Source organism: Callospermophilus lateralis, chromosome 11, assembly GCF_048772815.1.
Source record: "Callospermophilus lateralis isolate mCalLat2 chromosome 11, mCalLat2.hap1, whole genome shotgun sequence".
NCBI classification, from domain to species: Eukaryota; Metazoa; Chordata; class Mammalia; order Rodentia; family Sciuridae; genus Callospermophilus; species Callospermophilus lateralis.
Window position 1 is genome coordinate 85,472,571 of NC_135315.1, and position 72,089 is coordinate 85,544,659.

The 72,089-nt window shown below is 35.6% G+C and overlaps 2 pseudogenes; both read left to right on the top strand.

Moving 5' to 3' along the window:
• Positions 1-15,204: 15,204 nt before the first annotated feature.
• On the top strand, positions 15,205-22,109 carry LOC143410645 (leucine-rich repeat-containing G-protein coupled receptor 4-like; annotated as a pseudogene).
• A 4,690-nt stretch (positions 22,110-26,799) lies between these two features.
• On the top strand, positions 26,800-51,262 carry LOC143410646 (coiled-coil domain-containing protein 34-like; annotated as a pseudogene).
• Positions 51,263-72,089: the final 20,827 nt, after the last annotated feature.

The following is a 72,089-nucleotide window of genomic DNA, read 5'->3' on the forward strand; positions in this document are numbered from 1 at the left end:
ATACATTTGGCATTTGTTTTTTAGGGATTGGCTAGCTTCACTTAGCATAATCTGCTCGAATGCCATCCATTTCCCTGCAAATTTCATGATTTTGTCATTTTTAATGCAGGGTAATACTCCATTGTGTATAAATGCCACATTTTTTTATCCATTCATCTATTGAAGGGCATCTAAGTTGGTTCCACAGTCAAGCTATTGTGAATTGTGCTGCTATGAGCATCAATGTGGCAGTATCCCTATAGTTCGCTCTTTTAAGTTCTTCAGGGATTAGTCCGAGAAGGGCAATAGCCGGGTCAAATGGTGGTTCCATTCCCAGCTTTCCCAGGAATCTCCAGACAGCTTTCCAAATTGGCCGCACCAATTTGCAGTCCCACCAGCAATGTACAAGTGTACCCTTTTCCCCACATCCTCCCCAGCACTTGTTGTTTTTTGACTTCATAATGGCTGCCGATCTTACTGGAGTGAGATGGTATCTTAGGGTGGTTTTGATTTGCATTTCTCTGACTGCTAGAGATGGTGAGCATTTTTTCATGTACTTGTTGATTGATTGTATGTCCTCCTCTGAAAAGTGTCTGTTCAGGTCCTTGGCCCATTTGTTGATAGGGTTATTTGTTATCTTATTGTTTAATTTTTTGAGTTCTTTGTATACTCTGGATATTTGGGCTCTATCTGAAGTGTGAGGAGTAAAAATTTGTTCCCAGGATGTAGGCTCCCTATTTACCTCTCTTATTGTTTTTCTTGCTGAGAAAAAACTTTTTAGTTTAAGTAAGTCCCATTTGTTGATTCTTGTTATTAACTCTTGTGCTATGGGTGTCCTATTAAGGAATTTGGAGCCCAACCCCACAATATGTAGATCAGAGCCAACTTTTTCTTCTATCAGACGCAGAGTCTCTGATTTAATATCAAGCTCTTTGATCCATTTTGAGTTAACTTTTGTGCATGGCGAGAGAAAGGGATTCAGTTTCATTTTGTTGCATATGGATTACCAGTTTTCCCAGCACCATTTGTTGAAGATGCTATCCTTCCTCCATTGCATGCCTTTAGCCCCTTTATCAAATATAAAAAAGTTGTAATTTTGTGGATTGGTCTCTGTGTCCTCTATTCTGTACCATTAGTCCACCCACCTGTTTTGGTATCCGTACCATGCTGATTTTGTTACTATTGCTCTGTAGTACAGTTTGAAATCTGGTATCGCTATACCTCCTGATTCACACTTTCTGCTTTGCATTGCTTTTGCTATTCTCGGTCTTTTGTTTTTCCATATGAATTTAATGATTGCTTTATCTATTTCTACAAGAAATGCCTTTGGGATTTTGATTGGCATTGCATTAAACCTATAGAGAACTTTGGGTAATATTGCCATTTTGATGATGTTAGTTCTGCCTATCCATGAACAGAGTATATTTCTCCATCTTCTAAGATCTTCTTCTATTTCTCTTTTTGGGTTATGTAGTTTTTATTGTATAAATCTTTCACCTCTTTTGTTAGGTTGATTCCCAAATATTTTATTTTATTTTGAGGATAATGTGAATGGGGTGGTTGGCCTCATTTCCATTTCAGAACATTTGTCGTCGCTGATATACAGGAATGCCTTTGATTTATGCGTGTTGATTTTATATCTTGCCACTTTGCTGAATTCATTTATTAACTCTAGTAGTTTCTTTGTAGACCCTTTTGAGTCTGTTAGATATAGTATCATATCATCTAAAAATAGTGATAATTTAAGTTCATCTTTTCCTATTTTTATGCCTTTAATTTCTTTTGTCTGTCTTATTGCTCTGGCTAGTATTTCGAGAAATAAATTGAATAGAAGTGGTGAAAGAGGGTATCCCTGTCTTGTTCCAGATTTTAGAGGGAATGCCTTCAGTTTTTCTCCATTTAGAATGATGCTAGCATGAGGCTTAGCACATATAGCTTTTACAATGTTGAGGTAAGTTCTTGTTATCCCTAGTTTTTCTAATGATTTGAACATAAAGGGATGCTGTACTTTGTCGAATGATTTTTCTTCATCTATCGAGATGATCATGTGGTTCTTATCTTTAAGTCTATTGATGTGGTGAATAACATTTATTGATTTTCGTATATTGAACCAGCCTTCCATCCCAGGGATAAATCCTACTTGATCATGGTGCACAATTTTTTTGATATGATTTTGTATTCGATTCACCAGGATTTTATTGAGGATTTTTGCATCTAAGTTCATTAGAGATATTGGTCTGTAGTTTTCTTTCTTTGAAGTGTCTTTGTCTGGTTTCGGGATCAGGGTGATGTTGGCTTCATAGAATGAATTTGGAAGAGCTCCTTCTTTTTCTATTTCTTGAAATAACTTGAAAAGTATTGGTATTAATTCTTCTTTGAAGGTTTTGTAAAACTCCACTCTATACCCATCTGGTCCAGGGCTTTTTTTGGTTGGTAGTCTTTTGATGGCTTCTTCTATTTCCTCCTTTGTTATTGGTCTGTTAAATTGTGTGTATCTTCCTGAATCAATCGTGGCAAAACATATGACTTAAGAAATTTATCGATATCTTCACTATCTTCTATTTTATTGGAATATAGTGTTTCAAAATAATTTCTAATTATCTTCTGTATTTCTGTAGTGTCCGTTGTGATATTGCCTTTTTCATCCCATATGTTAGTAATTTGAGTTCTCTCCCTTCTTCTCTTTATTAGCACGGCTAAGGGTCTGTCAATCTTATTTATTTTTTCAAAGAACCAACTTTAATTTTATCAATTTTTTCAATGTTTTTTTTTGTTTCAATTTCATTGATTTCCACTCTGATTTTAATTATTTCTTGCCTTCTACTACATTTGCTGTTGTTTTGCTCTTCCTTTTCTAGGGTTTTGTGATGAAGAGTGAGATCATTTATTTATTGTTTTTTTCTTTTTTTGAGGAATGAACTCCAGGCAATGAATTTCCCTCTTAGAACTGCTTTTGTTGTGTCCCATAGATTTCGATATGTTGTGTCAGTATTGTCATTTATCTCTAGGAATTTTTTGATTTCCTCCTTTATGACTTCTGAAACCCATTGATCATTCAGTAATATATTGTTCATTTTTCAGGTTATGCAGGATTTTTCCTTCCTTCTTTTATCATTGAATTTCCAGTTTCATTTCATTATGATCAGATTAGATGCATGGTATTATTTCCACACCTTTATATTTACTTAGAGTTGCCCTATGGCATAATATATGGTCTATCTTTGAGAAGGATCCATGTGCTGCTGTGGTATGATTTTTCCCAACCTTTCACCTTAAGCCTGTGTATGTCTTTTCCTATCATATGAGTCTCCTGAAGGCAGCATATTGTTGGATCTGTTTTTTAATCCAGGTTACTAGCCTATGTCTCTTGATTGGTGAATTTAAGCCATTAACTTTTAGGGTTACTATTGATATATGGTTTGTACATCCAGTCATGCTTATATATTTATTTGTTTTAATTTGGCTAGTTTTTCCTCTTTGGTTATCCCCCTCCCTTTACTGAGTTACCTCCCACTGTTAGTTTTGGGTGCTGTTTTTCAATTCCTCTTCTTGTAGTGTTTTGCTCAAAATGCTTTGCAGTGCTGGATTTCTGGCTGCAAATTCTTTTAACTTTTGTTTATCGTGAAATATTTTAATATCATTGTCAAATCTGAAGCTTAATTTTGCTGGATACAGTACTCATTTTGTAATCCATTATTTTTCAGCTTTTGAAATACGTTGTTCCAGAATCTTCTCACTTTCAACGTCTGTGATGAAATTCAGCAGTTAACCTAATTGGTTTTCCTGTGAATGTAATCTGCCTCCTTTCTCCCATAGCTTTTAATATTCTCTCCTGTTCTGTATGTTGGATATATTCATAATTATGTGTCTTGGAGTTGGTCTTTTATGGTTTGTATATTTGGGGTCATGTAGGCATCCAAGGTTTGGCAATCCATTCCATCTTTCATATCTGGGAAGTTTTCTAAGATTATTTCATTCAACATATTGTTCATTCCTTTGGTTTGAACCTCTATTCCTTCTTCTATTCCAATGACACTCAAGTTTGGTTTTTTTATGACATCCCATATCTCTTGTATGGATTGCTCTTGATTTCTTAACATCATTTCTGCATTAACTATATTCTTTTCGAGTTGATAAACTTTGTCTTCATTATCTGATGTTCTGACTTCTATTTGATCTAGTCTATTTGTAATATTCTGGTTTGAGTTTTTAATTTGGTATATGGTTTCCTGCATTTCAAGGATTACTATTTGATTTTTTTTATACTCTCTATCTCCTGGTAGAGTTCGTCCTTTGCAATTTGAATTTGCTTATGCAATTCATTTCCAAAGTATTCTTTCATTGTTTCGACTTGCTGTCTAATGACTTCTCTAAGATTCCATTCCATCTGAGTCAGGTATGCCTTGAGTTCTTTCTCTGTCCATTTTTCTGATGCCTCTAGGTTCTCCAGTAAATTTAAGTTGTCCTGCATTGTTTGTAATCCTATTTTCCCTTTTTTTTTATGGTGTTCACGTTACTTCCCAACTTTGTTTAACTGCTGCATTTCTCTTTTCTCCTATAAATTTGTTTTGGTTTTGTATATCTCTATGGTCTCTCCTTTGTGGTGGGAGACAATGCCTAGAAATATTGGGCTTTATTGTGCTTTACAGCTGATTCATTCAATTCATAAAAGGCTTACGGGTTCTGTATGCATATAGTGATTTGTTGTTTGGTCTTAGGACTTTATGTTTATGTTAGGTGCTATGATGGTGTGAAGGTTAGTATATCTTGGCTACTTTGGAAGATTGCTCTACTGAAGGGGGATATTAACAGGCGATTGGATCAGGGTGTTTGGTAATAGCTATGTATTTAGGAGCCCTATAGACAGCCTCGAAACAATCACCTATTTGCATTTAGACAATTACACATAATTGGGATGAAAGTTGGGGGGAAGGGGAGGGAAGGTGCTCTTAAAAAGAAAGAATGAAAGAGAGATAGATAGAATAGAGGAGAATGGAAAGAACAATAAAACTTGAAAAGGGAAAGAAAGAAGGAAGGAAAAGGGGAGGAAAAAAACTAATAAAATAGAAATTTTTAAAAAATGAAGTCTTAGAGATCCGTTGTCTTCTCTTCCAGTAGGTGGAGCTCTGCCCTCTGAGCCGAGCTTCAGCCCTCTGTGCCAGCAGCAATCCCTTTAAGGTGGCTCCTGGGACTCTCTCAATCCTGTTAGTACAGAGCTGTTTCTCTTCACTGCCCCCTCCCCCACTTCCTCCTTCCAGCCAGCCCTGCCCGGCTCACCGAAAGGTGCTCTCCAAGGATCTGTTTACACTTGCAGCCCCACTGCGTGCCTTATTTCCTGAATGACGGAGCACTCTCTCTGTCATTCAACCAAGCCCCATTGCTGTGGAGCGGTGATCTGGGAACCGACAGTTTAATTTTGCTGGACCCCTTTGGTGGGCACGCCCCCAGGAACTGGCGGCTAAGACCTTGGGTGTCGCCGCTGGTGATAAGGGGAGTTGGGGATCAAGAATCCCCTCTGCTTCCCTCTATCCCTACAGACACATCCACACCACTGGCGGTAGGGGAGTTGGGGGTCCGGGAGTCTCCTCTGCTTCCCTCCACCCCTACAGTCATGCCCACATCACTGGTGGTAGGAGGAGTTGGGGATCAGGGGTCTCCTCTGCTTCCCTGGGCCCCTACAGTAATGCCCACGCCCTTGGCGGTAGTGGGAGTTGGGGGTCAGGAGTCTCCTCTGTTTCCCTAGGCCTCCACAGTCATGCCCACGGAGCTCTGGGTCGAGTTTTTCCGGCTGTGTGTATCTGGCGGGGGTGGGAGACACACACCTGTTAAAGCAGATTCCTGTTGGCCGAAAATTCTGGTGACGTCACCTCTCTGCTATGGCGGGCCCTAGGCTCCTTGCCGGAGTGTCCGAAGGGAGAGGTGGGTCTGGCCTGTCTCTGGTCTGACCCAGTCTCGGTTGGTATCGGTTCGGGTTCGCTATTTCATGAAGGCTTGGTTAGAGACCTCTTCATAGTGTCCCTGCACCGCGCCTGTTGAGCCGCCTGGAGGCTGGTCACTGCGTAGCAGCGGCAGGTGGCGGGTCTGAACCTCCGCACCGTGTGGCAGAGATTCACTCATCTGGGGCAAACTGTCATCTCTAATAATCCTGCAAAATGACCAGCAGGTCTCACTTCAGCGGAATTTTGCTAGAAGTTTCTCAGCAGGTAGAATCTGAACGTATTAATGCGACTCTCTGACCCTGTTATTGAGGAGGTACTGAAAGCGCTGCCTCCCCGCCCGCCATCATGTTGGGTTCCCCCAAAATGTGATTATTTCTAAATACCAAGTGCATATTTTTCTCCATCACAATTTTAATGGCTCTATGGAACTCTAACTTCTAGGAGTCTATTTACTTAACAAACAGAATTTGGGATTGTTATTTGTTTATATTTTTAACTTTTTATTTCAATTAATGTTTCAAGAAATATCATTTAGAAAAGAAATCATTTTCTACTCAAACACTATGGTATGTGCCTATAATTCCAGCAGCTTGGGAGGCAGAGACAGAAGGATGAAAAGTTCAAAGCAAGCCTCATAAACTTAGCAGGATCCTAAACAATTAGCGATATCCTGTCTCCAAATTTAAAAAAAAAATGAAAAAGGCCTTGTGTGGGCTGGGGATGTGGCTCAAGTGGTAGCGCACTCTCCTGGGATGTGTGCAGCCTGGGTTCGATCCTCAGCACCACATACAAACAAAGATGTTGTGTCCACCAAAAACTAAAAAAATAAATATTAAAACTCTCTCTCTCTCTCTCTCTCAATAAAAAATTAAAGAAAAAGGCCTTGTGCTGTAGCTAAGTGATTTAGCTTCTGTAGGTTCAATATCTGGAAGATCGTGGCCCTATTTTGTTTTATTTTTGAAACTGGATGTGCAAACGGGGTTTTGAACTTTTCTTTTCTCTTGGTTGTGGGTGTCAATATTGTTGTGTTACTGTCTCTATTCCATGTCAGCTCACCTCTGCAAATTTCCATGTGTGTTGTTGTTTCGAGATATTGTCTTGGTTTTGTTTTTCCTGGTCTTCCTGCCAGAAATATCATGTATCTAACAGTGCATCCATGTACCAGTTTGTTCTGAATCAATTAGCAGATGGTTCCTGTAGTGCCCAAAGTGAACACTCCCCATTCAGAGGCCATCCATGAGGGACTTCTCCTGGGGTGGTCTCGGTGCTGTGGTTTGTGATGGAGAATGCATTATGGCATGTGGCATGGGTGCCAGCTGCTAACATGTATTGTCTCTTCATTGTTCTCCCTTTCTATCCACCCACCCAGAAATACAGACAGACTGCCTCATCACTTTACCAAGCACCAGTCTGGTTGGACCCCTATAACCAATCCTTTTGAACACTGGGAGTTTTATACTGTTCCCAAACCTCAAGAATTAGGCCAGGCTGTCTGGTAGAGAAAGATGCAGAAAGCAGGGAGAAGCATCAGGCTTCTTACCTCCTCTGAGCCTCAGTGTTCTTACCTGCACAATGGCATGATAATGTCCCCCTGGTACCTGATATTCATGTAGTGAAGCATATTGGTATCTAAAGCACTTAGCACAATGCTTGCTACCTGGAAAACACTTAATAAATGGTTTTTGTTGTTTCCTTGGTCTAGACCTGCTAGGGATGCAGGAAGATTAAATGAGATGTAACCTTGTCTCTAAGAACTCAAGGTCAAATGAAAACCACAATGAACCATCTAGTATATGGGGGGTGGGTACAGAGTGGACACTTATACCTGATGAGGGTATCAGTGGAGTACTCTCTCAGAAGGTAATATTCAAACTAAGTCTAAAAAATGACTGCCTTTTCTACTTAGGCAATCCCACCAAAAGCACATCAGAGCCTTTCTTGACATTATTGATGTTTATGACTCCCATGGTCCCTGAGTTAATCATTCATTCATTCAATAAATCAACTAAGTATCCATAAAAACTTTCTTGTGACATGACACAACTTGAGCATTAAAATGATGCTTGTCAATCTCTTTCTAGTCACTGAGTCCCCACCCTGGTCCCAGCTGGCTACTGGCATGACTGTGACAGTGTCCATGGGAAGCCAGCAGGATGGAAGGGAAGATGATCATGGAGGGTACCTGTCTAGACTGTGACCTTTGCCAATCTACTACATGGCTCTGCCCCTCATCCATTCTGTTAACACTGGGAGGTGACCGTTGTTCCCATTGGAAAAGTGAAGAGGCTGAAGCCCAGAGACAGTGTGTATTTCCATGGTGCCTTCCACTTTGTTTGCTGGGAGACCTGGAGGAAGGCAATATCTTGAGGGTAGGATCATCCTGCCCTCTGAAGTCTTTAGCTACTACTGACTTGAAACTCCACCCCCACCAGCATTCCAAGTTCCTGGGAAAATTCCAATGCCTGTGCAAAGATGGCATCATCAAATTTCTAGGATCTTACATTCTTATGACACCTAGGGCTCAATTTGGTCCTGTCTTGGCTGATATCTTGTTGGTCCTCTGAGTCCTATGTCTTTTTATATTAATTCACTGTCACAAGAAATCAGTCCTTTGCTGTAATTTTCAACACACACACACACACACACACACACACACACACACACAGAGAGAAGACATACAGGCTCAGACAAACATATACACACACAGATACACTCTTATGGATGTACCCAAACACATAAAAATAAAGACACACAAATGCACACACACAGACTTGGACTGCTTCACAGACACACAGAAACATAGAAATATAGACATACATACTTATAGATTCGTACATACTTAGACATAAACACACACATAAAAATTGATAGATACACAGAGATCCATGGGCACACACACACCAGACTTGTATGTGCAGCAGAATTTACAAGAGTCTGGGGATATGAAAGGAGATTTTAATGCAAACAACTCATACATGAATGTTAGGAATCTTTTTTCAAATCTCCCTGAACATCTGTCCCTTTTCACCTTTTATATTCCCTGCCCCTCATCAATATTCTCCTCCACCTTTTTTCTTATCAGAACAATTTATATCTTTTCAACTCCCTAATTTCAAAATCTGCTCTGGACTTCTCTTTGCACTCTCTCTCTTCTGATGATCTAGTTCTGCTGAGAAACACACTCTGATTTGGTCTCCTGCCCTCACATCAGGTTTTGTAAGGGAAAAAGAGCGACAGAGATTTATTTGCCCACTGATGTGAAGTACGTCACATGCCCTCACACAAACCTAACCTAAAATGCTGGCGTGGAGCTCACCACTTGGTTATTATCATTATTAATCAAGGGTTTTGTCTTGGTGCTGTTGGAAGTTTCATTCTCCCCTCTACAAATCCACATAATTTTCCCACAGTCCCTTCACCCAGTTTCCTCTAATATTGACTCTTAAAAAGATTAAATAGGTTGGGCACAATGGTGCATGTCTGTAATCCCAGCAACTCAGGAAGCTGAGGCAGGAGAATTGAAAGCTTGAGGCCAGCCTCAGCAAGTAAGCGAGGCCCTAAGCAACTTAGCAAGACCCTGTCTCAAAATAAAAAAATAAATAACTAAAAAAGGCTTGGGATTTCTCTCAGTGGCCAAGCACCCCTTGTTTCTATCCCCAATAGAAATACATAAATAAAGAACTATAGTATAATGATCAAAACAAAGACATCAAACTGGGTACAAAACTATCAACTAACCTATAGACTTTATTTGAATTTCACCAATTTTCCTTTAAGATCCTGTTTCCATCTGGGATCTTGTGTTGCACTTAGTCATAATGATGCCTTATTCTCTTCAAATTTGTGGCAATGCCTTGGTCTCTCCTAGTCTTTTATGACTGTGACCCTTTAGAAAGATGCTGGTCATATGTTTTGTACAAGATCTCTCCTCTTGGGTTTGGTGTTTACTTATGGGTTTTATAGGGAAATGTCACAGAGGTGAAAGGTCCTTATGGAATTATTTGGTGGGAAGGAGAACACATCAGCATGACTGGTTAGGAGAAATATTAATTTCAATTATTTGATTAATGTGATGCTTTTTGGATTTCTTACTATGAACTTACCATTTTTCTCTTTGTCATTAATAAATATATTTTGGGAGATACCTTGAGAATATCTTATTTCTCCCTCAATTTTTACTCACTTAGGGGATGTGGCTCAGTGGTAGGAAACTGGCCTGTCATGGGTGAGGCCCTGGGTTAAATTCCCAGTAGTAGAGGAAAAAAAAAACAACTTTGCTTTTGCTCACTTAAATTTTGGCATCCATTCACAGATCTTTTCCATAACAGTTATTATTATGGTCTCCTAAATGTTATTTTATTTTTATTTCCCTCATCCTTTTTTATTTATGAGCTGTAATTCTCTTTAAGGAAACAACTTGCCCTTTCTCTATTCTTTTATTTCCTTTTTTTCTATTCATATAGGCTATGGTTATATATTTAATTCTATGATTTATAATCAAATATTATCATTATTTATTTGCTCAAACTCTTCTAACTTGGCTGTTGGGAACTCTTTCAGATTGTTTCCTGTATCCTTTCAATAAGTCCCTATCATATTGACCAAGTTATGCTGCATGCATTACAAATATGTCACAATAAATCCTCCTGATAAATGTAATTGTAATGTACCAATTTAAAAAAAATCAATCCCCTATTCCTTATTAAGCATGTCTCTATTTCCTGCCACCACAAGGAGTTCCAGGATTATTTTATATTTTCCCTGCTCCAGTTCTGGGATCAACCATTTCTTAAAGAGACCTGGTCTCTATTATTGGAGAATGGTATTTAGAAGCCATATCTGGGTGGAGATCTGTCCTGCTCATTGCTATGGAAAAAAGTTTTAAGTCCTCTTAGTGTTCAGAATTTGGAACTATGTTAAATCTATAAATGCATGCATACACATACATCTCTTTTTCTTTGTTTTCTTTTTCCTTTCTTCAAAAATCTTTAGCTCATATTTTTACTACTAATTTCAATTCATCACCACAGTGTTCATCCTAACACCATATTTTTTCTTTTTTTTTTTTTTTGTACTGGGGATTGAACTCAGGGGTACTCTACCACTGGGCTACAACCCCAGCCCTTTTTATTTTATTTTGCATCAGGGTCTCAGTAAGTTGCTGAAACTGGCCTCAGACTTTCCATCCTGCTGCCTCAGATTCCTAAGTAGTTGGAATCACAGGTCTGCACTACTGCACCCACCAAATGTCCTCTTTCCTTCCTTGTGACTGTGGAATTCATTTTTCCTTTTCTTTTTTTTTAATTAAAAGGCTGTTGCTTGCATATTGCTAAATTGTGAAAAATGTTCCTCAATTGTGCCTGACACAAGAACACAAGATAGGTTGCTAGATAATGTTGTAAGAAGCTACATAAAATGGAAGCCAACTGATTTAATGGTCCTTCTTCATGCAAAAAGAACTAATCACACTCTTTATGCTTTATTGGCAGTGGGGTGCAGAAGGGTCAGCCCAGGCTGTGGAATGTAAACTTATTGTTCCAGCCAAATGAGACAGATGATATGGAATTGAAAATTTATTTAAGCAGTTATTTGTCAACATTGTTCTGAAAAAAAAAGTTATTTCTTGCTCCAGTCCTCTGGGGAAAATTTCCACTCTGAGGTTCTCTCACTTTGGCCACTGGCCTCCCTGGAGGCAACCTGCCTCTTGGGCTACTCTTTATCTCTTCATTGATTTCTGGTCTCTTCTAATTCCAACAATCCCAACATAAGTGCTACTTCCTTTTCTTCCTACAAATGGGAGTCTATTTCCTTTTCCACAGACTCCCTGAGTGTTCATCTCAGTGTGGGGTCTCAGCAAACACCGCTGAATCAACTTGGGTCTTCAGAATCCTTTTAATCAGAAAAGCCAAATTTACATTTTTATTTATTTTGTGGCTTGAGCTTTGGTTTCCCTCATAGGTTGCCTGTTCTTATGACATTTGGGGTGTGGGAAAATTAACTGTTTTCCCATCCTTCTAAAACAGACCGGACTTGTTCAACAGGGAACCTCAACTGGAATGCCTCACCAAAACCCCAATTTTGCCTACTGTGCTTCAGATATGTGAAAAATGAGGAAGGAAGAGAAACAAGATTAGATCTCTCTGAGGGCCTATGGAGTATTATTATTATTCCCAACTGAAATCCCCATTCTTTGAGTTCCTTCTAGTAAGAAAGAAAATAAGCTTGGTGCAGGTATTATTCCTTTTAGAATTATCAATTATTCCAGAAGTCCACAGAACTGTTTGACTGCCACCCTGACCCTCTTGCAGGGAGAGGTGGGGGGTCATCTACACAGTGGCCTGGGCTGACCATAAATGAACTGGAAACACCCATAGTGGGGAGAATGTCAGTGAAAGTGGGAGCCTAAGGAGAACGTATGTTTTCTTAGCCATATCCAAAGAGCCTGAATGGAACTGTTTAGTAGCCACAGACTTCCTGAGAATGCACTGGGCAGCTTCCTGGAGGTAACAGGGAGATAATTCATGATTGGGACACTGAACCATCACAAGAATGTGAAGAACTCATTTTGAGGATTCTGAGAATACTATACATTCTAGGAAGGAATGTTTAGCACAGTCACTAAGACTTGGTGGGATGTATGAGTGATAATATTAATGATGATGTCTTTGGGGGCATGCTGAGTAGGGATAATAGCAGTGGTTTAATAAGAAGATACTCATAACAACCAACGTGGTTGGGGTTTAGTTCACATCTTCCTTATGAACAGGCAAGACACTTAAGTTTTCATCTTAATAAATTCTCACAACTGTGAGGCAGGTACTCCCATTAATCCATTTTACATCTGACAACTGAGATTCACAAAGGTGGAGAATTGTACAGTGATCACAAAACTACAAGAAAACAAAGTCCTTTCATAAATATGATACTGTGTGGTCTTGTCGGAAGGATCTGTCTTGTGGGTTGCAGGGATTTGGTTTAGCTGAAGTAATAAGCATGCATGGGGCTATGGATGGTGCTTTAGCACAGTGTCCCCAATGCTAGTTACATGACTCAGAGAAAAGAAACTGAGACCCAACTGGAATCTAATGATAGAGGTGCTCAGTGAGCCAGTAAAGGAATGTGCTCATGGGGGCAGTCATAGCACCAGGGATTGGGTCACCCAATCACATATTCAATGACCTGGCTGGGGTTCAGAAACAAGGTGGTGAGAATTGAAGTAAGGCATGCCAGACAGACACAACAGCAGGAGTCAAAGCACTGTAGTGTGCAGTAAGTAGCATGGTGTGGGCCTTCAGTGACAGGCAGTTTAATGCAGCCAGAATACATGGTTCAAGATAAAGGGAGAAAAGAGAGAAAACTGAAAGAGAAGCACGGGCCTTAAATGAATCAGTCAAGGCCTTGGGCCCTAGATAGATAAAAGCCTGGATCTGGAGTCCAATTCAGGGATGTACAAACTGTTTTGACCCTGGGCCACATCTTTAAAGGTTTTTTAAGCTTTGTTTTACATAACTGGAAGCATAGTGACAGATAATAGTGTACATGTTAAACTGACAGCTTGGGTACCTGGTCTGGAGTCACAGAGTTGATGAATGGATTTGTCAAGAAGCATTTCTACTTTCTACTACATGTGATGAATGGATTTGTCATGAAACATTTCTACTTTCTACTACATGTGATTAATGGATTTGCCAAGAAGCATTTCTACTTTCTATTAAATGGGATGAATGGATTTTCCAAGAAGCATATCTACTTTCTATTACATGTAAAGCTTTATTGTTCATCAATTGCTTATGTATTCTTACTTACTTTTGAATATTTCAGGTCATTTACCCTGTTAGTAGTGTGATTATTCTGGCTCTGGGCTTGTCTTCTCAGTCTAGGTAGCCCTCAAGTGTAGACACCATATTTTAATCTATCATCAAAAGATTTAGCCATGCAGGAATCTCAGCCTTACTAGACCATTAGAATCACTTGGGTTTACCAGAAAGCTGCACAGGTCTGTTCCGCATCCCAGATGTATTAAACTAGGACCTTCAGGACTTTGGCTTGAGCTTTCACTCTTGGGCAGAAAAATGGTTGAATCAATGAGTAAACAATCATACTGTATGTACAGTTGTCCCTCAGTATCTTTGAGAGTCTGGTTTCAGAACTTCTCCTGGACTCCCAAATCCATGGATGTTCAACACTTTATACAAAGTGGCATAATATTTGTATAACCTATACTTATTTTTGGTATGTTTTGAATTATCTCTAAATTACTTATAAAAATAGTACAATGTAAATTCTATGAAAATACTTGTTATAATGTATTGTTTAGGAAATAATGACAAGAAGAAATGTCTATACATGTTCAGTAAAAATGCAATTTTTAAAATATTTTTAGTTGCATATAGACACAATACCTTTATTTTATTTGTTTGTTTTATCTATTTTTTAAAATGTGAGACTGAGGATCAAACCCAGTGCCTCACATATGCTAGCAAGTGCTCTACCACTGAGCCACACCCTATCCCATAAATGCAGTTTTTTTAAAAAAAAATATTTTTACTTTTATTTTTGTAGTTGTTGATGAACAGCATGCCTTTATTTTATTTTATTTTTTTTTATTTTTTATGCAGTGTAAGGATCAAACCCTGTGCCTCACACATGCTAGGCAAGCACTCTGCCACTGAGCTATAGCCCCGGCCCTCAAAGAAATTTTTTTAAAGAAAGTTTTTGATCCTCAACTGGTTGAACTATGGATATAGGAGGCTAGCTAAATCAGTCAGGATAGACTACAGCAGGCTATGATAGATATTAACCCCCAAATTTCAATGGCTTAAAATCAAAAAGATCTGTGTTTTGCTCACATTATGTGACCATGTTAGTTTGGTAGAGGGCTCTGCTCAATGGAGAAAACATCTTAACGGGCATTATTGTTTGTCCTATCAGAGAGACATATCTCAGGCTCATCTCTCACTAGCATTAAATGCTCCACCCAGGAATGGCACAAACTCCTTCCATGCACACACTTTGGTCAGGACTAGTCACGTGACCTGGAAGTGCAATCCTGCAAGTTCCCAGAAGGTGAAGAGCCAGAAGTCATTGGTGAGCAGTGCAAATGACTACCAGACTGTACAAAATTGGCACCATCAACTTTATTTCTCAGCAATACTTACAAGGTGTGTTCAAGGCCAAGTATAAAATATGGAGTGGGATTTCAATTTTTTTTTTTTTTTTGGTTTGGCTCAGGGCCCTATTTTTTTGTTTTGCTTTTTTTTTTTAGTTTAATGAGGCTAGATCGTATATGGCATTAAACTTGGTGGTTAAAAGCCTGAATGTCCAAACCTTCAGCTCTGCCACTTACCAGATGTGTGAGCTGGACAAGTTAAAGACCATTTATACCCATCAAAGAGATAATCAAAGGATGTGAGAGGCCAATGAAGGAGGTTCTTTCTCAAACTGAGTGCTTAGAACCAGACAGCACTTACCTGAGTAGGACTAATGGGGAGAGGGCTACGTTAGGAGGTTTCACAGGAATTGGGGTGGCTCCAGATGGCAGGGAGGATGCATGTTTATCCCCCATAAATTTCTGCCTCCCTGCTTGACCCAGTGTGAATGTTTGGGCTGAAGAATCAGAGAAGCCAACTGGAGTTGGTTTAACCACATGAATTAGCTAAGGAAAGGGAATGTACAGGCTTCCTACAGATTTTCTCTCTCTCTCTCTCTCTCTATATATATATATATATATATATATATAGAGAGAGAGAGAGAGAGACAAAATATATATATATATATATATATATATATATATATATATATATATATATATATACTCATATATATAATATATGAGTATGGGGATTGAACAAGGATCTTGCATGTGCAATCTACCACTAAGCTACATCTCCAGCCCTTTTAAAAAGGATTTATATTGAGATATGGTATCACTAAGTTGTACAGGCTAACTTTAAACTTACCATCTTCCTAGCCTAGCCTTCCAAGTAGCTGGGAATACAAGAATGTGCCACCTCATCTGTCGGGGACAGTTCCTATGGCCTAGGGCTGTCCCCTGCCCAAGGAAAGATGGGGCTTTCTTTTGGGCCAAATCAGTCGCCTTTGGCATAAACAAGTTTGTGCCTGTACCAGGAAGTCCACCCCATTGGCCGCTTGAAACCACAAGAGCTCGGGCCCAGTAAATGCTTCCTGTCTTTCCTATTATGTGTCCACAAGGTTGAGATGTGATTTCCTCTGTGATTGGCTCCAAAGTCCTATATATACTACGCACTTTCTTGGTACCGGGTTCCTCTTGTTGCGCCTTCAATAAAACCTGTCACAGTTCCACGTGGTCCTTGTCATTCTTTTGTTCGACTCTGCCGGACGGAGTCGACACTCATCTGCCTGGGGCTCTCTCTTAAACCAGATAAATTTCTTGTACCACTGTCTCTAGCATGTTTCCCCAAAATATCCTGTGCTCTAATGGGCTTTGGCTTATGAGAGGCCAGTGTTTGGGGGTAGAAATACTACCTGCTTTAAGTAGAAAGGGTATTTCATGAGAGGATGTCAGGCACCCCATGGAATCATTGTTAGGGCTGGAGAAATCATTGACCAAAAAAGCTGTTTTAGATATGACAGTTTGGATTATAGGCCTGTGTCATTGCACCTGGCAACAGTTTTACTTTAAATTGCAGTATTATTATGAAACTTTATATATACTTGATTTGCATCCACCTTTCTTAAGAGACACCTCATTGAAAGGGAGAAAGTTTGTGGTGTATATTTATGATCATTTTTATGAGCTTTACCAGAGTGTATAACATAGATAAGCTTCCTAGAGGATAAATTGTCAAGACTAAATTATATGATACTTAGACTTTTCTGACGCTTAGGTTGGGTTTTCAAAGATTAAAATGCTTTTTACAAAACAAAATTATGTCTATGAAGTTGCTACTCAGAGTGTATTTTACATTTTTCCCCCAGGTCTTTATCAGTACCATATGCTTATCAGTACTGTGCATTTTGGGGCTGTGACTCTTATGCAAATTTAAACATAGAAGATAACAGCCTTCAAGATACCATAGTGTGACAAAGGAGAAAGGCAAGTACATGAACCTTTAGAAACAGAACACTCCCTAAGGCATTAATCAAAATGTATGTGTTGTAATCAGTTTGGGAAGGATCAATATGAGGTCTGTGAGAAAAAATGGCCTTTCCTGTGTTACTGTCATATTTAATGTGTTATCCAGCCACATTTGTATACACTGAACTTTAACATCATGCAGGGGAGAGAAAATTGTGGGAACATTTGGTTCTTTTGAACTGCCCACTTTTAATTCAACATACTTTGTTGTATATTCATGTACCACTGATGCAGCAAATGTCACCAGCACTGCTGAAAATGAAGAGCATAGTCAAATAATTATCCATTGTACACCCCCAACAGGTAATGATCAACTCATTTGGCTGTAATATTTTACTTTAAGTAAACATTGGGCAAATATATCTAATCTTCCTGGCGATGGATGTTATTTCTATTTTATAAGAGTGGGGCTAGATGATCCTGTAAGGCCTTCTGATTCATAGTGTGGTCAGTGTACCAGCATCTCTTGCAGAATCTCAGGCTCATACCACTGAATCAGAATCTGCATATTAACAAGCTCTTGCAGGGGAGGGTCATGTACATCAAGTTGGAGAGGGAATTTCTTGATGGTCCTTTAGGTCTAGAACCAGTTCTGAAGTAAGTCACTGGTCCATAATTTTTTTTGTTTTTATATTATTCTTTATTTATTGTAGTGCCAGGGATTGAATCCAGGGCCTCCAAAATGCAAAGCTTGTGCTTTATTACTGAGCTTTGTCCCCAGTCGTCTTCTTCTTCTTCTTCTTCTTCTTCTTCTTCTTATTATTATTATTATTATTTCATTTTATTTTTGGGTATTGATTGAATCCAAGGTTGGTTAACCACTGAGCCACATCACCAACCTGTCTTACTTTTTCATTTTGAGGCAGTGTCCCATTAAGTTGTTTTTGGGCCTCAGTAAGTTGCTGAAGCTAGTTTTGAACTTGTGATCCTCCTGCCTTAGCATCCTGTGTCACTGGGATTATAAGCATGCACCTATAATTTTTTAAATGCAATCTTGTCTATTATTTCTTATTTAATTCATTGAAGTTGTAGTTTTAGGAAAGTTATTAACTGATGCCAATATTTACTTGATTGTAATGTCATATTCTGCCTTGCCTACCAGAGAACTTGGATTTATACTTTTACCATAAAGGCAAGATTTTAAATATTTTTTGTTAAATCAGGTGCTACCAAATAGATTCCTATTAGTATGATGTCACAGGATGAACTGGTCATTAATTTTGGGGGTAGGGAGGGTGACGGGGTAACAGGGATTCAACTCAGGGGCACTCAGGCACTGAGCCACATCCCCAGCCCTATTTAATATTTTATTTAGAGACAGGGTCTCACTGAGTTGCTTAGCAACTCAGTGTTGCTGAGGCTGGCTTTGAAATCACAATCCTCTGGTCTCAGCTTCCTGAGCCACTCGGATTGCAGGTGTGTGCCACCATGCCCGGGTTGTCCACTAATTTTATAACTTAGAATCATCAGTGCTGTGAATTCACTAATAACTGATGCTGAATTGTGAGCTTCTGAAGGGTCTATGTATGTATGCTTTGAATATTTAACCCATTTCCTTGTGTGGAGAAGGAGAACAAACTTAATTTTAACAGATGAGTAAGTGCAACTAGCATGAATTATTTATGTAATTTATTTTATTGTGCAGATATTAAATTTTGACAGGAGTGCAGTTTACTCTTTTGCCCATGAATGATTCAAGTGTTGGAGATTTTACACAGAACTGATGATCAGTGAGAAGGAAACAACATACTTTTTGGAGGGGACAGTGGTACTGGGGATTGAACCCAGGGGTGCTTAACCATTGAGCCACAGTCTCAGCCCTTTTTTATATATTATTTATAGAGGCAGGGTCCCACTGAGTTGCTTAAGGCCTTGCTAAGTTGCTGAGGCTGGCTTTAAATCCATGATCCTCCTGCCTCAGCCTCCAGAGCCTCTGGGATTATAGGTGTGTGCCATTTCACCTGGCAGGAAACAGCATTCTTTGTAGTACTGGACACACCTATAATCGGGTTCATTCTGGAGACTGAGGCAGGAGGACTGCAAGTCCAGGGCCAGTGTCAGCCACTTAATGAGACCCTCGCCAATTTAGAGAGATCCTGTCTCCAAATAAAAAGTGAAAAAGGCTGGGTATATACTTTAGTGGTAGAACACCCCTGGGGTTAGTCCCTATACTACCCTCTCCACTAATAAAATGTGAGAAAGAACTTTCATTCTAGCACTTCCTGACGGTTCAGAGTGAAAAGAAATTTGACTAAAAATTTTGTGTTCATTGAAAATCAGATAAATGATGCAGAACTGTAGTTCTATTGTATATGTCAAATTTCATGACAGTTCAGAAAGTTAAAACATCTTTTAGGCAATCATAATACATAGTTATCTTGTTCTTTATAGTCAAACATTTTCACTTCCTAATTCTAAATGAAATATTTTTCATTTGTGACATTACTAGCATGTCAAAGTCAGTTATTAGAACCAGCAATTCAGCTACTAAGTGCATTCTTGCGATCCTATATGTGTATGTATATAAGTATGTGTGTGTGTGTGTGTGTGTGTGTGTGTATATATATATATATATATATATATATGTTTTACTATTATATAGGGGTTTTGTTTTGTGCCAAGCTTTGTATGAATATTTAACATTGATTATCTACCATAACCAACTTCAGCAGGTTGCTGTTAAATGCCATAAGAAACTGGGTTTAAAATGTTACAAATCTGTGTATATACATACATATACAGTTATAAAATACATAGAGAGCAGGGGTTATGGCTCAGTGGTAAATGGTAAAGCTTTTGCCATGTTGGAGGCACTGGGTTCGATTCTCAGCACCACATGTAAACAAACAAACAAACAAATAAATGTTCATCAACAACTAATACAAATATTTTTTAAAAAATGAAGTACATAGGGATAAGGAAGAAAGAAAAAAAAGCTAATATTTACTAAAGTTCCAGTATGTGCCCAGAAGCCTGCTTAAGTATTTATGTATGCAAATTTACTTAAGCAGTCAACTGTATTAAGTAGGCATTATTATCTACATATCAGAAAATGCAACTTATTAGGCTTAAGTGGCTTTTTCAAGGTAAGAGTAGCAAGTTATGAACCATCTGATTCCAGACCCTCAATATTTTAAGTAACTTTATTTGCTAGATACTGTGCTTTGTATATTTAGTATAAGGAAAAGTAGAGGCCTGGGGTTATAGCTCAGTGGCGGAGTGCTTGCTTGGCACTGGGTTCAATCCTCAACACCACATAAAAAAAAGATATTGTGTCCATCTACAACTAAAAAAAATATTCAAAAAAAGAATAAAGTAAAAGAAAATGTAGAAAATTTCTTGGAAATATCTCTATATGGCCTTACCAAATAATAAAAGAAACTAATCCTGGTTATGTTTTGTTTCAGTACTGGTGATTGAACCCTGGGGAGCTTTACTACTAAGTACCCTCCCTGGAGCCCTTTTTATGTTTTTAGTTTGAGACAGGATCTTGCTTATTTGATGAGGCTGGCCTTGAACTTGCCATCCCCTCCCGCTTAAACCTCTTCAGTCCCTGGGATTATAGGTGTGTGCCAGCTACCCCAAGATATTAAGCTGCTTAATTTTTAAAGTAGCCTAGTCTGTGACTGAAATATCTTAAAAGCATTTTTTTTTCAGTTTGGTTCAATTCAATTAGGTAGCTGATTTATTCTAGATTCAACCATCATTAGTCATTCTATCAAGAATATTAAATAAAATATGGTATTTTCTAAATTGTCTTTCATGTTTCTGTTTCTTTTTAATGTTAGGTGCTTTTAAGCCCCGTGAATATTTCCTGGAAGCTGGATGATACGCCCCACCATGTGGTTCATTTTCTTAGTTGCATTGTTTTTCAACCTGCTAGTCATTTTAAAAACCTTCACATCTTGTACATCACTCCCTTCCTCCAAGTTGTTCATAGGCTTGATTTCTGTGTCTAACTTATTCATGGGAATCTATACTGGCATCTTAACTTTTCTTGATGTTGTATCCTGGGGCAGATTTGGTGGGAGACTGGCAGTGGCTGCAAAGCATCTGTGTTCCTTACAGTTTTTTCCTCAGAAAGTGCCATATTTTTATTAATGTTAGCAGCTGTTAAAAGAAGGTTATCTGCAAAAAATATCATGAAAAATGGGAAAAGCAATCATCTCAAGCAGTTCCAGATTGCGGCCCTTTTTGCTTTTCTGGGTGCTGAAGTATCAGGCTGTTTCCCCCTTTTCCATAGAGGGGAATATTCTGCATCACCCTTGTGCTTGCCATTTCCCACAGGAGAGACGCCATCATTAGGATTTACTGTAACTTTGGTGCTGTTAAACTCACTAGCATTTTTATTAATGGCCATCATCTACACTAAACTTTACTGAAACTTGGAAAAAGAAGACCTCTCAGAAAACTCACAATCTAGCATGATTAAGCATGTTGCTTGGCTAATTTTCATCAACTGCATCTTTTTTTGCCCTGTTGCATTTTTCTCATTTGCACCATTGACCACTGCAATCTCTATCAGTCCTGAAATAATGAAGTCTGTTACTCTGATATTTTTCCCATTGCCTGCTTGCTTAAATCTGGTCCTGTATGTTTTCTTCAATCCAAAATTTAAAGAAGACTGGAAGTTACTGAAGTGACGCATTACCAAGAAAAGTGGATCAGTTTCAGTTTCCATCAGTAGCCAAGGTGGTTGTGTGGAACAGGATTTCTACTATGACTATGGCATGTACTCACACTTGCAGGGTAACCTGACTGTATGTGACTGCTGTGAATCTTTTCTTTTGACAAAACCAGTATCATGCAAACACTTAATAAAATCACACAGCTGTCCTGCATTGGCAGTGGCTTCTTGTCAAAGACCAGTGAAATATTGGTCTGATTTTGGCACACAGTCAGCCCACTCTGACTATGCAGATGAAGAAGACTCCTTTATCTCAGACAGTTCTGACCAAGTGCAGGTGTGTGGACAAGCCTGCTTCTATTAGAGTTGAGGATTCCCTTTGGTGTGCTACGCTTACAATCTACCAAGAGGCATAATCCACTTGAATCTAATGTATGAAATATGATATGTCAAGAGCTTTGTAATGTTTTGAACAACCAATAAAATATAAAAATAAAAATAAAAAAATACCAATCAAAAAGAAAAACTTATTTAAGTGAACTTAATAAAATCTTGGTGAAATGGCAAAAAAAAAAAAATTTAAAAAATAAAACAAATAAACAAAAAAAAGCAATCTACCAAGAGGTAAAGACTGAACTACTGTGTTTGTAACTGTTTCCCCCATCAAGCAAATTCACAGTGTTTATAGAGTGAACTCTATTCTGTTCTTTCATCTGGGATGCACTTCTGTAATCACTGCCTGGTGTCACATAGAAGGGAAGGTGGCAGTTTATTTTTCAAATTGGATATTTTTCAAAGAACAGGTGCCTAAATTATTAATTGGTGAAAAATGCAATGTCCAAGGAATGGTGGTCTATTTAAAACAGAACTTGAAAAGGATTTTGGGTGTGGTACAGCAATATAACTTTTAGGTTTTTCAGATCCATAAGGAGCAAATTTAGACCTATTTCTGAATTAAGCACAAGATAAAGGACAGCTGTTAATATTTTTAAAAAAGGTAGTTCAAAATGTCACTTTATATAACTGACAAAAACGTCTTGCTGATTTTACCTAATATTTGATCATTAATCTCAGGACAACTTACTACAGGGCCAAAAAAGGGATTGTCTCCCAAGTAGAACTGTGAAAGTACACATAGGTATCATTGTTTTCTATTTCCACTATTACATGAGAATCACAAATTTTGTTCAATTGCTTTATAAATCTATATAAACCTGAAGATGTTTTAAAAACCATATTAACAGCTGTTAGAATAAAAAAATCAGTACATTTGTTTGGGGTCATTTTACATTGCTTTATTATGCTCACCATGATTTTCAGTGTTTTGCAATTATATTACTAGTACAAAATAAATGGCTAATTGATGTGTTAGTTTAAGTAGTTTTGGCAACACTACTTACTAATGAGATTTTAATAATACCTAAGGGATTTGATGGCTCCATGTAATGTTCCCATTAATGAATGCTTCTTAATATCATTGGTTCTACTGATATTTTCCAGTTTTGTTCTTATGTCATCTATTTACAGTATGGATTATACAGAAAGTAAACTGGGGTCATTTTTTTAATTGGAGGAAGCTGAAAATAAATATGACACAAAGCACTTAAATTTATTTCTTAGTTAACTGGATTCTCCTAAACTTATGTTATTACTTGGAAGCTTCTATAAAATTTTCCCATACCATGACTTACAAAAAAACCTATTCAATAGTTCATATGCTGAGTTCTTGTTACACTAGACAGACATATCATTAAGTGGGGGGGGAAGGATAAGGTTTAGTCCTATGTCTTTGAAAATTAAAAATTTTACCTGATTCTCATATAGGGTCTTCTGCCATGTTTTTTTGTGGAGTCTTAAAGTTATAATTGCTCAATATGTTTTTTGAACAATGTACTAAATAGCAAACCTACTGCCATATTATTATCCTGGATATACTAAAAAATTAAGCTAGATTACAGTTTAATAATTAAACTGTACATACTGTGCATATAAAGAATTTTTATCTTATGTAAATTATTTTTACAACACAAGTTGGGAAACATGGTTTCTGTTAATTTCATTTAATTAAAGCTACCTCTTATAGTGGCTGCCAGTAGCAGAATGTTAAATTGTGGTTTATATACTTTTTTCATTGTGAATAATCTCGGTTGTACATTGTCAGTGTAAAAACAGAATCTTTGTGTATCAAAATCATGTAGTTTGTATAAAATGTGGGAGGGACGTATTTACAGTGTGTTGTAATTTTGTAAGGCCAAATATTTACAAGTTTTAAAATTTTCTATCATGGTTTGTATATTTAAACATCTGATAAATATTAAATCATAACTTGGTAGTAATCTTAATTAAACTTGTTTTCTCAAAATTCAAGTTATTGAAAACTTTTCATTCATTTAAAAAATAGAAAGCAGATATATAAAATCTGTGGTAAACTGTGCTATATATTGTATGAAATACAATACTCTACTCTGTGTTTTGAATTATTAAAGTTTCTAGAAAGCAATATATTTTGCCTGAATTTGTAACTAAGTATGTTAATGCATTTATTAACTATTATGGAGACAAATTTAAAAAGTTTTAAATAGAAAAGACAGTATTAGAAAAAATTTTGGAAGTAACCATTAGAAAATATTGTTTGATAGTTATCTGTCAATATTTAAGAACACTTAAACTTAAAACTTTTATCCTGTCTTAAATCTGAACTATATTGTGGAAAACATATTTTGAAATATAAGTGAATACCACCAATATAATCTTTATTTAAAAGCAAATGATTAAAAATATCTACATGATATTAATTGTAGTCAGTTGCCTAGAAATGTAGTATTACAATCTCCAAGCTCTCTTTGGACAAATGAGAAAACAATGGGTTTAATGAAATTTAAGTGAATCCCTGAACCACAGCAAATTAGATCACAATCAAAACTTAGTTCCTCTTAATTTTGGACACATTTTGTAGGTGTTAGTAAATGTGTATGCCTCTTCCTGTTTTAAAATGTATATGTGTTTGAAATTTTCACAATAAAAAGAATGGTTTAGGTACCCCTCTCCCTCTCCCCTTACCATACCCACCACCAAAACCACAACACACAATAAACCCTGTTTCATCTTCACCTTATTCACTAGCCCCTCAATCCTTCTGCCTCTTAGATTATTTGAAGCAATCCAAGACATATTGTTTCATCTGTAAATGTCTAGGAATAATTATTTTTAAAACTAATTGAAAATGGCATGATTTTTGTACAATGTCATACAGGAATTTGTAAGGAAAAGTCATTATTCACTTACAGGTTACAGAACCAGTAAAAAAAAAATCTCAAATATATCATGAAAGTGAAAATAAATGAGTAGTAAGAAAAGACATTAGTAAGTAAAACTTTCTGGGAAAATCTTTTAATGCTTTTTATACCCTTCTTTATGACTTCTTGGCCCCAATAATGTAAAGGCAGTATAAGAGACCACAAGACTTGACTACATTCAAATATGTGTACCCACAGTATGGAATTGCCTCATAGTCTTTGGGTCTCAAGTATTGTTAACATATAATGTAATTGTCATAATGATGACCCTGAAGCATGAAGAAAAGGGATTTTTTTATAAAGCAATTTTTAAAAAATAAAACATCTAAAGGAGGAAGGGAAGTATATAATATCTTAGATTCCCATACCAAAAAGTTACAGTGCAAAAGCTTTGGCATTCAGGTGATACAATTTACTCTTAAAACTGTCAGATCCGGAACTAGAAATTTTGAGGATTAATTAGATAGTATGACTGTGATGTAGATTATTTCCTTAATATTATAGAGGAGTAAATTAGGATCAGAAAGTTCAACAGCTTATTTTTGGAAATTTATTAAGAGAAAAACCATTGATTAAAATTCTTTTTCTTTCATAGATAAAACCTGTGAGTTTTCCACTGTGCTTGCATTAGGTTATGTTTGTTGGGAAATTTCTCCTAAAGTTTTCTTCCTTGTGAAGCCCTAAAACAGTTTAGGGTCTTTTGATATTACTGATTCTCAAAATGTTCTAATGAAAGGTTTCAGCCAGACATGCCAATATTGAATTATTAGGGTAGAGAATGAAAAAACTCTACTAAATAAGTTTTATTCTTTGATCAATTTATTACTCATTTGGATTCCTCTGATTTTCTTCATTTCACTGTTGTTACTAAAATTTAAAAATATTCCATTTAAGAAGTTTTAAGCATGCATATTTATTTTTTTTTTGTGGTAGGGGAATCAAACTCAGGGTCTCCCATGCTCTATGCCTCTAGCTGGCATATCATGTTTTATTATAGCTTCTACTTCCAGAATTGTCTTTGATTGTTAATATTTTTATCATATCTCATTGTCCTGTGTCAAATTTTGTAGATCTAAACTTCATCAAGGATGGTGTATTACTCTTTGATCAGTATCAACTTTATGTGCTATTTTTAGCCACTGTCCGTTTTCACATTATACTTCTACCAGTTATTCAAATTATGAACTAGACAGAGCTAAATTTACAACTGTATAAATAAAGCATCCAGCTTTATAATGTCTGTCATCTTTCTTGCTACCTTTATCCCCATCTCCAATTCCTGAGTTCCCACAAAATATTCTTTCCTCATAAAATACACATCACAGCATATTTTAATTACATTTTTGGCCACCAAAAGATGAGGAATTTAGAGTAACAGCAGCTTTTACCTCAGTGCTTAGCAAAGGTTAGAGGCTTAGCACATAATAGAGGCTTAAAAAAGTAAAAACAATTCGCAGGTGTAGACAGACTAGTTGCCTTAAGACGCCAGGCAAACAAGATGTATCAAAACACTAAAAGATTGTCCTAAACCTGTATTATTTTTTGGTAGCAGGGATGGAACCCAGGGCCCCATGCATGCTAGGCAAGCACTTTACCACTGAGCTACATCCCCATGCCACCTAAACCTGCTTTCTTGGATACACTTGTAAAGTTAACTTACCTCACCCTCAAAAAAGCATGACCTGTTCAAGGAAATCAAGACTGGTGCACATAATCCTGATTTTATGTGTGTGTTGGGGTGGGGGGTGGGGTGGAGGGGTGGATGTTAGTCCTTAATTCTGTCTCTTTCCCTTTAAGAGGAGTTGCTTTATTCAGTAATAACGTTATTTCAAATACCAAATGGTCTGCAACAACACCTCAAAAAAAACCCAGGTCCCCGCGAAGGTGTCAGCTGGAAGAAAGGCAGAATTGAATAAGTTCACAAGCAACAGGCACCTTCCAGACACAGGAAGAAGGGCAGACAGAGAGGAAGCCATGCTCTATAGGCCCAGACACAGCCGTCGCGTCCTCCTTGCGTCGCCATGGCAACGCGGCACCTGGCCGGCCCGGATTGGCCAGGCCCAGCGCGCGGGGCCTGCTGGGAGAGCATGTCCCCACCTTAGCTCAGCAGGTTTGAACTTGACGGGCCAGACGCGGGCTATGTGGCCGTGGAGTGTTGCTTCTTCCCCTCCTGGCATCCTGTTCTCTGCGGACTGCAGTTCTGAGTCTGAGGCCTCCGTGGCCTCCTTCTCCGCCTTCATGACTGGTCCCTGGGGGCGGTGACGACGTCTATCTGTTGGTCGCCACTGCCTCAGAGCTGCAGCAATTCCACCATGTCACTGTTGTCTCCCCTCAGCCACCACAGCTTCTCGTTTGACGATGAACATGGTGAAGGAGAGAATGAGGAAGATGTGGACGAAGATGCCCATGACGTAGAGACCGAGGTGTTGAGCCTAAGAGGAACGGAGTTACCGGGGCGTGCCAGGTAAACCTGAGGCTGCCCGACCTATACAACCGGTCCCAAGGTTTCTTGGACCCTTCCAAGTACCTTCAGCAAACCAAAACCATCTCCTGTCTTCCACCTTAGAGGCTGAGCAGGCGCCTGCATCCTTAAATGCAGCCCTTTCTGCAGAGAGTCCTGGGCCATTTCTTACAGATGACATGTTTTCTGATTCTTAGCTCTTTAATTGCTGCTATCTCAGTTTCCTTAAAAATGACCCGTATATAGTCTCAAACACACGAAACTGCTTCTATTTCAGGAGTTTTACGAATCCTCAGAAATCCAGATGGTGAACTGAAGAACTCTTGTCCATAATCTTAGTTCCAAAATGTGTTTTATGTAGTAGGTTGTAATAGTGTAAACAGCTGAAGCACAGATTTTAGTCCACGACAGCATGCAGAGGCAGGGTTGTGTCTGATCTGAGGACGAACTTTCAGTGGAATAGTTATTGTTGTATCAAAGAATATTTGAAGCAAAGGGATTATTAAAAACCATCATAATGTTTATTTCTACAGTGATTCAGTCAGCAAACATCTATGTTCTGCCACATATTAGTTTAGGTACTGGGGACCATAAATAAAATATACAAGATTTTATTAAATTAAAGCCCAGCTCGATCCACTCATTTTACATGTGATAAAACTGCATCACAGAACACAAATAAAAAGTCTGACTCAAAGGCATACACCAATTTATTAGCAGACCTGGGCCTAGTAGTGAGGTAAACTGATCAGGTTCCCTCTTATACAGCATGACTATTTTAGGGAATATAGAAATAGAAACAAAAGGCCTATCACTGTAATAATGTAGGTCTATTTTGGGGTAAACGTCATCTTCAGAAGCCAATTTACAAGTTTCTGATCATCAAACTATATAAGGAACAATACAGGAGATCTAAAAAATGCAGACCAGAGAACCCATACTTTATGTGTGAGTGACAAGATGGCCCCTCTCTGTATAAGGAATGAATGAATGGAATGTGGAACCATCTGAAATGACCCATACATGGTTACAAAAGTTACTCTTTTAAAGATGAGTGGTATGTTGGTGGAAATGTAAACCAGGAAGAGTAACCATGCATGCTGTCTAGGCTGCTTGAAAAAACAAGAAAGAGGCCATCTCATATTAACCTCATAGACTCAGTGGTAAGAGTTAGGGTTTTAAGAGACCATTTTCATCTATGTTTTGTAGGGATTATTTAGGACTTAGTGGGTATTAGATATTTTTAAAATGAATTTTAAAGATGTGTGAAATACCTTCTGAACATAATTAACAGGACTAAACAAGGTGGACATAGTTTATCAGCCTGAGGAATAAATGACCATGAAAAACTGCAGCTCAACTACTGAGACCCTGCATTAGCTTCCACAAGCCAAAATGCTAATCAAATGGAACCTGTCAAGGGAGGAGCCAGACCTATCTATGTCTCACCCAAAGCCTGAATAAGCTAATAGGGCTAAGGCTGCCTAAGCACATTTCATTCCCCATGAGTCAAAAGAATACTGAAGATGTGGGTCTAGAAAGATTGCAGAATTTGTTAGGTCTTGTGTGTGGCAAGTGTTAGATTTTTATTAGGTACTCAATAAATGTGTGTTGAATGAATTCCTGTTTCTCCTTCCTGGAGAATAGTTAGATTCCATGATTATTTTCAAATGGTTCAGAAAAACTAGCACTTCTTTTCTTTTAGAAGATGACTGTGTTCCTTTAGTTGTTGTTTTGGATAGCTTGTATGGGATGAGATGAAGGAAGGCAGCCTGAGTCATAGCCCAGCCATTGTTTTGGGCTATCAGCATCCTCTGTAGAGTACAGAGAAACCAAGAGCTCTGGGATTTTATGCCTCTCTCTGCCCCTTACTAGCTACATCTGATTGTGGCATACTAGTAGAGTAAGGCTTCTTTGAGATAGATTCAGGCATTGGCTGCACATATCTATGTGCTCAGATTTGTGTGTGTGCTGGGCCTCATACATGCCAGGCAAGCATTATGCCACTCAGTCACACCCCAATCCCTCAAGATAATTTTCAGTACAAGTAGACTTATGCTTAAAAGAGGATTAACCTTCAAGTGTATTGGCTGGGATTGAGAAGATGATCAAAGATGACCTCAAGACAAGATGATGGAAAGTATTTTTCTGGAGTCATTTATAATATGCTTTGGGCCTACTGCTTTTCTATTTAGTTCTTTTCTGTCTTTCATATAACTATACTTAGGAAAGTTATGCCTTAATAAGTTTCTTTTCATTAATAGCTAATTATGAAGCTTTTCTTTATTAGGAGTATATCTGTAGTTTATATGTTATACATTTTGAACACCTTTGCTAAAAATGTTAAGGCAGGAAGTATTTAAAGTGTTATCTAAAAAAACTGATTTGACTAATTTCTTCTTTCAACAGTGTTTCATAATCTAGACCCTCAGTCAAAACATATTTGGTTTTCTTCTTTCCTTTTTTTTTCCAGTCCTGGGGATTGAATCCAAGGTGCTTTAATCTACAGCCTACTAATCTACAGCCCTAAACCTTTTTATTTTTCCATGCTGGCCTCAAACATACAATCCTCCTATCTCAGCCTCCTACATTGCTGGGATTACAGGTCTATGCTATCACAACCAGCCATGTTCTTGTTTATTTATTTATTCATTCATTCATTCATGTACTTTTCTTTAAGGAACTCATGGCAGGTGGCAGAGGGAGACCAGTGACAGGAAGCCGAAGGCAGTTAATCCAGAAGTTTTTAGAAAGTTTCCCAGACAATATAGTATCAGAATAAATCTTGAAGGAAGAATAGGAGTTAGTTATAGTAATAATTATAATAAATGGCACAGAATGTACTTACTGAGGGCCCAGAACTATACTAAGTGCTTCACTTCTTCATGCAACTACTACTGTCATCTCCATTTTACAGATGAGATCTCTTTTTTAGAGAAATTTAAATATGTGCAGAAACTAGGAAGAAGCAGGTAGAGATTTTATCCCCAGGCTGTTTTACTCATGAAAGTAAGCTCTTAATCTGGCCATATGTGAAGGTAGAGGAAAGGCATTTCGGTTTTAGGCAAAAGCTGAAGAGTACAACACCATAGTGCATTTACCAACCCACAGAAGTTCAACATGACTGAAATGTAGAGTCTGGATCACCCTTTTATGAAAAGAAAGACAGTAGTCAATTTATGGATGTCAGGCTAAGGAGTTTGGATTTCATCCTGTGTGCAAATGGGCCCTGAAGAACTTTGAGATGAGAAGTTACATGATAAAAGGATGCATTGGTAGGGGCAAATCTGGCAGCAGGTTTAGAGAATGATTTAAAAGGGAAGGCTAGACACTGTTTATGTTTGGAGTGTTTGAAAGGTTTGAGAGGAGAATCACTTGAGAAAATTGAAGGATGTAGAACTGATATGACTAGTGATTGTATGGGCATGAGGGTAGGGGGAATCAGACATGGAGGGGGTAACTGGTGGAGTCAGATCTGGATTTCTGGATTAGGTAACTGGGTGGATGATGGTAACATCCATTTAGGATTATAAAAGGAGTAAAATTTTTCTTAGTGGGGAAGAAAGAGGGTGGTGGATGCTGGAAAATGCTTAGATTTTTTTTTTCAATGGACTGAGTTCAATATCATGGAGCTGTCTATAAAATTGTTGGAAATAAGTATGGAACTTAAGATAGAGATCTGGCCCAGAATAGCTGATCCAGATATCACCAGCATATAGTGATAGTTGAAGCTGAGAACAGATGAGGTCATAATGCAAGACTGAAAAGGAAATATGTGCCTAAGAAATAATATATTAACAATGTCTCTTTTCCACTTAGAATACAAGTTCTGAAAAGACATGAATGGATGATTAAATAACATAACCCCCCCCAAAAAAAAAAAATTAGGGAAACTGAATCTATGAGGTAGAAAAAGTGGTACAAAGCAGCTGTGAGGCAATTGTTTGTTAGAAGGAACAATGTTGAAGATACACATACCTGAGTCTATATAATAAACTTGCCCCTGGAGCTATGTTGGGTACTAAACAACCTTCCTATCTGTGAGTACTGATTGTTAAGTTTTCCATAAGTTTTGTGAGGCTTATGTATCCAGCCAAATCCTCTGTTCTTTATTTACTCATATAGTTAATTTTCTGTATACCCAGAAAAGTCAGACTGATAGAAGGTACAAAGTGCAGATGAAGACAATGATTAGAGATAACCAGATTGGAGAGTCTTGTATACTCTAAGAACTGGCAAAAGGTCATCAAACAAAATATTAAATGTTGAAGGAGAGAAGGGCCACAGCAGTTGTGGGTGTAGCTCAGTTGATACAGAGTATACTTAACATGAATGAGGCTCTGGCTTCAATTCCCAGCACTGAAAAAAACAAGGGTATATTTTTTCTATAGCTTTCTATTTCAAAATAATTTCAAATTTAAAGAAAAAGAATATAAAAAACTTTTGTTCATCCTTTACCCAGAATTCCTAATTATTAAATTATTTGCTTTTCATCATTCTCCCAGTATATATGTACACATTACTTTTTTTCTATGCTATATAGTGGAGGGAAAGGGAAAGGTCTGCCCCAGGATCTGATTAACATTATGTGTATATGTGTGTATGTGGTAGTGGAGCTGTAGATATAGTTCAGGGGCATGTCCAAGGCCCTGGGTTCAATGCCTGGTACCACACACACACCTACAAAAGATTATGTGTACTAGTAGTGATTAGTGATTACTTGTATAGATAGAATTTTTAAGAATAAAAAAATAAAATTTTAGAAATAAATAATTTCCTCAAGTGACCTTGAGGCACATAGGTTGGTCTCAAGCTATTCCATTGGGTTTTTAAATAAATTGGTTTTTGAAGAGAGTGGCATAACTAAATGAGTAAAGTAATTCAAAATTAGATTTCCTTTTCCTGATTTTTCATATTTTTGATTTATATAATTGATTCATATGTTTTTAAAATAACAGTATTGAAAATATGTTGTTAGATTTTGTTTTCATTGTATAGTTAAATGATTTTTGACTAGTAAGAGAAATATTTCGTGTACAAGTTCTACAGTATCCTTTCTTTCATAACAGTAAAGTTGAATCAGAAGATAACCAAGAAGAACAGAAACAGGTCCACTTAGGAGAAAGCAGCCTGACACCATGGGAGGTGTGGTTTGTTGGCAAAGAAAAAGAAGAACATGACCGGCTGCAACAGAAAGCTCTAGAGGTACAAGTAGACAGTATTCTTTCTATACGACAGTGAGCTCACAGAGTAGAGTTGCTGTTGTAAATTAAAATGTTAATCTTATTGTTCCTGAAAACAATGTGTGTGCATTTATTTGTATTTGTTTACTATATTAATCTTAATAAATCTAATTGTAGAAGCAGTATATTTATTAGAAGAACATTTAGAAAATATAGCTAAATATAATTAAGAAAATGAAAATCTCTTTTAATTTCACCACCTAATAATAATCTTTGTTAAAATTATGGAATATAGCCTTCTAAACTTTCTTCTATGTAAGTTTTTTAAAAAATAAAAACAGTCATCTTAAGAGTCCAAGAGGTTTGATTCCAGGACTTTCTTGGATTCCAAAATACTCAATGCTCAAGTCTTTCTATATAAAGGCATTTAATGTATATATCTCCCCATCTACTTTTAATCTTTTCTAATTACTTATATCACCTAATACAATGTGAACACTACCTAAGTAGTTATTATACTGAATTGCTCACAGCATAATGACAAGAAAACAATGTGTCCCTGCTCAGTATAGGCACAAATTTTTTGGCATATTTTCAATTTATGCTTGATTAAATCTATGGTTGCAGAACCCATGGATACAGAGGGCTATGTACAAATGTATATCTAGAGAGACATACAATAGAATTTTGCTCTTAGGTAAATTCAACTATATACTCAGGAAAAGTTCTAGGAAAGAAGAGAAAAATTGAAATAGAGACAGGAATCTATTCTACCTACCAAAGAGCATGTGCCCTGGCGAGTAAATAGATTTGTGTAACTTGCCATCACCTAAGCTCCCTATCCAGACTCACTCTCTGATTTCTTTTTATCACAGAAATGGTGAAAGATACTTCTTTTTTTAGTGAAATAGTTTCAATCTTTTTCAATCTGTTTTTTTGCCTGTTATATTATTAATATATTTCCATGTTATTTTAATTTTTTTGTATTTTTAGGAGCTGCATTGGGGATCTAACCCAAGGCTTTGTGCTTGCTAGGAAAACATGTTACCACTGAGCTATACCCCAGCCCTCATTAAATATTTTTCAACATCACTATAAAATGATTGTTTATTATTGGCTGGGGATATAGCTCATTTGGTACAGTGCTTGCCTCTCATGCACAATGCTCTGGGTTCAATCCCTAGCACCACAAAAAAAGAAAAGCAAAGAAAAGAAAAAGATTGCTTATTATTAAAGTATATTTAAAATGTATTAATGTGTTTTAAAATATAGTAAACTGGTACACTATGGTTGGTTATTTTAGTTTATTCTAGTTTGTTAGTAACCATGTTATTATAAAAAAATCATGGGAACTAAAGCTTTGCACTTTCTTTGCCCTTTATGATCTTCCTTGAAATTTTTCATATTGGTTTTGAAATTAGTTGTTATTTTTGTGATGAGTTTATACCAGGTAGGCAATCATCTGTTCAGGAGACTTGGAATGATTCAAATGATTGTGTAAATTAGTATATTCTGGCATTTCCCTTTTACATGATACTTTGTATTCTAGAATACAAATTTATTCCTGGAAATGTACACTGTGAGAGTAGTATTTATTTCCTCTTAGCAAGCAAAGGGCTTGAAAAAGACTTTGTGGTTTGGTTTCAGCCAGGCTTAATAAAAGCTCTAGTTCTAGTCTTTTTATTTGCTGGATGATCTTAGTCAATTTATTTAGATTCTATACTTCAGTTTCCCCATCTGGACAAGGTGGGAAAAATAGTACCTGTCATGGGATTTTTGTGAGGATTAAATGAAACAAAGTATAAAGATGGCTGATTTGGTTTTTTTATTGGTATTGGAATTTCTATCATTGCTAGTCATAGCCTTTAGAGAAGATTTTTTTAAAATTTGTTTTCAGAATTAATGTTTATTTTTGAGACCCCAGTCTCTTCCCTTTACCTCAACTTTAGATTTTAACATTACTAGTTCTTTTAACATTACTAGTTCCAATGTTTATTGTGGCTTTTATTTTTCCTGCTTCTTTTTTTTTCTTAGACTGCTAGAGATCAAACCCAGAGCCCTGCACATGCTAGGCAAGGGTTCTACCACTGTTCATCAGTCCTTGGGTAGTGTTTTTGAAAAAAATATTTGTTCACAGTGAGAAATCTAATTTTTTTCATGTTGAACATAACTATAAACCTATACATAGATGTATATACATATATATTTGAAAAAGTATCTTAATTTATTCAAAACATGGTATTCATTTTTATGAAAGTCAATTATAATCTGTTAAATTGATTTTAGACTTACAACTTGGAAAACACTGGTAGAGTAAGTTAGTGGTAAAGCATACTTCATTTGTGTTTTTTTCTAGCTAGTATAGAAGTCACTTGTAAGGAGAATCACTATCAGTGAAAGGGGGAGAATAATATTTACCTCTTATTGTTATTATGAGGTCTAAATGAATATCAGAATATGGCCTACTATATATTAAGAATTCAATATGAGTTAGTTATTACATATGAAAGTATATAATAACTACCCTGAAAATTTGTTTCAAGAACAGATTAAAATAATAAATATAAAGCCCTTACCACAACCATTAAGCATATAGCAGGGTATAATTATTTGTATGTATTAAAGCCTTTTCATGTTTTTAGTAATTTGACATTTCTATGGCTACTTCATTACTTAACTTTGAAGCAATTTACGATATTTTTGAATGAACCTTGCCTGTTAGTTATGCCAAGGAATTGTACCTATCAACCATAACATACGGATCATCTACTCAATGATTTGTTAGCTTATTTTGAGCTATTGTGGTCTTTATATTTTATTTCTTTTGAGTGAAAACTTTATTTTTTTTTCTTTTAAAGAATACTGCCAAAAACTATTATAGCTTTCTGCAGAAATAATATTTAACTTCTGTCATCCAGAAAGTGTAAATTGGAGGTACTTTCATTGGAAGTAGGATCAGTTTGCTTTGCAGGATATATGAGGGACATTTGGTGTTGGGGGACTGATGATATTGGTAGAAAACAATGCAGCATTAAAAGATGGCTTATCATCACAAATTTCAGCCAAAATCTATTTGGATTTTCATGCCTTTCTCTTTATTTCCTAAGTCATGCTTTCCCTTATTTTTCTATTCCCTAATTTGCTTCCAAACCATGTCATTAAAAGCACAGATTTTTGACCATAAGGAATTGTTTATTTCAGATCCTTATAAAAGCTAAGAAGCATGAAGGTGAGAGAAGTAACTTTGCCAAGGTTTAGGTTAGTGGCAGAGCTGGAACTGGTATTAAGTTCTTTACATTTCCAATTTATGTGCTTTTTATTAAGAAACATTTTAGAAATAAATAGATCAGACTTAGTATTTGCTTTTTGAACTTATTCCTGCTTTCTTATTTTCTTCCTTTAACATTTAAAGAAAATTTTTTTCAGTACCATGCAGAGGTACTTAACCACTGAGTCACATTTCCAGTCCTTTTTTGTAGTTTATTTAGAAACAGGGTTTCACTAAATTACTGGGGGCCTCACTAAGTTGCTGATTGCTTTGAACTAGTAATCCTCCTGCCTCAGCCTCTCAAACTGCTGGGATTACTGGCAAGTGCCACCATGCCCCATTTAAAGGAAAACTTAAAGGATAATTGAATCATTAAAAAGCTCATTTCATTCATAAATTTGTTTTCAGTAACAGACATTTAAATTTGTTTTAGACATCTCTGTGAGATTGAGTTAAAAAAATTGTTTTAACCCTTTACAGTTACCCTATTAAAAATGTTATACATTTATAATAATGTTGAAATGATAAACATGGTAAACACTGAAAATTAACATTGACATTATGCAAGCTAGCATATTGGTTTTGTAGGTTATTAAATATATTTACATTTTTATTATTTAAAATAATTCTTTAATTCTTCTAAGTTCTCTGTGGTCTTTGGCTAATTCTAATTTTTAACATTTGACTTAACATTTTAATGTAATCTGTTCAAAATTATAAAAATTATTTATATTGTGACTAGTCCAGGTACTTTTTTTCCAGTTATTTTTTAACCTCACCATTTTATCTTCAGCTATTTAATTTATCAGCCATTAAGGAAGGAATAGGGTAGGATATAGAGTTGGTGAAACTCAAAATTGTCAGTTTGTTTTTTGTTTTTGTTTTTGTTACCTTCAATAGTAAAAAACCATTTGAAAATAGGCAAAGTGTATTGAAATAATGATGCATGTTTAGGACCCTCTTTGGAGTTTTTTTTCCATTACCAAATGTTTATTCTAAGGGAAAATAGCTATAATCCTGTTGAAATTCAGTGGTGTGCCAGAAGAACACACAGGGTCTTTTGGAAAGAAGACTCCTGCTGTATCCTGGAGGAGGCCTGCCTCAGTGGTGAATAGATGGAGCCATTCAGCATGGGAAATTCTAAGAGTAGCTAGCCTTGGAAGAGAGGGTAGTGTATGAGAATGTGATGTATATTCTGGGTAGGCAAATACTTAAATAGACATTATAAGAATACAGTACTATTCAGGTCAGTGGTAGCATTTTCTAGGTACTTTTGGATCTTTTCTTTATTATCACCTATATCAACATTAACTAAAATTTGGTATTCATAAAATAGTAATGCAACATCCTAATTGTCCCCCTTTTGAGTTACTTGAAGACTGTTAAAAAGTATATAAATATAATCAATTATGCTTAATCATACACTTAAACTTTTCTTTAAAAGAAAATTTAGAACTGGTTTGGAAAATTTTGAATGTATAGTTGTCAGATTTATATCTAGCCTTTTACTATATGTAAATTTATACACATGTATATACACATACATACACACATGCGTATCTGCACACCCACACACACTCTGTGTGTTTCTCCTTTTACTTGTTTTCTGGCACAAGTCCAGACTTTCTTCCCCTTATAGGGTATATTGTCAGAACCTTCTAGTCAATCTCCCTCAGAATACTACTGATCATTTTAATTCCAGCCTTCATTCTTAATAAGAGCTCTAAATCATCCCTTTTGACTTTTATTCTTCATCATAGTGTTCAATTTACTGTCTTCAAAAAACCTCTTTCTATCTAAAGAGGAAATTAGTACCACACTTTAAATTAATCATCATCCCCACCCACATCTTTCACTTCTTTTAAAGTCATCTTCTCTCACTATTTTAAGAAACTGCTCATTTCTGACTATCCTGGTTCAAACCATTTCTCTTTGTCTTCCCTTTTTGTTCTTTTCTCCAAACTCCTTTTTTTATACCTAGTAACTCACAGTGTAGCACTTTATTCTTTGGTATATAGAGAAAATATTAGATGAGAGACTTCTAAGATTTCATCTTTCTCTGTGTGTGTGTGTGTGTGTGTGTGTGTGTGTGTGTGTGTACATGCACAGTTCTTGTTAGATCAATAGCAGGCACTCAATTAGAGTGTATTGAGTGAGTAATGAAGGAATAACAGCTATAAGGTAGTGAAGAATCCTATCAAGGTGGATATTTGTTTTGTGGGATATGGTATTTCTAAGTTTGAAGATTTTCTAAGTGAGATAGGGCAACTATTTTCTTTGCAGTGGAATTTTAAGATCAGAAGTCATGGTAAACAAGTATCTTTTGATTAGTCATTCTAAAATGCAAAAAAATATGTTCTTGGTGTAAAGTTTTATCTTCACTTAAGACCCTGGAATTAACCTGAGAGTTGGAAAATTGCCCATGGAGGTAAGTATTTGGAGAGAAAGGAAAGATGGGAAGGAGAAAGGGAGAACAATGGAAGATTCATAAATGTATCTGATTATTAGTATCTACGGAAGAAAGAAAACTAACAAGTAATTATGATTGTAGAGTCCTAGAGAAGTCTAGTTTGAATAGCTTTCTCAACTAAAGCCATAATTTAGTCGGTGAGTGACAGAGTGGTAGCATTCAACTTGTAGTTTTATTTGGCGGTACCTTCCACATTCTTTCTTCTGAGGAAATGCCCAGACATGTAGATTCTGGTGACAGCAAGACAGTTAAATAATCTGAGGTATGAATTTGGTTTTGTTTTATATCCCAGTAGCTATAAAATCTGTGAAGAAAACTCTGATTCTTTTTTTCTCTATGGAAAACTGAATACCTTTTTTAGATTTCTTCTTGGGTATAACTCTGATTTAAAATTTTAATTTAGGAATTCCTTAATTCCTATTCTGTAGCTTCAGCAAGAATCTTGAACCTTTTTATAACTGTAAAAAAAAGTTGCAATTCTCTTGAGCTACTGCGAATAGCTTACAGTGGTGCCAAAATTTATGTAAGGGAAATTTGATTTCAATGAGGGTAATTTAGCTGAAATTTAGTCTAAGAAACTAGTGTTTTGCTGCCAAGCAATTATTTGCATTTCTAAAAAATGACTTATATTTTTACTAATGCTTTCTTTCATTGTAGACTAGTTACTTAAGTAAGTTATTATCAGTAGTGGTATATATTGTATAATGGAAACTATATTCTAGTTTTATTTGGTTAAGCTCAACCTTTTTAAAAATATGTGATTTGGGAACTTCCCTTAAACATTGCCTTTTGTTTAAATGAAATCCACAGGAATTAAATCAACAACTAGAAAAAAGAAAAAAAAATGAAAGAACGTGAAAAAAAAAGATAATTGCTGAAGAAAAGCACAAGGAATGGGTTCAGAAAAAGAATGAACAGGTAAAAAGGAAAAAAATGCATACACAAATCCTAACATCTCTTTTCAAAGTCTTTCTTCCAATTAGTCCTTAGCTATATTTTTCTTATATTTCTCTTAGGTTCTTTCTTCTTTGGGGCTTTGCTTTTGTTTTTTACCCTACCCTCATGAATATTTATCAAGTCTCTTGTCTTCTTCCCTTTGCCCTTTACTCTTCTTTTTTTTTTTTTTGGTACTAAGGATTGATCCCAGGCATGCTTTACCACTGAACTACATCTCTGCCCTTTTTATTTTGTTTTGAAACAGGGTCTCACTAAGTTGCTGAGACTGTCTCTAACTTGCCATCCTCCTGCCTTAGTCCCCTTGAGTCACTGGGATTAAAGGCATGCACTACAGAGTCTGGATGCCCTCTAATTTTATTCTTTTCTGTCCCCGTGAACTCTACTAGTGTCTGCCTGAATTCAGCAATTCTAAATATTTTTAAAATATTTTTAGTTATATATGGACACAATATCTTTATTGTATTTATTTATTTTTATGTGGTGCTGAAGATGGAACCCAGCACCTCACATGTGCTAGTCAAGTGCTCTACCCCTGAGCTACAATGCCAGCCCCACCAAGTCTGAATCTTTAGACTTGAATTTTTTGAGTCTTGGATTTCTATCCATTAGATCAGCAGGCAACTCCAAATGTGTACACCTAAAAAATACCTTTGCCCCATTCCTCTTCATAGACTTTTTTCTATTATTCCTTTATTTCTATTACTTCTACTGTGTCTTCAGCCACTTAATAATAATAATTATTATGTTGCTCCAAAACATCCCTTCCTTTACTATATATAATTGCTGTTTCTATTTTATTTTCTGAATGGTCTCATTACTTCCTTCAACTTTATTGTTTACTTATCCACACTAGGATATAAGTTCTTATAAGATCAGGAATTTTGCTTCTTTTTTTCCGTTCTCCAACAGCTTATCCATTACCACACATTAGAGGTACCCAGGAATATTTGTTAAATGAATAAACCCTTCCTGTATGTCTCTGCCAGGTTAAACTTTGCTGAATAGATCTGACTGTCATTCCTTATGTTTAAATTTTTTTTCATGTTCCACACCTGTACTGTCTTCTGACTGAGATTTTACCAACTCTAGACTGACTGGTTAAAGAGTCTCCACTCTATTCCCTGAGCCAAAGTAGCATTTCAGCCACATATACCATCTGTTTTATCTTTATTCTATGTAGATTCTTTTTACTGGGATTATTTAGGGAGCTCACACATGATAATCACAGCTGCCCCCCATCTTCTTGGAGTATTAGTTTTACTGGAAATTTTTTTCAGAGGAAAATGTTATATTTTTATGTTAAAGCAAACATAGCTATATAAAGAAGGAGACTGTAAATTTTATTTTTATTTTACATTTCAAAGTGCTGATGATCAAACCCAGGGACTTGTATATACTAAGAGAGCACTGATTTTTTTTTACATTATTTTTAAGATACAAGTAAATGTCCTAGAAATCTTGAGCTTTTGGCTGTACTGCCCAGGCCTCAAGAGTATGTATTCTTGAGAAACTTTGAGAATACTTATCTTCTTCATACTTTTCATTTCCTAATTTTTACATATGCTATTTTATCAGGATGGAATCTCATCATACCCTCTGTTCTAATTTTCCATTTGTTATCTAACTCAGATTACTTCCTACATGCAGATTGGATGTTCACATGTTAGAGATTCTTTCCTGTGGATCTTTGTTCAATTTGTATTAACTTTTATAGCACTTTATCTTATGGTGCTTTGTATTTTGTGTATGTTTTATAAAAAAGAAAAAAAATGGCTATTTTGTAGTTTGTATATCCCTTTGCTTTCCTTGTAATTTTAAGATCCTTAAGAACAAGAATTCTTTTCTATATTATTTTTTATCCATTACAAGGTTTATAATTCTTTGCATATAGTAAGCATTTGTTAATTGAATGAGTGAATGAATTTTCTTTTTTTATTTTTCTTTTTGCAGTGCCGGGGATCAAACCTAGGGTTTCTCTTATGCTGGGTTTTACCACTGAGCTGTATTCCTATTCTTTCTTTCAATTTTATTGTTGTTGTTGTTGTTGTTATTATTATTACTTTTTAATTTATGGTGTTAATTAAACCCATGGCCTTAAGCATGTTAAGCTAGCATGCAACCATAGAGCTATCCTTCATATCCTTACTTTCAATTTTAATACATTATTATGTTGGATCACACATTAGAAATTTTTTAAAAGGTGTTTATTTTGTTTATTTATTTTTATATGGTGCTGAGGATCGAACCCAGTGTCTCACTTGTACAAGGCAAGTGCTCCACCACTGAGACACAACCCCAAGCTGATACATTAGAAATTTTAAAATAGCTGGGCATGGTGGCACATGCCTATTGACTCCAACTACTTTAGAACCTGAGATGGGAGAATCACAAAATTGAGGCCAGTCTGGGCAATTTTCTGAGACCCTGACTCAAAATGAAATTAAAAAAGGTCTAGGGGAGGGCATAGCTCTTTGATAGACTACTTATCCAACATGCATGAGGGCTTGAGTGGAATCCCTAATACTGCCCCCCAACCCCCATTTAGAAAAAAATTATTCTGCTATAACTTTGGTTTTTTTGTGATTTTGTAAGTTTAGAATGATATTGATTTTATTATTAAAATATAACTATGAATTTAGGTAAATGTTCAAATTATAGGACAAAGTTTTAAATTTTTAATTATAGTTTTTGTCCTTACCTATTGTTGAATCTGATGCCAAGTGATATTATTATGAGTATCAAATAATTTCAGTAAGTTGAAGATAACATAACCTTCATTATCCTGGCATTAGAAGAAGGAAATTGGTTAGAGAGGTAGAGAGGTGTCTCTCTCTCTCTCTCTCTCTCTCTCTCTCTCTCTCTCTCTGTGTGTGTGTGTGTGTGTGTGTGTGTGTGTGTGTATTATAACCATAAAAGTATTTGATTCTTACTTGGATTATGTTTGTTTAGAAATCAATTACTATGGATTGTGTTTGTTTACTTCATCCCCAAAAGAGTACTTTGAATAAATGTCACAATCAAAATAAGTCTATATGACGATTACAAAATTTTGGTTGACACCTTTTTGAAGTTTATATGAAAATAGTGCTCCATGTATCGTGTGCTCTCTCCTCTGAAGCTTCTCTTATCTTCTAAATTCATTCAGCTAATTTTACCATGCCAATCAAACATAATTGTTGTTTTTCTAAGAATGTAAGATACTGCTGAGGGATATATGATATATATTCCCTGTTTTAGTTAGTTGTAGTAGACCTAATCCAATTATTTTTGAGGTAAAAATTCTTTTGGAGTAAGTGGCTTGCCATAACATAAATCACTAATTATTGAAAGCAAGATTCAATAAGGCAGAAAATGATTCAGAGATGAACCCTGAAAAATTAATTTACCTATTCTTCAGCATTCTTGTGCAAGTTAAAGAATAATCGATCCCTCCTTATTTTTTCTTAAAAACTATCAGATTTTTTATTCAGCCTTAGTTACATTTACTTGTATTTGTAAAGAATGCTCTCCTGGTTCTTCTCTTACTGTCTGCCATCTAGCTTTCTGTTTACATTTCATGGTGTGTGGTCCTCTGCTGCCTCCAGCTTCATTTTAGTTGTATATTGGGTTGCTATTTTCTCTAAGTCATTTTCACTGTGTTTTATCAAAAAATCAGACAAAAAGAATTTATGTATACATTAGTAAGATTGCTTTCTTCTAATATGACTGTAAATTGTGAAATCCTTTTAAAACAATTGGTTTATCTCATTGAGTACACTTAATATTTGTGTGGTTATGCTAATTTATTTTCCAAATTAATTTTTTAGACATTAATACAAATTTTGAAAAAGGCCTCTACTTTCAGTGTTTTAAAAGTTATTTAAAAATAAAATTGTTTTAAATTCTCAAAACACACTGATATTTTATTTGAAAGACTTAATTCAAATCAACAAGGTGTATGATTGATAACACTGTTATAAGTGTATCATTCATGCATTCAACAAATGTTTACTTAGCTTTTTCTATGTGCCAAGTAGGCCCTATTAGAGGAATTAAAATAGAAAGTCAAAAACTTTAAGTAGCCAGTTGTTTATTTCTTTCACTTTTAAGAAACAAATGTTCTTTCAGGGCACCATTTTAGAAAAGGAAGATCAATTATTGTCCTCTGTGATATAGAACCAGTGTGCTAGAAAATCCAAAGCCACTTAATGGCTGACTGCTTTCTCAGTAGCAGTGACTATTCTGACTGCCTGCTGTGCAATAAAATACACCTTTTTTAAGTTTATGAGTTTGACAGATATATGTACCTGTATAATTAATATGCACCAGAGTCAAGATAATAGAATGTTTTCATTACTCTGGAAAGTTCCCTTCGCATCCAACTCCCATTCCCTTCCAATACCCAGCCCCAGCTCCAAATATCCTGGTAATCTTTCTATTCTGTATATAAGATTGTGCTTTCTATACTTTCTTAAACGCAGAATGAAAGAATGTTTTGAACTTCTTTGTGTTGAACTTCTTTTGTTTTTAAATATATCCTGATATTTGATATATTGTTGATTCATTTTTATTGATTAGTAGTCTCCAATGAAATAGCACAAATTGTTTATCCATTGAATTGTTGATGGTCAGTGGATTGTTTTCCATTAGGAGATATTATGAATAAAATTCTATGACCATATATATATACAAGTCTTTTGTAGACATTGTTTTCCTTTTTTTTTGGTAAATGTTTAGGAGCTGAATTGTTGGGCTATGCGGTAAGAATGTGTTTACAAGAAATTGCCAAAGTATTTTCTAAGGTGCTTATACCAATTTATATTCCCATGACTATTTATGAAAGTTCCAAATATTTTACAACTTTGGCAAACCTTACATTTTCAGTCTTTCATTTTAGTTCTTCCAGTGTGTGTATATTATATACCATTGTTTTAATTTTCATTTCCCTGAGATCTAATGCTGTTTCGCATCTTTTTATAAGCTCATTATATTAGTCTTTCAGGGATGCCATAACCAAATACCACAGACTTGGGTGGTATAAACAACCGAAAATTTTCTCACATCCCAGAGACTGGAAATCAAGATGGAGGTGTCTGCAGGTTTGGATTCTCTTTAGGCCTCTTGCATGCAGATGGGTTGTCTTTTGGTTTTTCTCTGTGCACACATATCTTTAGTGTATTTTCCTCTTTAAAGGACATCAGACTTATTGGATGAAGACCTCATTTAAGTTTGATTAACTCTTGGAAGGCTTTATCTCCTCACACTGGGAGATAGGCCTTCAACATAGGAGTTGAAGGGACACAATTCAGTTTATTATACTTATTGACCATGGTAGGCAAGCACTCTACAACTGAACTACAAATGTTGTTAGCTTCTTTTGGATTTGTTTTGTATCGGTTTAAGTCTTTTGCCCATTTTCTGAAGGGGTTATATGACTTCTTATTAAGATTTAAGAATCTGTAAGAATTCACGGTTGAATAAAACTTAGTGGCAGAGAGCATGCTTAGCAGGCTCTGGGTTCAGTCCTCAACAAGCCTCCTCTCCTCCATCAAAAGACATGTAGGAATTATTCTTTCTTTCTTTTTTTTTGAGATGGGGATCTTGGTGGTATCACTTTGTTACCCTGGTTGGCCTCAAATTCCTGGGCTTGTCAGGTGATCCTCTTGACGGAGCTTTCCAAGTAGCTGGGAATATAGGTACATGTGACACTGGGTGAATTTTGTACATTTGTCTTCACTTTTTTCTTTTCTTTTTTTAATGTGGTGCTGGGGATTGAACTCAGGGCCTCACTCAGGCTAGTCTAGCACCTACCAATGAGCTAATCCCCAGTCCTAGAATTCTTTATGTATTCAGACCACAAGTCCAATGTCAGATCAATGCATTGCAAATATTTCCTCCCATTTAATTTTTTTTTTGCCAAGGACTAAATTCAGGGATGTTTACCTACTGAGTCACATCTCCAGCCAGCTTTTTCTTTTTTGTTTTGAGACAGGGTCTTACTAAGTGGCTTAGGAGGGTCTTGCTAAGTTTCTGAGGCTGACTTTGAAATTGAGATCATCCTTCCTCAGTCTGCTGAGTCATTGGGATTATAGGTGTGTGCCATCACTCATGGCCCATTTAATTTTTTTCAATAATATATCTTAAAGAGCAGAATGATCTTCCTTCCATCCTTCCTTCTATGGGGATTTAACCCATGTAGACTTTACCACTTAGATATATCCCCATCCTTTTTTTGAGAAACAATCTTGCTAAATTTTGTAGGGCCTCCCTAAATTGCTGAGGCTGGCCTTGAACTTTTGATCCTCCTGCTTCAGCCTCCCTATTCACTGGGATTATAGACACGCACCTCTGTGCCCAACTTAAAGAGCACAAGTTTTAAATTTTGACAATATTCCATATTTCATTTTTTTTCTTTTATGGTTATGGTCTGTATGTCTTTATTTAAGAAACATTGTGTAGTTCAAGAGTATAAATTATTTATTGTTTTCTTCTAGAAGTTATAACTTCAGCTTTACCTGTATGTTTATTTTGAGTTCATTTTAATATTTGGTTGAGTTAAATGTTGGGATTCATTCATTTTTATACATATTTTCAATTGTTCCACTGTTAATTGAATAGATAATCCTTTCCCTATCAAATTACCTTGGCACATTGTTTAAAATCAATTGACCATACACACACACACACACAAACACACACATACACACACACATACATAGATCTATTTCTGAATTCTATTCTCTTCTATTGATTTATATCCTGTGTCAGCAGTAATAACTTGTTACTACAGTTCTATAATTCTTGAACTTATAGTTTTTAAAAAAAATAGATAATTAAATCAACTTTTGTCTTCTTTTCCAAACTTATTTTATTTTCTTTGCACCTTTATATATGTAATTCAGCATCTGATTCTGAGATTTGCTAATTATGCCTGCTTGAATAGTGCCTGGCACTATTGGAATTTTGTTAAATGTGTAGATCATTTTGGAGAAAATGACTGTTAGTAATATCAAATTTAAATTCTATGAATATGTTTTTTCTTTCAATTTATTTGTCTTATTTCTCATCAGTTTTATTTAGTTTTAATGATGGTATTATGCATCATTTGTTACATGTATTTCTAATTATTTTACATTTTGGGCTATAGAGCAGTTATTTTGCCTTGTTTCTGATATTATGTTGTAACATAAAATTGATTTGTGTAGTCATTTGTTATTATTTCTTCCTTAAATGTACATTGCAAACTACCAATGAAGCTATCAGAAGCTAGAGTACTTTGTGGTAAATTTTGAATTGTTTTATAATAAATGGTTATCCAGATACTATTTCTTCTTGAATTAATTTTGAGAAGTAGTATGTTTTAAGGAGTTTTGACATTTCACTTTGATTTAAATTTTTTGGCATAACATTCTTTTTGGCATTCTTCCATGTCGAAGTCTTTGTGGTCTATAGTGATCTACTACTTACTGTGTGATCTTAGACAAATTACTTACCCTCTTGTGCCTTCCTTTCCTCCTTTGAAAATAGGATAATAATAGTAGCTACCTTATACTGGGATTGTAAGTATTAACTGATGGTCCATATGTATAATAAAGTACAGAGAATAGTGTGAGGTATAGATACCAATGAAGTGTTAGTTTCTGTCATTGAAAACATTGTAGGGACTGGATGATTTCTTGTTGGTGAGGTTCGGCAGGAGAGTCATACATCACATAGATTAAGAGAGATATATTCCAAGACCATTTTCAGCTTGTAGGTTTTCTGCCAGTGAGGAGTAATTAAAACCCATTATTGTTCCATTGTCTATTGAGGTTTTGTTATGAAAAGATTCCTTTTCACAGCTAATGGCTGCACAGCAAGAAAGAAATGTATCAACTTGAGGAATGGTGCAAGCCCTGATTTTCAAGACTTGCTTTTGCTGCTCAGCACTGAACAGGACATATATTGTATGTAACTGATGTTTGTTAATTGGGTGTTAATTCATATTACAGTATTTTACAAAATACTTTCAGGGAAGGAAATTCTCTTTTTGGATCATCTTTCTTTGCTCCATGAAAACTGACATATATATATATTCCATATTCCTTTTATACCTTTCAGGTTAATTTCTAAAACTTTGATAAAGACAACTATTCATGCCATTATTTATTTATAATTTAACTACAGTCCGATGGTTATCACTGAGTTATAGTCTATGTCAAAAATTATTTTTTTTTTCTGAAAAGGGCCAGATCTTAAACATCTCAGGTTTTCTGCCATGCAGTCTCTGTGTGAACTATTCAACTTTGCTATTGTAGAATAAAAGAAACCGTATGCAAATATATAAGAGAAATGAGTTGGCCATACTTATATAAAATGTTGTTTACAAATACAGATGGCCTGTGGGCCGAATTTGACATTTAGCCTTGTTTGCAAGCCTCTGATCTATATAAAACAGTATGCCTAAAGATTTGCCCCATTATGTCCTTATATGCAATCTTCAGCAGGCATTATTCATCTGAACTCTATAACTCACTTTTGGTGAATACTTATCCAAGTATTTGTATTGACAAGTTGTCTATCTAGGAAATGTTTATATACATGAGGGTAAACATCCATTAAAATACTAGGATTCAGCAGTCTAACAGATAGTAATATTTATTCACTAATTTATTTAAAGAATATTTATGGAGCACCTATTATTTACTCAGCACTATCCCAGTCGCAGGTATACATTGGTGAGCAAGATCTTTGTCAGTGTCCTAATGAAACTTACAGTCAAGCAGTAACTACCTGTTATTGACATTGAACAGGTAATTGCAGTATGTTATATATTCTCATAAACTATATTGTGGCAACCACTGTTACACCACTTATTTTAAGAATAATAGAAGTTTAGAAAATTATTGCACATAACGATCTTTCCTTATGTGAGAATAATTACAGGTATTTCAATTAAAATTTCTATTTTTATTTAAAAAAGGAAATAAAGAGAACAAAAAATGAATAAAGAAATGGAGGAGAAAGCAATGAAAGAACTAGGGAAAGAACATTTGCAAGAAAAAGCCAAAGAAAAATATCAAGAATGGTTAAAGAAAAAAATTGCTGAAGGATGTGAGAAGAAAAAGAAAGAAAATATATTTTTATTAAAGCAGCCAGTTAGAATATGTGTTTTTAGTCTTCATAGGTGCCAAGTATATTTTAGAAACAAATATATGATTAGAAAATTGACTGTATCATAGCATGAATATATGAAAATATCTTTACTTAGATTATGCTGTCTTTAAGCTTCAAAATGAATATGTATTTTTGGTTTTCTTACATTGAGTAATTTCAATAAGCCTATATATTTTTCAGTCATATTCAAAATTGTTGTAAGTTGTTTTAACTATTTTTCAATATACTTTTATCTAGTCATATTACTGTATCATAAATTACTTTAAAAGGAAGGTGGATTGCTTTCTTTTTCTTGGGTTTGATATCTTAAATTGTTTAGAGGAAGACACATTAATATCACATCCCTGATCATGTTCAATTTTATTCTCAAATTATAGAAATATAATTCAATATTGTGGCCAGTAAGCCATTGAGAGAGGAAGCAACTGGGAGAAAAGACTCAGTAGAATTTGAATGGAATGTTTAGTTATAGAATGTCCTTGGAAATGCTTTGGTCTTGTCATTTTAAGGAAAAAAAAAAAAAAACAACGGCAAGCCGAATTACAAGAGAAAAAGGAAATAGAAGATAAAAAGTTTAAGGAATGGTTGGAAAATGCAAAAAGTAAACCTAGTCCAGCTGTAAAGAGCGATGGTTATGCCAATGGAAAACTTACAGGTTAGTTTTTATGTTATGTGGCTTACATAAGTATGGTTTGCAGAAGCAAATTTTATACATTTTGTTTCTTTTTCACAGAAATAGAAACTTATAAAATTTATTTTTCTTTCAAATTACTATCTTTTAGAAAATTATACTATGTTGGTAGGAATTTATTCATTCTCCATAAATGATATATAAATGTAATGGTTGTAAAACTTCAAACTTACACTTTTAAGCAATGATTTCTAACATTAGGAAATAAATGAAATTCTCAGGGATGAAGTTGTCGTTCAGTCACAGAGCATGTCCTTAATATGCATATGGCCCTGGGTTCAATTGTTAGCATCCCTGTTAGTGCTCTTATATTCTTGGATAAAAAAGCCTTACTCAGGGTGTTTTTAATGGTTCATCTTGCCTACCCTTTTTCTAACCTTCTCTAATGCAGAGCTTCCAGTGTCTTTGGCACATTCTTTGTACAGGGTGGGATATAGATAGCACATGATCAAACAGAACCAATTGGCCTTTAGGCTTGATCTGATGATAAATGTCATTGCATGTTTTTCTTTGTGCTTTATGTTGAAAGCTCATACCTTGATGACAGCTGCCTTCGCTTGTTTAAATGATTTATTATTAAAAATACTCCCATTCTGTTTTGTTCACACAATGGAATATATTCCAGACATTGTTTTGACTATCTTGGTGAAGTGTGTTGACATATTATGCAGTCAAAGTGGGCTGCCATGGTCTGAGAGACACATTCCTGCTGTCAGGATTAGGCCTCTCTTATATGTCATAGAGGTCATTCATTATATCCATTAATCCATTTTAGCAACTGAGGATGGCTTCTTCCTCCTCCTTCTCCTCCTCTTTCTACCCCCACCTTCCTCCCTGCCACCCTGCCTCCATCTCTTTCTTTCTTGCTTAAAAAAGGTCAATAAGCAGTGATTTTAACCTAATGATTAGATAGTAAAGCTAAGATTTTAGATGGGAATATACATATTGACTAGAAATTAATTGCTAAAACAATGGACTATTTTATTAAATTACTTTGCTTTTTAAATGAGTTTAATTATTTTTTATTTTATTGGTTCTCTTATTTATACATGAAGGTAGAATTCATTTTGATATAACTATACAAATATGGGACATACCATTCTTATGGATGTACATGATGGTGTATTTACATACATTATATGAAAATTATTTTGAATTTATTTCACTCTTTTATTTTCCTATCACCATCCCTTCTCTTCATTCTAATAAGCAAAATATTTGTCTGCATGCTGTACTTCTCTTAAGTATTTATTTTTTATCCTATCATTTTTATGAATTATGAAATAAAGGAATTTGTGTGCCTATAATGACCAAAGGATTTGAAGATAATTTACAGAATGTTCTTCCTCACATAGTTATTATTGTCAGGCATCACAAGTTTTAAACAGTATGTTCATCAAAAGATGCTCTCTAATTAGTAAAAAGATTGCACTGATTCTGTGAAATAATATTAACTTGAATAACAGAAAATCAAAATTCCCTGGTTCTAAACAAAAATCTTGATTCACTTTAGCTGTATAAGCAAAATATTTTTTTCTGTAAATCTTAGTCTCTGACAAGGGGAATGTAGTTCACAAATAACTCATTTCCTTGATAGGGTTAAGAAAATGAAGATTTTATTAATTTTTTTTTCTGAAATTAATTCCATAGTAAAAACTTTACAGGTATTATTATTTGCATAGATTTTAACAATATTATTTGCATTCTCAGCATTAAATTTTGTATATGTTTCAACAATATTGTTTGGCTTCTCAGAATTATCTTTTATTACATTGCTATATTTGAAAGTGTTAGTTTTTTAAATGTATTCAGATTAGCTTGGTGTGTCAGTGATAGTTTGCTTTTTTGACAGTTTAACATTTTCTAGGAATTTTAAAATAAGTAATTTTTCTCAAGAAGTTTAGTTGTTTTGTTTTGTTCTGATTTTTCAATGATTGTAGGTTTTTACAGCGGAACTTCTTATCCAGAACCAGCCTTTTATAATCCAATTCCATGGAAATAAATTCATATGCCACCTCCCAAAGAAGGTAACGATCTATCAGGAAAGAAGAATTAAACACCTGTGATAAGAGAGCCACACAGGTCATCTCTGGTAATTCATAAATCCAGAAGCAATCTTTGCCTTGGAACTCTGTGAAAATGGAAAGATAGCATATGTGGAAAATACTATGCTTTTACCTAAAGCTACTTAATTTTGAAATCAAAAAGATTTTTTATTTCTCAATCAGCAAGTTAGTACTTGAGGTGATTATTGACATACTAATTTTTGTATTTTATATGGAGTCTGAAGGATTAATTGAGAAAGGTATTTTTTACGTTTTGGTTTTTCTTTTAAGATTGATCTTGGCATATTGTTTTGCATGATAAATCTAACAATTTTGTTTAACTTGTATTAAAACCACAGTGTAATAACCATAAAACCATTTTTTTCCTGTATTATTTCATACTCTAATTGTTTTCTGATGTTTATGTTAAGAACATAATGTTAAGATTAATTTGTCCAAATATGCATTTCTAAACTGCATTCTTTTCTAAATGGGTTAGAAACCAAGAATAATCAAAAAGAGTCTTTGTTTATGGCTTTTAGTATACTTTTCCCATTTAGATATTTTAAAAATAACTGAGTAAAAGTTTATTTTATTACAGAAATAAGAGTTGGGACTTTCAAATGAAAATCTAAATACATTGTTTTATGCTCTGCATCTTAGATTGATGTGTCATAATCTTGAGACCTTAGTAATATTGTGATTTATTTTGTAAAAATACTTACGTTTTAATTGTACTTCTTTTTTAGCTTTGAAATTAGGATTGTCATTGCATTATTTTTTAATATTGAAATGTTAATTGTTAAGTTTTATGTTAATGAGGTTGAAATCACAGATCTTATTAATAAACACATTTTAAGGATAAAAGTTGAAATGATTACCTAAATAGCACACATTTTTTTATTAAATTTTAATAAATGTGCTTTTTAGGAAAACCTGTTATCTTTTTTAGGGCCTGAGAAAGAAATGAAAATTTATTCATTTGAAAGTGATTTATATTTAGAATATATTCCATATTTTTGCCAGATTAGTCACCGGCCAAGTTTCTGGTGATCAGGTAGTATGTTGAACAATGCAAGGACAGCAGAATTTTTTAAGCACAATCATGTAATCACAACTTTAGAAAAATGCACTTCTAAGCATTGAACAATTTGTTAGCAATCAGTATGGTTTGTTTAGTCAAAATGTTGGGGAGATTTAGGTTTAGTCTGTCTGTTTGTTTTCATGCAGTACTAAGGATTGAACCTAGAGCCTCACACTCACTGAGCTATGCTGAGCTATGTTTCTGGCCCTTGTGAACCTTGACCATATTTCTTACAATTCCTGAAATAGTTACACTTCCAGATAATCATTCTATTTGAGTAAATTTGCCTTTATAGAGAAAATGTAGAATTTTTCTGGAAGCAATATTTTTCTGTTAAAAAATATATATGTGCATTTTCTATATAAAATCAATTTTGGCTTTATCTCTCTCTCTCTCTCTCTCTCTCTCTCTCTCTCTCTGTGTGTGTGTGTGTGTGTGAGTGTGTGTGTGTGTGTGTGTGTGTGTGAGAGAGAGAGAGAGAGACAGATAGAGAGAGAGAGAGATGTGTATCTGAAGTATTTGAATTTCTGAGGGTTTCACATGTAGTTGTTATAATAAACATTCTATTTCACAGCTGAGATTAACTGTTAAATATAACTATTCTAGCAAGACTTTTCATTCAGTCATTAATCATTTTAGTGTATATCCTGAGTTCAATAGATATCAGTAGTTTGAATTTTATTCTTTCTCTTTTTTTAGTACTAGGGATTGAACCTACAGGTGCATTACTACTAAGAAACATGCACAGCCCTTTTTATTTTATTTTTTTATTTTGAGACATTGTTTCACTGAGTTGCTTAGGGCCTCATTAAATTGCAATGGCTAGCCTCAAACTTGTGATCTCCTGCCTCAGCCTCCCTTGTTGCTGGAATTATAGTTGTCTACCACTCTGCCTGGATTTAATTGTAATTCCCTCTGAAGATTTTAAACAGGGAATTTGATAAGGTGTGGTTTATTCTTTGAGATTACATTGGCTGCTCTGAAGAAAATTACTTAATTGGGAGGAGGGTAGAATGGAGGAGGGAAATGTTTAGAAGATTTTTTTTCATCTAGCAAAGAGATCATGATAACTTGGATTAAGATGGCAACAGTAATAAGAAGTAGAGATCTATTTGAGTTATGTTTTTGAGATAAAGCAAACAGGCCTGCTATTATTTGGATATCAGATTGAGAAGGAGGAAGAATCAGGTATGACTTCTAGTTATTTGGCCTGATAACTATGTAAATAATGATAATTATGACAGAAATATAAAGATTAATAGAGCAGATTTATGGGCTAAGATGAAGAAAGAGGGAGGTCCTTAAGAATTCAGTTCTGTATTTGTTAGGTTTTTAGTACCAACTTATTATCCTAGTGGAGATGGTAGTTAAATATATGTATCTGATGCTCAGAAGACAACCAGGATTGGAGATATGAATTTGAGCAACATCAGCACATAGATGGTATTTAAAAACATGAGACTTGATCAGAACACCTAGGAAGAGTTTAGATAATAAGAAGGGTGGGCTGAATATTCCAATTTTTAGACATTAAACAGTCACCAAATCCTGAATCAGCAGCCAGTAGAGTAGAAGAAACCCAATAGAGTGTGATGTCACAGGAGCCATGAATAGAAGTGAGTTGTGACCTCTGTCTACTGCCTCTTGAGAACTAAGACAAGGAAGAACCTTCATTATTGAATTTGGTAAGATGAAAGAAGTTTTTTGTTAACACAATAGTGAACATGTATTGAATCATTTCTACAGTCCTGGTATTCTTATGCTTTCATATGTGCTATTTAATCCTCAAAACAATCTTGTGAGTTAGTTACTTTTGTTGTTTTCATTTTATACTTGAGGAAACTGAGATACAGAGAAGTTATATTGCATTTATTGATAGTAAATCACGGAACATGGATCAGAGCCCAAGAACTTAACTTTCAAGCTTAACAATCAGATTTATTTCCTTTCCTATATAATATATATGAAGAAAAACTGGAATAAAACTATAATGAAGTAGACTTCATAGAGAATCGGAAGTAAGAAAGCAGAGCCCACAAGTTAAAGCCACTTTTTTGCAAAAGTTTTATAGTGAAAGGAGAAGCTAAATGGGATATGAGCTGGAAGGAAATGTAAGGTCAAGGTCACTTTGTTTTGTATTAGATGAGTGATATTAAATGTGTTTCTGCTGTTGGTAATGCTATAGTTGAAAGGCGACTTGAAGATTTAGGAGAGATTAGAGAAATGATTTGAGAATTAGAGGATGATTTGAGAAATGCAGTTCTTAAATAGCATAAAATGGTGGCCTATATAGAAGTAAGGAAATTTCTTCTTTTTTTTTAGAGAGCACATTTTTCATAGATTGAAAAGTAGCTGGATTAAGAGTATTATAGGATGGGAGGGGAGGGGAGGGGAGGGGGATAGTAGAGGATAGGAAAGGTAGCAGAATACAACAGTTACTAATAGGGCATTATGTAAAAATGTGGATGTGTAACCAATGTGATTCTGCAATCTGTATTTGGGGTAAAAATGGGAGTTCATTATCCACTTGAATCTAATGTATGAAATATGATATGTCAAGAGATTTGTAATATTTTGAACAACCAATAAAAAAATAAATTAATTTAAAAAAGAGTATTATAGGAAGTTGATGTAGGTATGAAGTAAAGGCAAGATCATCTGCAGAAAAATTGAATAGGTTATTATAAGTTGGAGGAAAAGGTAATAGAGAAATAAGCATTTTGGAGAGAGAAAAACAGAATTTTAGAGAAATCAGAAGAGCCAATTGGCAATGGTGCTTTCCATTTGATATTTTTGGTAATAGGGTAAAACCAATTAGCATTGTTCTTTCATGTTTTTCTCCATTTATGGAGAAGAGTTTAGCTATGTGTATTTAGGCCCAGAGTAAGGTTTATTGAGGATTAGACAAGTAGACAGTTGGATGGAGAGAAAGAGGAACAAAGCAGTTAAAGAGTTTTCAGGGAGTAATTATAGTTCTGGAACATGATGTTTCACAAAGGATGGGTAAAGAGGGGTGAAACAGAGGAGGAGATCTTTAATAGAAAAGTGTTTGTTAAGATGTCACAAAGGTTGAGTTAACTGGAAGGAGACTGGAGAGGCAGGAGCTTGCGGTAGAGAGTAGCAGTGACTGTATCCAGAGTTATACTCTGGAGAGAGAGAGAGAGAGAGAGAGAGAGAGAGAGAGAGAGAGAGAGAGAGAGAGAGATTGAGTTAAGGAAATTAAGAATTTGGGAGGCCACAGTATGAGGAAGAGGATTATTATTTTTAAAGATGGGTACTAAAATTGCTGACAATATGGCACAAGTAGTGGAAAAGAGGAAGACAGTAAGCCAGGTACCAGAATTTCAGTGAAGTGAGGTCATATCTTAGCCAAATGACAGTCAAGAGGAACAGTATGTGCTAGTATGGTCAGATGAAATAATCTTCAGAATATCTGGCAGTTTTGAAGGAAGAAGGGGGGATAAAGTTGTTTGGAAATAATATTGGAAACAAGGTAGGGGGAGAAGACACCTATCTACCAGTATCAAGCCTCAAAGTTTCAGAGGGAAAACAGTATTTTCAGTAGGTTACTACAGGCATGAACAACTTTCAAAAGCATGCCTGTAGTAGGATGGTTTGGATGGGTAGAGACCAAAGGCAGAGCCACCAGTAATAATACTGTGGAACTATTTCAGGGAGAGGTGAGTGAGGATCAGACAAGGCCAATAGGGTTGGAGAGAGATGTTTGAAAGATCCATCAGTAGCAGAACTTGCAGGGCTGTTTTAGAACAAATTGATAAGATAATTGGTAATCATATTGGCAAAGAAAGAGAACACCAAAATGAAGGACAGATTTGGGGGGAGGAAACTGAAGGTCTTTTTTGGGAGGGTACTAGGAACTGAACTCTCAGGAGAGATTGGGCAATAAGCCACATCCCCAGCCCTATTTTGTATTTTATTTAGAGACAGGGTCTCACTGACTTGCTTAGAGCCTTGGTGTTGCTGAAGCTGGCTTTGAACCCTTGATTCTCCTGTCTGGGCCTCCTCAGCTGCTGGGATTGCAGGTGTGCACCACCATGCCCAGCTTTTTTTTTTTTTTAAGTCAAATAGTACTATTTTTTTGTTAGGAAAAAGAGTATTTTGTTTCACTTCTCACTATCTCTTAGTTCTTCTCTCAGGAGGATATTATATATTTTTTTCCTTTGGTTATTTTCTCCTATAATATGTTTTGTTTATTTCTCCCTTAGAATCCTGTTTGGCAGTTGTCGGTCTTTATGATTTAATTGGGTATTTTAAATGTTGCTTTTCTTCTATCTTACTCCTACCACCATGACTCTCTACCTAGTGAGGGGACTATTTTCTGAGAGATTTCTTTAATATTATCTTAAAATTCTTATATAAATTTTTATGGTACCTTATTTTTAAATTCCAAGCATTCTTTTGTTTGTTCCTTTTTCATAGCATCCTATACTTATTTATGGATATAACATCTTCTCATTTCTAAAAACATTAATTACAATTTTTCTTCTATTTTAATTGGCTCTTTTTGCTCTGGATACCCTTTTCCCTTCATTTTATCATATTCAGAAGTTTCCCTCAATTGTTTATTAATCTCTGTGTGTCTTTATACTCACAATACAAATCCCTGTCTGTTGGTGTTTAGCAACAGGTCATTAAAGAGCTGAATAGAAGCTGTGTGGGCATAGGTAGGGCTTGTCAGTGGTGGATAATTTTGTTGTTTGTGGTACCTCCAAAGTGTTAGAAGTCATTTCCCCTGGGGCTGTAAAGTTTCTTAGAGAAGCAGCTTCTAATTTTCCAGGGGGACATAAGCCTGGTTCCAGGGCCTGGGATGTGATAAACTAACAGTCCATAACATATAATGAACTGTGGTTCTGTGTCTCAGAGTTCATTATACATTATGTACTGTCAGTTTATCTGGGTTACAGTCTTGCCAGTGCATAAACTGTCCTCTCCTTGGTTCTATAGACAGAATTAGTTGTTCTTCTCCTCCTTTTCCTTCTCCTCCTACTCTTTCTTTCTTCTTTCCTTTAGTAATCAATGCTTAGAAAACTTTAGATGCTTAATGAGAAAAGATAGGAAAAAGGCACCCAGTGGAAACAACTAATTAAAAAGAAGAAAAAAATCAACTATTGTAATGTCCTTAAAGATGAGAAAAAATACTGCATTCATACTGACTTCTAATTCAGACATTTAACCTCTATCTGCTTTCTTACAAAAGTTTGTTGGAATTTTTAGTTAACCACTGTATTCTCTTCTGTAATCTTTGTCCTTGTAAATTTGTATATTTTTCCTTCAGGAAATTTCTTAACTCTTATCCTAAGGAATGGGACAGAAAGGAGATACTTGTGTGTGATTAATCTGCTATGTTTAATTGGACTTCTTAAGTTTTATTTTGAGCATATTGCTATAGAAAGGCTTGTGGCGATAGAGGTAGAGGTATGTTCCAAGAGTTGAGAAATTTCACTTAGTGATAGATATTTAGACCTAATCAGATTAATATCATTATTGAAGCATATCCCAAGAAGTCTGAAGCATGACATTATTTTATTTGTTCACTCAACATGTAACTATCAAGCGTCCACTGTGTGCTGGCAAGAAGATGACGGAGTAGGATAGAATGTGAGGAAGGAACATAGATGTAAGGCAGAGAGAAAAAAGCCATTGAAGAGCACCAAAAGTGATTGGAGGAGGACATGAAGAGAGTTCTCCTATAGTGAGAGTGGGTACTTTAAGAAAGGGTGAGCAGAAGGTATTCTGTAGCATCAAGTAAAGCTAAGGTTCAGGGAGAATGAGTGATTGAGAACGTCTACTATTTACTGAATCCCTAACATGGTGCTAGATTCTGGGTGAACAAGACTGTCCTAATCTGAAAACTGTAAAAGCTTATTACATGCCAGCAGAGTTAACAAAAATTAATCTTATACTCGCCCTATGAGGAGGTGGCCCTCAGAGTGATTAAACAGACTCAGGATGAGCCACCCAAATAAACAGAACTTCGAAGAATTAGTATTAGACTCAAAACTCAGGTGTATTTCAACATATAACCTTTTTTTCTTTCAAAAAATTCATAGATAATATGTTAGCTTTTAAAGAACAAAGGGATTTTCAGAGGGTTTGCACACATTGACATATTAATACAAAATTACAAAGGAAATTTGAAAATTCTTAGTCATTTGTAAAGAAAATCCGAAGCATTTCATGGGAAAATATACTTTGAGGCTTTTGATGTTAAAATAGTATATTTCGTAAATATAAATAGTATATTTCTGTGACCTCAAAGTCTGAGGTGACAAAAATGGGTTATTTATTTGATAAACAAATTTCCAGTGAACTAATTGGCAATTCAGTGTTTACACTCTCATTGACTTGCTTACTATGATACCCATGGCCCAGGTGAATAACAAAAATATGGAGTAGTTTACAACAATTACACCTTAAAAGTAAAAACTAATTTTTCTTTATTTAAACAGTAAACAATATTTGTGTTCTTACTATTGCCCATTAATATCCTAAATTAAATCAAATTTTGGCTTGAGAAAAACATGCCCCCCTAAAGCTACTTTACCTGCCTACTGTTAATAATGGCAGTATGCCTGATAGAAAATATTTTTCAGAAAGGACAGCAGTGTCATGGATTTCCTCTTAAAACTGAGAATACATTCAATTATCTGTCAACCATAAGAAAGCTGTGCAGGGGCAAAAGTTGGCAAGGAAAACTACCCTTTTTTGCCTAGAAACGGCAGAGCCCTTCCACCCACCCTGTTTCCCTTTTCTCCTTCATGTTCTTCTAGCTGATAGAATCATCACAGAACTTAGAAAAAGGATAAGCCTCTCCAGCCTAGCTTTTACAACCCTGTGAAACACCTGAGGGCCAGAGGGAGATGGAATCTCTCATTGTTCCTTTTTAGTGGCAACAAAGGGTAGTGTGGGAGTGGAATGTTTTCTTAGTTTGATTAAATTTACCAAAACAACCACCTAACCCCTACCTGTCTACAGCTCCCACTCCCTCAGTAAAAGGCTTTCCTCCTTTGGTGTAGGCTGAGATGCAATGTGCCCACACAGATAAATCTAAAATGTGAATCAGAGAAAGTGTCTCTCAGTAAAAAGCTCACCAGTTTTATCTGTTCAATAAAGACCCTATCCTGGATGGTCTCAAAACCTCTTTTTGTATGCTAACACTTTATTATTCTGAGTGATTATTTTTTGTAATTTTAGGGTGCAGATGTTGGTTACTAATCTCTACTAAGGACAGAGAGAGCAGCAGCATTTCCTTTGTAGAAGGGTATGTGTGAAATAAAAACAGCTTCCTTCCGGGAGTCTTCCTATGGGCCATGCCCAGCTCCTCTTGGGAGGTAGTAGGACTCAGGAGAGCAGTAGCAACTCACCAGAGTTTGAGTACATGTTTTGTGGGGACTTAGACAAGTCTTAACCCCCTTAAGCCTCAGTTAATTCTTAAAAAAATGGGCCCAATAAAGCTTAGTCCATAGGTGGATGCAAAGATTAATCATGTAAAGTACCTAATACAATGTTTGGCACATGGAATTGCTTATTATGTCATTTGACTGTACTTATTAATAATGGAAGTAGTATATGCCCTTCTTACTTTGAATAAATTTACCAAAACAATCACCTAACACCTACCTGTCTACAGCTTCCACTCCCTCAGCCAAAGGCTTTCCTCCCTTGGTATACAATGAGATGCAAAGTGTCCACACAGCTAAATCTAAAAGGTGAATCAGAGAAAGTATCTATCAGTAAAATGCTCACCAGACATACCCATGTACAATTTTCCCAATATTTTGTGCAGTTACAGAGAATTCACCATTGCTTCCTGATCCCAGAGTGGACCCAGCCTCAGTTTGCAATCACAAGTGCTTTTGAAATACTGTCAAGTATTTGACATTTTCTTCACTCAATTGTAGTGTCATTTTGCTGTTGTTTTGTAAAATATTGGGTCTTTGGAAGTTGCATGATCAGATATCTATCTGAAAATATGTGATGCTTTAAGGATTGACTATCTTTTAATGATGTAGATAGAACATTTAGTATAACCAGTTTCTTTGTTTTTATTTTGTAGTACTCTTCCATTAGGATTTCATGAAGGAATTCAGGATCGTGTTGGTTTTCTCTGACTAGATTGTTTTACCTCATTAAATTTGATGCTTGGTTAATATGTCTCTTGAAAACTCATGTAAGTTGTCTTTGGTGGAAATGATGGGAAATTATTTCTCACATTTCATAAGAATGAATTAGAAAAAATTCTCAAAGGTTGTCACCTTATTATGTCTGATTCGATACTCTAAGAAACAGACACTAAAATAATATTAATCATTCAAGAGGTTATTTGGGTCATCGCCTGGGGGTAAATGGGAATGAATCCAATGAATGCCAAGAGACCACAATGCTAGTCTGGTCTCTGTGGAGGAGAGAAGAGAAGGATAACAGTTGGGTAGTAAGAGTCTTATTACAATGCAGTTCTAAGAAAAGTTCCACTAGTCTGATGAGTTTTCCAACCAAAATTGCAGAGGTGTCCACTTCCAGTTATGGGCCTGCTTTAGAATCCCTTATCTGCTGAACCACAAGCAAGAAGTAGGCCACTGGCAGGGTGGCCTCAGATAAAATACTGCTTCTGCAGTAGATATGAGACTCCCATTTCCATGGCCACTACACTTTTATTGATTCCCATAACCTATGTTACAGTCTTATGTTCTATGTAATTAACATTTTCTCAGCTATTGGTTCACAAAATTATTGAGATACTTGAGAGTATTTCAAAAGTACTTGTGATTGCAAACTGAGGCTGGGTCCATTATGGGATCAGGAAATAAAGGGTCAATTTCTGTGTAAAGAATTTGAAAATAAAAAACTGACTAAAATATTCTGGTCATTCTTTATCACCATGTGCTGGTAATTCTAAGTGATGTCACTGATAAATACTTCACCTCATCAGGACAGAGGACTCCAGCCATTACACCCCCAACCTTTAATGTCACTGCCAGGCTTCCTTTTTCTCTTCTTTTTCTTTCCAACCATGAAAGTGTGCCAAAAAAAATTGTACAGTTTTTCTCTCCAGATTCCTGAGAGGAATGTACTTAAGAGCATCTTTGGGAATGCTAGATACTGAAGGGCTTTAATGTTGCAGTACTATATGGTTTCAAAAAGTGAAGACATTATTTTATTTATTTATTAATTTATAGTTGTAGTTAGACACAATATCTTTATTTATTTATTTGTTTGTTTGTTTGTTTATTTTTATGTGGTGCTGAGAATCAAATCCAGCTAGGTGAGGGCTTTAATCGCAAAGAGTTTCTTAAAGAGTGGTCAAGGAAGCCCTCAGGCGCCAGGCCTAGATTTTGAAAGATGGTAGATTTTGACTTGGCAGAAAAAGGCACATGGTAGGCTTATAGGGTATAGGCAGAGTATTCAGGGCTCAGAGGATAAGGAAGTATAAAATATATTTGGGAAATCATCAAAAAAAATGGTGTCATACTGGGTATTAATAGAAAGTAGGACTAGAAAAGTAAGTTGGAATCAGAATGTTAAGATTTTTGAATGCCAGTTTGAGTAGTATGTGCAGATAAGTTTAGAAACCACTGTCTTAAAAGTTTTCAAATATAACTTCTCTCCATACCCACTACTATGACAGTAGTCACAGGTCACTTGAATTACTTCCTGTTCAGTCATTTTGCTTGTAATCATCCCTCATAGTTATCCTCCCCACAGCAACCTGGTGATCTCCCAGCAAAAGTAATATGACCATGTCAAATGCTTCTGCCTTTATCTTTTCAAACATCTTCAATCCTTTTTTACCTCCTGGCTCCACAACATTTACCAGTATAACACAGGCAGGTCCTTTGATGAGTATTGTACATGGTGATTTTCAGCCTACTTGGATATATACCCCTTGGAACAGTGTTTAGAATCTTGGGAAAGAAACTCTTTGTTCTCTCCATCATTTCTTTTTTCCCCTGTCACCTTTTCTTCATTCTGAGACATATTCTACCAAAGGGCTCAATATGGAATACAAAGCCACTTACTGAAGTATCCCTGTTTCTCTAATCTCATCTTTAACCAAGCTCTATTTTGTTACTTTAACTTGTCATACTCCAAACTTCCTAAAATTTCTAGAAGAGACCAATTATCAATTATTCCTAAATTGTGTGCCTATGCTTAGTTCTCTCCTGTCTTTTTAGAATGCCTCACCATTTTAGCTTCTCCAGTCCCCCCCCCTCTCTCTCTCTGTGTGTGTGTGTGTGTGTTGTATTGTAAATGGACCTTTTATTTAATTTATATGTGGTGCTGAGAATTGAACCCAAGGTCTCACACATGCTAGGCTAGTGCTCTACCACTGAGCCACAACCCAGCCCACTCTAGTGCTTTCTCTTTAAAAAAAACAAAAAACTTGAAGTTTTAAAAGCAATCAGCAAATCTCTCAATATGGGGATTATCTCTTTGGAGATTACTCTGACTTCTTACTCTCCTGGGTTGGGACTCTTCTTTTATTATCAAGCTTCCTATGTATTTTTCTTACTAAGCTTGCTGTGTTATACTATAATTAATTGTTTTAATAGGTCTATAATTGTTACCTATGTCCTCTAGATTTTAATATTTTATAATACTTTGATTTAATTTAGTTTTTTGACTTCAAGAAATTCAGAGAATTATTCTTAACAGAAGCTAACATCAAAATATGTCAATACTGAAAAAAAATATTTTTAAAGAAACTATAACTGCTACATAAAACCATATATATTTATGGGGTACCATGTGATGTTTTCACACACACACACACACACACACACACACACACACACACACACTTTGTGTCATGTTCAAATGGAGGTAAACATATCTATTTCTTTGAACATTTACTATTCCTTTATGGTAAAACCATTTAAATCTTCTAGCTTTTTAACATGTATAGTACATTATTGTATAGTCACACTACTATACAGTAGCACATGAGAATATCTTTCTCTTATCAAATGGCACTTAATATCTGAAACTTTCCCCATCCTTTCCTCTCCCCTACTCTCCCTGGCCTCTGGTAACCACCATCCTACTATGAATTTCTATGAGATTAGCTGTTTTATGTTGGACAGACCTAAAACAAAAGTAATTCATTTTGTTTAATCACAAAAGTGTGTTTTATACTTGCTGAATTTGGGGAGGGTGTCATCTATCCAAATGGAAACATTGCAACATGATTTAAAAATATGAAATTACACTACATGCTGGAGAAGTTAATAAAAAAAGGTAGGTGAAACTACAAAAATAAAGTATATATAGGAAGAACAAAGGACTGAAGACCAATCATTAGGGCAACATCTGCCTTCAAAGAGCAGACATTCAGAAGTTAAGTAGACAAAAGATTTGTAGAAAGAGAGCCAGCATAAAGTATAAAAACCAGAAAAAAGAAGTGTTTTGAGAAGCAGAGATGTGACGGAACTAGTGTTCCAGGTGGCAAGGGGTCTTGTGAGGTTTCTCTCTGGTGACACCTACTCTGGGAAGCAGCATCCACAAAGAAGGATCCACCATCTCCAGGACTCAAACTGGATAAATTTATGGAGGCTCCAATCCCTTTAGCCATAATCTAAACCCAAGTAGTTCTTGGCCTTTTTGAGACATACAACCTTTTGAAAAATCTCATGAAATCTAATGACTATCCTTAGGAAAAGGCACCTGGGTACACATACATATGCAATTTCACTTATAATTTCTCATGGTTCACACTACCACTACCCGTAAACCATCCCCACTCAAGCTTCTAAATGGACTTCCACATTACAAGTATGGTTCCACCATCAGATCACAAACAATGCTTGGGTTCTGAGGACAGGTGATATGCTTGAGGATTAAGAATTATTATCTCTATTCAACCCTTAGTAGGTTTAAACTCATGGAGGCCATAGGAGAAATCCTCTTTTGCCTTACCCTTCTAAGGAGCAATGGACTGAGAAGAAGTATCCCTTGGTGCCTGCTAGTCTTTCCAGCCTGCCAATTGAGCATTTTCTGGATTTCTACCTATTGACTAACCAAGACACTAACTTAGGCCTCTAGCTACTGTGGTTCTGCAAGCCTTGGCTTCCTAAGAGATCTCCTCTAGAATTTTAACCAGAAAATAATTTACCTCATCCATGTCTGGCTTTTGGCACCCTTTCTTTTAAATGACTCACCTTCATTTATTCCCTTTTTGAATTAAAGAATTTAGGAAAGCAATGAAAACATTCTGTCTTCCAGAAATAGTTGTTTAAATTTTTTAAAAAAAGGGGGAACAGAGTGACAATCAACTTTTGTCAATATTAGCTCAAGGAAAGAGGAGTGATGTGAGAGATTCAGAGAACTGGACAATAAAAAATATTATCTTTGACTGTGATTTATATTATGAAGTTGTTTTTGTATGTATTTTATTCTTTTATTTTCTCTGAATCAGCATAAAATATTTTTGCAATAACTGTTTCAAGAGAGAAATCACATGTGTTGGGAAATTGTTTTGGGATTCTAAGTGTGTTTATTTGATCTATATGTGTCATTAGTGATTAAGTCTTGATATCTCTTCAAGAGAGAATTTTAGAATTTGATAAATGGAGATTCCTTTAAGTAGAATATGATATTTTGTGAAAAAAACTAAATGTAGTGAATGTTAAAAAATATTAGTCTAGAAATAATTATTATAATCAATTTTATATTTGATTTTTGAAGAGTAAAGTGTTTGCATAAAAATCCTGCCGCATTTTATAAGGGGTCTTTTGGGTGATGGGCTAGTTTGGTGCCATTCTGTTGAATTAGATGACTCTGCATTTTTCAAAAATACATAGAACTGTATACCCCAAAAGTAATTTTTCTTGCATGCAAATTTTAAAAATTAACCAGTATGAAAAGCAGACTAACAAATGGATCTAAATGTATTACAAAAATAACCTCTCCAGAAGGGACATGGAAGAAAGGACTTAACCTAAATAACTTTGGGAAACAATGTTTCATCTAGATAGTACAAAGGATACAGAAGTAAAGACTAAGAAACCATTGAAGATCAAAGAAGACTTAGGAGGAAGATAAAAGCAGTATAGTAGTAGCTCAGGATAGTATAGGCCATAGATGGAAAGGCTGCAGAAATTCAAATGAAGTCTGTAGTTGAGTTAACAGCGTTGTGCCATGTTAGTTTCTTAGTTTTGATAAGTGTGCCTTGGTTATATAAATGTTTATACATGGTTATGTGTTAATGTACCATGGTTATAACTAAGAGGAATATGGGTGAAAGGTGCAGGGAAACTCTGAATAATAGTATGTTCTCAACTGCTGTAAGACCAAATTTATTTTCAAATAAAAAGTTAAAAAGTGCTGCCTCAAAATCTAGAAATTTAAAAGTTAGGCTTTGTTGATTCTAGTAAATACTGGATATTTTGGTATTCTTCTACTTTAATATGATAGGTTGTCATTTGGTAGAAGACCATTTAAACATAGATATAAATGGAATTTAATTAAAGAGCTTTATTTTTAGGTCTTAAATAGAAACTAAAACCAAACTGAATTATTTATCAAGGCTAAAACAGGTTATGAATGTGCATGTGTGACTGTTTCATCCAGCATAATGCTTTTGCCAAACAGAACTAGTGTTTGAAATATTTCCAATAGAATATTATTCACAGAGAACAATGCATGATTTCACATTAAATGCATGTTAAGATACTATAATTTCAAGGTGTCAGTGGGGGAAAAAACAGCCTATTGTTTATGTCATTGTATCTTCTATTTTAAAAACACAGGGCTGGTGATATAGTTTAGTGGTAGAGTGCTGGCCTAATGTGCACAATGCCAGAGGCTCCATCCCCAGCCCCCTACACAAACACAGACACACAATTCTTAACACTGCCTGTTGCCTCCCATCCAGGCAGTGATAATTACTTTATCATCCTGCCCCTGTATGCTTATGCATTTACATTATCTGGTATGCCGTTATGGTTTGGATCTGGAATGTACCCCAAAAGCTTTTGTGGTAAAATCATGATCCCCCATGCAGCAAGGTTCAGGGAAGGGTTTTATAAGCAAAAAATAAAAAAAAAAAAGATTAAAAAACTGTATCTGGCCCTGGCCCCTTCCTCCTCCCCCACTTCTCCACTCCTGCCACCTCCTTGAGCTGAGCAGATTTTCTCCAATATACTCTTCCACCTGATGTTTCTGCCTTGGAGCTGTGGACCATGGACTGAACCTCAGAAACCATGAGCCAAAATCAATCTTTCCTCCTCCAAGTTGTTCTTGTCAGGTATTTTGATCTTGGGGATGAAAAGCTGACCAACACACCTACATAATGGGAATGGGAATAACTGTTTCCCTTCAATTCCTGCAATTTTGTTCAGTATAAAACTAAATAATTAAGTTTTTACTTAAATTTACTATAACTATATTTTAACTCTACAATAGATTTGGTTTTTTCCTCCCTAGAAGTGGTAATTTTCTGATAAATACTGAGAACAGATGAGCTTTGTTTAAATTTTTGAATTTAATAAGTTGTACAGTTTCAGATCTAAAACTAGAGATAGAGCTTTGTCCCCTTTATACTAATCATTGATTGTATATATGTCTGGGTTTAATTATAGTTGGCATCTCTGGATTCTGAGACAAAATTACATTGCTGAGATGTCATGTCTTTCTGGCAGTCCAAAAGTATAATCACTCAAATAAATAATGACTCCTCCAGCCTTTTTGTAACCTGGTCTTAAGGTCTGCCTTACCTCCCCCTCTCTGCCCCCATACTCCTAGTACCCCCTCTGATTTCTCATTACTTACTATTTAATCATTTACTCTAAGTAACATGACTTAACTTCTGTATGGTTGTATCTTACCTCCCTTTTAGATTCTAAAGGCCTACTGAACAGAATCAACATTTTTTTAAATGTTTTAGTGCAGAAAAATCGAATATGTGCAAATATTTGAATTAGTGACTCACGAAACCAAAATATCGCACTTTACATTGTTCCTAATTTCTCAGGATTAAAAATTTGAACAAGTTTTAAAGTCTTTAATTTATTTTTCTAGTATAATACAATTAGGATCAATAAACAGTAAGTTGGAAAAGCAAACTATTATGTTATGGCAACTTAATTGTTTTTCAATCTAATCAATGTATTCATGTATGTTGATGATTCTAAAAATCTTTCTTACAACTCACCTGCATCTGTATTTCCTTGGCATTGTTTAAAAATGTAGGATCTTGAATTTCAACTTTGAATTCATACTCTAATACAAGAATCTTTATTATTGGTTGAGCCCAGAAATCTGGATTTTAAAAAACTGGAGTGGAGCCTTTATGTATTCTAAATTTTGAGAATCACTGGGATTGTTGAAGAAATTATACCTTAATTTGGAATGATTCAAGTACATTAGTTCAACTTAAGTTGTACAGGGAAAAATAAACATATAAATTATTAATGAATAATAATTTCAGTTTGATGTTTGGGAAGTTAATATCTTTATTAGTCTACAAATGAACTTCACTGATGTTATATAGTTTTAAAAATTCATTCAACTGTGGAAAGAAATTTGACAAATTCCACCTATGCAGAGAATTACTGAGATGAAACAATAAAACCACTGAAAAGCAGTTGATGATGGTGCTGATGGTAGTGATAGTGGTGATGGTGATGGTGGTAATGGTGGTGATGGTGATGGTGATGATGGTGATCATGATGATGATAATGATGGTGGTGATGGTGATGATGGTGAGAGTAAAGATATTGAGCATTAGATCATTACTGAAAGCATCAGCCCTGTTGACGATGATAATTAGGATGTCAGTGTCAACATGGACAGTGATGATCCCTGTGAGGATGTTGAGGAGGAGGAGAAAATTATGATTATAGCTTATGTTTACAACGATGCATTAACACGTAAGTTACTCCTAAGAACATAGAGAGTAGATTACTGACAATCATAGCACAAGGAGTGTACCTTTTTTTGCATACCTGTAATCCCAGATGTTCAGGAAGCTGAGACAAGAGATCACAAGTTTGAGGCCAGCCTGAGCAACTTGGTGACACCTTGTTTTAAAATAGGAAATGAAAAGGCCTGATGAAGGTGATGGGGGTGATGAAGATGGTGATGGTGAAGAAAATGATGATGAAGCTAACAACAATTAGGGAGATATGAGGATTATGATGGTGATGATGGTGGTGATGGTGGTGATGTTGGTGATGATGATGGTGGTGGTAGAGAAGAAGATGATGATACATGTATTGATTATGAAGATATGAGGATGATGATTTTGATGGTGGTGATGGTGATGATGATGGTGGTGAGGTGGTGATGCTGATGGTGATGGTGGTGAATGTGGTCACAGTGATGATGGTGGTGGTGATGGTGGTGGTGATGGTGATGATAAGGATGTCGACAGTGAGATAGTCAATGACGGCGTTGGCAATGTCGATGGTGATTATCGTGGTGCCAGTGAATGGTGTGGACCATGCTGATGATAGTGATGATAACAGTGAGGATCTCCACAATGTGGGAGATGAGAGAAGGAAGATGATGTTGGTGATGTTGGTGATGATGACATGGGTGATGTTGACCGTATTGATGATGGGATGAGAATGATTTCCCAATATAAATTAGAAGCAGAGATAAAAGGAATCACAAGAATTTGGGGGAGAAAAAAGACGAATAGAATGAAAGAGAATGGATCTCACAGTCTTTGGTATTGCCACCGAGAGGACAGTAGACCAGCCAGTGGTGACATTGACTGGTTGACTAGTGTGTCTCTTCTTCTAGTTCTGGGCTTCTGTATTCTTTTATTTTTCTGGTGTTGCATATATTCCCAAGGTGGCGGCTTTTGAAAGTCCATATGCAAAACCAAAGACCTCTGTGCTGAGCATATTTACATGGTTTTCAGTGCAAACTCTTCATCTGAAGTAGGGAATCCCACCTGATGTCTCTAGTAAAAAAAATCCCAGAGAACTTGGAGAAATTAGCTAGTTCCACCATTTCTAATACATGCAGAGTTTGGGGGGGTAATCTTATCCCTTTAGCGTTGGAATTGCCATTGGGAACTGGACTTGAGAAATAAGATTGAGCATATTTGCCACAGAGGCTCCATATGGAGTTTGGGTGAAACTAAGAGACTCATTGTACCTGAACTGAATTTGGCATCATTTATCACTTTCTTCAAAGGGTATTGGGATAGGTATGTTTTTTGCTTCTATTGGATTTTTATAAATATAATTCTAGAATTTTATAAATTAGCCATACCTTCAAGCTGGCTCTTAAGGCATAGAAGACAACATCAAAGCCAATGAAGAGTTCTTGCTTCTAATTTTCAGGTCGGCCTCTGTCCATGCATAGAAATTGCTAGGGCTGAATTGGATGATTGGGAGAAATGAAGGCTCTAGGTTTTTGGTATCTGAGTATGTATTCTATAACGGTAGACTTGGTTGTCACAGCTGCGACGTGGCGCAAGATATATTGTTTAAGCTCCTTCCTCTTCTTTACACCTTGGTGTAAAATACAAGATGGCACCTCAGTCATTAGGGAACAGATTACCATAGTCAATATGAAGGACCTTGGGATGTCATAGAGGTGAACACTGGGTTAAAGGTGTAGCTTGTTGGTAGATGGCTTGCTTGGAAGGCAAAGGGTTGATTTCCCAAGACCATAAATAAATTTAAAAATCAATCAGTCAGTCAATCAGATGTGGAAATTAATCTCATGATAGCTATTGATGAGCTCTAGACCTTCAGATCCAATATCTTCTCTCTGAATGTCTCATCTGAGATCTATGGACAGCTCCATCATCCCCATATACATGGATGACATGATAGTAAACTTTCAGGCACATAATAGGAACTAATTAAAAACTTTTCCTATTATTGAAATAAAACTGCAATAATGACCTCATTATTATTATCCCAATGTACCGTGGTGGATACGTGGAATTGAAAGACAAATATTTAGCACCATGTGACACATTTTTTTTTGGCATGTGAAAGAATTCAAGGATTTTGGAGGGTTCTCCTTCCACCCATGATGCTGTGAGGTTGTTCCATAGAAGTATTCATGTCAACTGACTGTCTTTGGTGAACGCCATGAACAGGAAGTGTCCATTCCTGTCCTTCCTCAGGATATTGGAAAGAAAGTTCCCATTTCTAATACTGCCCTCGCCTTCCACATGGGTGGTGGTCGTGTACGATTGAGATTGTACACCATCAGAGAAGTTCATCCTGAAGGGGACAGTGGTCGAAATAATATAGAAATCCCAATGAACTGGACAATTTGAAGCCGATTATTAACTCAGTGGCAATCTCTTAGAATTAAGCCCAGAATTATTTCTTTTTCCTTGTGGAGAGAAATACAAGATGGCATCCACTGTCTCCTTACCCCAATCTTAGAGGCTCTCTTAAGTTTATGATTTAATAGAAATATACCATTCTCCACAGAAATGTTAGCATTTGACATTTAACTAGATTACAACAAACTGTACAAGACCCAGATGAAATTATGTTTGCATTAATTATACAGGATCATTGATGTAGCTTTTAGGGATGTCACATGGTCAACACTGACAGGCAATTTAGAGTAATTACAAGAACGAACACTCATTTTGATTGAATTAATTTTAAAATGAGGTTGAGAGAATAATGATAAAACTAGGATGTGTGCAGAGGTTTTGCTCTAATTTTAACTGAACTCACATGATCTCAGAATTAGGATGGCTGGTTTGATTCTTACAAAAAAAAAGAAGTAGGAAATTTTTCAGTAGAGCTCTGTCCTGAGAAGAACAAATTTCTTTTTTTCCCCAAGACTTGTCAATTGGGAGATAGTAGGTCTCAATTTGTTGTAACACTTTGTATTTTTGTACTTGCATTTCTACATTTATGTCTGTATTTCTAGTGGCTTTTAAAAATTGGAGGCCAGAGCTGGAGGTACACCACTGTAATCCTAGGGACATGAAGGCTGAGGCAGAAGGATCGCATGTTAGAAGCCAGCCTTGGACACTTAGCAAGACCCTACATTAAAATGTAAAAATAAAATAAAAAGAATGTGCAGCTCAGTGGTAGGACACCACTCAGTTCATCCCCAGTACCCAAAACTAACTAAATAAAATACAAAAAGGTAAGCTTTATTGGTATCATTAATACAACATTTTGCAAGATATTTGATATGTTGAAATCTACCCTGCAGCTTGGGTTTCTGACAAATAAATTATTTGAGATCGCCCCTGAATATTGAGTGCATTTTGATCTCCCCAAATAGGTAATATTTGAAGATAAGCAGGTGCAAATTCTGAATTTTCATATTGTAAAACACGGTGACACTCTCTTTCAGATCTAAAACAGCATTAGAATGTTTTCTTGATGATCTCCTGTGTTATAATATCCACATCTTCAATTGCATTTCACGGAAACCCACGAGAAAACCACAGATATGCAAATATCTTTGCAAAAACTGCCTATGCTACTCAATGATTCACAATCTTCTCTGATACAATTGCCATTGTTTTAGTATTTCTAGTATATATGAGGAGTGTCCCAGGGATGTAGTAACGATTAGGATTTCTGCAATCTACCAGTGCAAATGATCATTTCACACTTTTTTTTTTTAATTTTTATTATTGGTTGTTCAAAACATTACATAGTTCTTGACACTTCATACATTTGATTCAAGTGGGTTATGAACTCCCATTTTTACCCCGTATATAGATTGCAGAGTCACATCAGTTACACATCCACTGTTTTACATATTGCCATACTAGTGTCTGATGTGTTTTGCTGCCTTTCCTATCCTCTACTATCCCCCCTCCCCTCCCATCTTCTCTCTCTACCCCATCTACTGTAATTCATTTCTCC